The sequence below is a fragment of the Gavia stellata genome, chromosome 14 (assembly GCF_030936135.1).
Source record: "Gavia stellata isolate bGavSte3 chromosome 14, bGavSte3.hap2, whole genome shotgun sequence".
Classification (NCBI taxonomy): Eukaryota; Metazoa; Chordata; class Aves; order Gaviiformes; family Gaviidae; genus Gavia; species Gavia stellata.
Genome location: NC_082607.1, coordinates 9039908 through 9111547, shown reverse-complemented (window position 1 = coordinate 9111547; position 71640 = coordinate 9039908). Strand labels below are relative to the sequence as shown.

Below are 71640 nucleotides of genomic sequence, written 5' to 3'. Positions count from 1 at the left end.
TGCCCGCCCCACCGAGCCCCGCCAGGGCGGCAGCCCCGCACGCCCCGAGGGCGCGGCCGCCGCTACCGGGGGGCGGCGCCGCGGCCGGCCGGTAGGGGGTGCTGTGCCGCCGGCACCGCCCCGCCGCGACCGCAGGGAGGGGGCGCGCCCCGGGGGGGGGTCGGACGGGGCGGGGGCTCCCGGGGAGCCGCGCGGGGCTGCTCGTCGCACGGGCGCGGGGGCTGAGGAGGTGGTCCGGTCACTGCTCATCGGTGTGCGCAAAGGGAGCGTGGAAGTGCTTTAAAGCCCCGGGAAGAGGCTCTCGCGGGCAGTCGGCGGAGGCGCGGGGGCTGCACACGTCGGGCTTCTCCTGCGGTGAAGCGGCCCCAGAACCGGCCCCGGCTCCAGGGCTGGGCTGAACGTTTAGTTTCCAACTGCGAACACCCGGGGGAATGAAATGCCGCGGCTGGTGGATGGGGCACCTCCGGGTGCTGTTAGAAAGCCACCTGGCGAGGTGGCCACAGCTCTTATAAAGTGACCTGGCGAGGTGGCCAGAGCTCTTATAAAGTCACCTGGCGAGGTGGCCGGAGCTCTTATAAAGTCACCTGGCGAGGTGGCCACAGCTCTTGTAAAGCGACCTGGCGAGGTGGCCACAGCTCTTATAAAGTGACCTGGTGAGGTGGCCGGAGCTCCTATAAAGTGACCTGGCGAGGTGGCCGGAGCTCCTATAAAGTCACCTGGCGAGGTGGCCGGAGCTCCTATAAAGTGACCTGGCGAGGTGGCCGGAGCTCTTATAAAGTCACCTGGCAAGGTGGCCGGAGCTCTTATAAAGCGACCTGGCGAGGTGGCCGGAGCTCTTATAAAGCGACCTGGCGAGGTGGCCGGAGCCGCTGGGGCCTCCTCTGAAGGAGGCAGTGACTTTCTGCAGGTTTCTGTGAAGTGGCTCTCCGCAGGCGGGTGCCTCCGCTGCCAAAGCCGCTGTTCCTGGGGAGTCACCCGCAGCAGGACGGGCCTGGCAGCCGATGGCTTTTGGGCTAATTCATCCAGCCACCCTAAGCTTAGCCCTCAAGGAGTCATGTGCTTGACTTTGCCTTCCCCCTCCCTCGCACTCCGCGAAGAGACGAGTGGTTTAAAGTCTACCAGGGTGCTGTGAGCCTCGGCGATTCATATTTACATGGGGGGCAAAGAGGGGTGGGATGCATTTAAAAATTACCCAGTTCAAAGGTAGTGGCTGGTCTTTGCCTGTCTGTCAGATCTAAGAGGAGTGAGTGGATTTTCATGGAGGAATTTCATGGAAATTAAATCTCTACTGGAGTGATCCATTCAACTCCTAAAGCTTCAGCCCAGTTTTGTATCCTGGATGAATGCCCTGCTGAATAGCTTGGTGGGGATGCAAAAAGCCACCTTAAACTAGGGATTTTTTTTCTGCTAAATTGACTTCAAAGTAGTAATTAAACAATAGCTAGCTTAAAAAAAAATCAAGTTATAAGAAGCTATAGGACCAAACTACCCTTTAAGTAGAGGCTGAATTTTAAGGGAGGGGGGCAGGGGGATGGGATGTTCACACTTGCAAAGTAATTGGGAAGAGGCAAATTGAGAGAACCAAAAACAATGGGTGCAAGAAAGTAAAATGAATTGCAGACATTCAAACGTGGTGGGGTTTTTTACGGCTGTACTACAGTTGAGTCTGGAGCTGGGTAAGTGGAGGCAGGAGGAGAGACTGCTGAATTGTTTGGGATATTTTAAGCAGAAGCATCCAGTTCAGAGGCTGAAGCAGCTTTCTTTGGCCTTTGTCCTGTCCTGTGTTTGAGGCTTGTCTTCTCCAGGCTGCTCTGCATAGAGCTGAGCTCTGCACAGCTCAGTATTCATCTCTTCTTTTGTAAAGCAAAACTGTGTTTGTGGCCAAGAGCATCCTTGCTGCCAATCTTCTCCCTCTGTCTCCCAAACCCGCAGTCACGACTGCATTCCTGTCTCTCTGTTGATGATTTAGAAGCACGTTTGACCTGAAGCTAAACCAAATGAAAACTAATCTCCTGCCCGACTTCTGTGGTGAACACCCCCTCCTCCTCCCCTCCCCTGCAGTAAAACTCTCTCACCTGCCACTTGCTGATTTCAGCCCTTGGGGTCCTTGCTACCGCATGCAGAACGTTTCCCATCCCACCTTTTTCCATCATGCTGTTCTGGGAGGAGAAACCTGAAAGTTTATAACCTAATTTCATTTAAAACCTCTTTGGAGTGATCGGTTTGGGGGCTTTCTTGGGTTGTCTCAATGCTTTTGTGGCCTTATTCCCAGCTATTTTGTTGCGTAGAGCGTGTCACCAAATTAGCCTACAGAAAGAAGGTGAGATAAACACAAATTTGGCACTATCACAGTTGCTAGATTTTCACAGTGTTTAAGGTAAGGCTTACTATTTTAAAGAGAAATGTCCAACATTGCACTTAATCTGATAAACACAGGTTTTTCTTACTCCTGGGGTATTTATGAGAATTCACACTCAGGTTCAGTCCATGGAAGCATGGCAGCATACACTAGCAGAGAATCTGATCCATGGGTCTTTACAATACCGTCCTTCTCTGATTTGTGTCAAGTGAAACCATGTTAAATGGTACTCGAGATAATGACTTTATAGTCTTATTAAAGCTTAGTGCAGTCCTTAGGCTAGACTATCAAGCTTAAATATTCCCAGTGTCCCAAATGTCCTATTGTCAGTATGATAGTTACTGCTAGAAGAAAGCTCACAAAATATAATCTGCAATTGTTACATTGCTTTTTAAATATATCTCACAGTTTATTTGCACTGAGAATTGCTTTTCATTTTTTAAACTTCAATTTAATAGGTTGCTCATAACTACGGTGTAGCATTGCTAAGAAGTGACGAGCTAAAAACTGGCAAAAACCGTTTGATGCCAACTGGAAAATCCTGGTGAGTTTTAGCCCACACACAGATACTCTTATTGTTATAAGCCTTTGCTATACCTCTGTCAGAGGGCTGGTTTCCTGCCAGGCAGTAGTTGATGTGATAACTAAATTTTATCCTCTCTAAGAGGATACAAGAGTATGAAGGCAACAAACGTTACTGTTTGACAACTCTTCCTAAGTACTGAAAGTGGGAAAGCACTCTGGACAACACTCAGATGCTTCTGCGCTGTTGGCCCGGTATTTGATGGCAATCCACAAAGACTATCAGTAGTGCTAATGTAATTTGCTGGAAAGTCCACAATTTCGGTTCAGAAAACCATAGATGTTGCAATAAAACACAATGGCAGAGCGTGTGTTTTGCTTACAGCTTTTCTGCCTAGCTGTTAGGCACCACTCAGACAGACAACGTTGCTGGAGAGTGAAGTAATGGAGAGCTATGCAGGGTGGTTTATCTCAGCTACGCTCGAAGCCAGCAGCACCTGGGACAAGATCTGGCAACAAGTCAGTCACGTCCCGTTGCTGTGTGAGAGATAGTGGGGATTGATCACTGATATTTTCTGAATAATCAGGCATCTCACCTTTCTCACAGGGAGAGCGTGGGGCTCTCAGAAAGCTGCCCTGCGCAGCAGGTGGGTTTCCAAGCAACAGATTGTCCTGAGTGGTAAACCAAAATCATCCTGTTGTACTTTAAAAAATAGCCTGAAAAAATACCGTCCCACAGTTGTGCCAATAACAGCTAGGACTGTGTTGCCAGTGAAAGAGAGTTCCCTCCCTAACCACACGTGTGTCATTCCCTGGCTCAGGCAGTAGTGCTGGCCTGAAATTAGTCAGACCAGGTTGAAATGAAAAACTGCCACCGCCACCCCCCTCCCAGTTAAAAACAAGACAGATGACTACGCAACCACAGCTCCTCTGGGAGTCAGAAGGATCTAAATTCGTTGTGGTAAAGGACATCAACTACACATACGCAAGAGTCAAGTTCCAAATCATATACACAGAATATCTTACCTCTTCTGAGGGAGCTTGACCAAAACTGTGGGCACTTCTCGGAATGTCTGAACTCTCAATGTCATTGTAACGCCCATATTTTACATAAATTTTGCAGTTTTACTTGCCTAGTGCAGGTATTCCCAGAGGACAGTCTTCAAAGCCATTGCTGGGACTCACAAGGCAGTGTTTTCAGTTACGTTGGACAGTGATTCCTAACGTATTAAGAGGTGAACAGTATTTGTTCATCCAGAAAGTTGAGAAACTGCTGGTCTAAGATACCTTTATTGTCTGACTGTAAAGAACATATTCTGGATAGTTCTAGCACTTCAAAAAACACAAGGGTGTATTGAATCCATAGCTGTGAAATCCTTTTCTAGACGAAAAACCAAGGTAAGCAATCTGAGACTTGTTTGTTTATTTTTAAGGAAGTGCTGATGGTTTTAACAATATACTGAATACAAATGAGAAGATGTTTTCCGTAAGCCACAAATGGCTTGAAACAATAGCTCTGACAATAGCTCCAAGAACGATCCAGTGCTTTTGACTGGTTTAATTCAGAAACTTAAAGATGGTTATTTAAATGACACTAGCATTAGCTATTCCGATGGTAGTATGTTCTTAGCAGAAAAAATCTCATTAAAATACTAGAACCCAAATTATTCTAATGTCCTTCACCGATTTTTAAATTTATCTTACCTCTAGCCTCAACGGCTTGCATGTTCCAGTTACTGATTGTAACCACAAACATCTGTTGTGTATTTAAAACAAGAGTGCAGTCTGAATTAACTACATCATAAATCAAAACAAGTATGATTTTTATTAACCCTCTTCAGATTTGTTTGAAATTGTTCTATTACTTTTGGAAATAAAATCATACAAAATCCAATGTTCTTGATATTAGCAGTGAAGTCCACCTGGTTAAGCCATATGTGGAACATTCATGTTTAATGCAGTTCTCTCCTTTTCAAAAAGAAGAATCTGAACAATGATTTATTATTTCACACCTCATAAATGGTGTAAAACTCTTACTTCGTCTTGGCATTTTATCTTTCTAATTGTAACGTAACTGATTTGTAATGCTCATCTCCTTGTAACAATCAGTTTGTGAATTCTACGGGAGCAGGACTGACTTAGTTGTTTGTACAATCCTTAACTCCACAAGACACCATAATACAGTAAGAAATCTAGTAATTGAGACTAGATTTCTGTTCATACATCTGAAAATGTTAAATATGTATCTTAAATACTTGTATAACATAGCAGCCAGACGCCCTAGAAAATGCTATGGATGCTATTATGCTAGCTGCTGTATAAGCCCGCAGAAAGAAACAGCTCGTGCTCAGAAGCCTTTGGCATCTATATGGACAAGATAGAGGAAAAAAATAGCGGTGAGATGAAGTGACATTCTTCTTGAAAAGGAGTGGCTTGAGGCATGACATCCTAATTATGGGTACAACACATATCATGCGAAACCTGAAGATACATAAACTTTTTTTAGTCGCCACAGGAAGACAAACCTGGACTTAGGTCAGGGGAAAGCACCTGTTTATGTAGTAACAGAGCATTTGCCATTATTTTGTCCCAGAATAACAGGAACGCAGTATAAACATGGCACATAGAAAATACATATATTGAGGTGACTGAACACTAAAATAGTGTCCTTATGGATACATACCATAGTGCATACTGTAATACCTCGTAGAGCTAACACGCTGCTGTACTGGAGCGTTGTCTAAAGCAGTGTGCTTTTAACTCAGTACGAATTAAGTGAGTAAGGAACCTCTGGATTTTCTAGTCTTGGAAGACGAAAGAGCTAGTTCAGGATTGTGACTGCTGTACCTTATGCATATCTTTATGCTAAAACAATCAGTGGTAAAATAACTAAGGTTTCAGTCATCATTGGCAACATTTGTTCTTTTGAAGGGGATTTATGGGGGCTTGTTTCGTTTCACTTTAGATTTAAAGCCTGGACCTTTTGTAGCTGCTTTGAGAATGAAAGAATATAAGATTAACAATCTTGTACAAAACTAAGCAAATGCTATTAAGTATCTAATACATGTTCACTGAGAATTATTCCAGAGCTTCAACCTGAGCTGCTGTTGTACTGTAAAAGCAAAGACAAGACTTGTTTGCCTGTGGTGTTTTAGGGTAGAGCTCAAAGCTTGTTGGACACAAGTTCCCTTGGCCCAGGCCTTTCATGTCTATATTTGAGTACCAGCTAGGTCACACAGTCAACATTACTCATTACCATTTTTAAATTACATTTGAATTGCCATTAATAAAATTATGAGAACTTTTTCTTCTTTTATTCCTCCTGATAAGCTAAAAATGGGGGTACCTGCAGGATGGCTAAGCAATTAAGTATTCTCTTTTACCAGGACATTTTCCATCCATTATCAGTTTTCTTGTTTTATTTTGATTTCTCTCCTGAACCCTTGCAAACAGTTTTTTGCGGATCTCCTTAAAGCAAAGTTGGCGGCGCTTGTCTTGAAATCTTACCCTGTAAACACGTTGCCTTTGTTCATAAGGTTTAAAACACTGTCCAAATAGAAAGAATATGAGGGTTGTTGGAGCGAGAAGCTGGGGTTTTGGTTGAGCTGTTTGGCTGTGCTCTTCGAAGCTGCCAGCACTGAAGAGATGGTGTGTGTCTCACCTTGTTTTATTTCAGTTACATCTTGTACCTAAACCCAGACTGCAGAAAGGGTAAGATCTGACTGAATGCACTTGTTCAGATTGTACTTAAATCCAAATACAGCAGCTAAAGAGATAGTTTTTTAGAGTATTCAAACTGTTTCTAAAATTACTTTTCTTAAATAGCTCCCCCCCCCCCCGGTATATTCTTACAGACTTTATATAATGTTTGGGTTTTGTTTTAATCAGGCACTGCTTCGTGGGAAATAAATGAGGTTTTATTTCCCACCATTTTAACTAAAAAAAAATTAGCTGCACACACTGAGTCACTGTAAAATGCACTCCACTACAGCTGGGCTATAGAAAATCGAAAAAACTGATCATGTCTTTGATGAAAGATGAATGGTTTCTATATAATTCTGAGGTCTATAAAGCAACTGGGTTAATGCTGTATCTGTGAACAAACGACAAGCTCTATTTTGTTATTTCAGTCCTTTTAGATTCCTGATTATGACGTTTCTTGTTCTCTTGAAATGGAAGAAAGTAAATAATTGAGTTTGTGGATGATGAGCTTGCCAAACACAAGGCACTGAGAAGTTCTGTAAGCTCCTGTAGTGGTTAATGCCTGCTGGGCTCCTTGCCAAGATGGTCAAAATATTTTAGCATAAAGTTAGAATCTCCTTGTGTTGTCATTTGTCCACTGCAATCAATTGCCTAGCCATAACCTGGCATTAGGAATTAAAAACAAATCTGTGATACTGCTGCATGTGACCATTATTCATGGGATCTCTGGCTGTAAAACATCACGATGATAAAACATGAAGTCAGCTGGATATGCTGTTTCTAAAACTCATTAATTCTGTTGCCTTGCTGAGCCTCTCAGTGAAACTAAGTATGTAAGAATTTGGTATTCATGTGAGGTACAGCATCCCTAGAGTGCTCTTAAATGCTGTGCTATAAGAGAGTAAAGCAACGGGCTATGTTAATTTTAAGTTCTTTAGAAATAAAGGAAAATACACTCGTGCTTGGAAAATCAGAAATAACATAGGACTAAACATCACTGTCTGATAACGCACACAAAATGTTGCCTCCGCCTCCATCACGCACTCCACACCTTTGGTTCTCAGCCTTTTACTAGAGCATGAAATCAGTAGGGTCCTCCACAGAAAGCTTTTTCTGCCTAGCTCTGCAGGTGCCGGGGCTACACGGCAACACGCTGCAGACCATATATTTCAACAGGAGCCAAAGCAAACAATGATCACAATTATCTTTACTGTTGTGTATATTTTTAGATGTTACCCTCTAAAGCTCCTTGTGCCAAAGGAGGACAAAAATATTGCCAGAGGGAAACAAAAATAATTGTCTTGAGAAGGAAGCACAATCACTGGAAAAGTTTTTTCAGGCAAAACTCAAAGCAATTGTCTTTGTGACTTCTTTTTTTCCCAATAGCTGATATTCAATAAACATCTACTGAAAAGTAAAAATCAAAGAACACCAAAGAGAAAGGAGAGGTTTTCCCCAAGACATGCAGTGTTTTCTGGAACTAAATGAAGAGGCAACTTTTTATTAACAAAGTACAAAATAAAAAGAACAAAATAACAAGATGGCAGAATAATTTCTGTAGGGATAGGAGTGTAAATCATCTATGTATTATGATGTAAAATGGTAGCAGCGTGAATATTTAAATATGTAACAGCATTTGAATTTCTCACTATAGCGTAATGCAGATTCGGTCAACACATTCAATATGATGACAACCTTGTGGGAAAAAAAAGTATAATTTTAATTACTTATTGTGTTTTAGAAAAATAGGCAATCTCCTGGAATTTGATTCTTGCCTCACATTTTTCTATTTAGTTATTATGGCAATTATAGCTAATAGCTTTTTTCCAAACCAAAACTAAATGTTTAAAAATGTTTTAGCCACAGGAAAAGTGCTTTATCAGTTTGATCCTTACACCAGTAGGATACTCAGCTGCAACTTTTCTCCGAACACTGAGCACAATGTCAGTGTTTTAAAATCATCACTACTCTGCAAATACAACAAATCATACCAGAGAAAGCAGTTTTGTTGATACAACCATCTGCAATATAGTTTTTCTCAAGACAGAACAGTTATTGCTGTCATGAATGGTGCTTCTCTGTGCTGAAGCCTGTTGTTGAAGCATGTTGTGTGCGTATGTGTATACTCGGTGTATCTGTTAAGCTGCAGTATATGCTTACAGGTCAGATAACTTTTAATTATTGTTGACTTTTTTTTCACCTCATATCAGTTCAAAGTGACAACCCGTTTTCTGTAAGCATTTTGAATTATTTTGCTGCAGTGGCTACCAAAAAAAAAAAAAATTCTTGAGAGTTCCTCTGACTTGGAATGGATAGACGTACCCACAAAACTCTTTGAATCCATCCTTCCCAAGGATCCTCTGGGAGCAAGATCTTTGTAGACATGAATCCAACTGGAGAAACTAGTATCAAAATTATACTTCTCTGTATCTCTGCCATATGGTATTACTAAAGGTAGAAAGAAAGCATAACATTAGAGCCACTGTGGAAACCACCAGTGCAGTGACAATCTGCCATGCAATGACAACTATGCCTTTCAGCTGAGGCTGTGTTTTCAGCATATAGTATCCAGCAGGATTTGTACCCATCACTGATGGCTCCAGCAGTTTCTTGTCCTTATCACCTCTTTATCTTAGCTTCTTTCCACACTTGCCTCTCTTACCACCTGTTGTGTTGCTCAGTTCATTTCTCTTCAGTTCAGTCCTACCTCTAACTTAGCCGCCATTCCCCCACCCCTTCCCAAACACAAATTCCAGGAAGCCTGCTTGGCTGTGGCTTACACCCTTTTCCTCCTCGCTGGGCCGTCATCCCTCTTGCTGAGGCCTTGCTCTGCTGCCTCAGCACAACGTTTAGCAAAACTGGGCCTTATTTTGGTGGTCCAAAGTCCTGCTCTTACAGCTGCGACCAAGGAGCTGTGGCTAGAGCCCTGGTTTCTCTTCCCCTCACAGCATAAGCCTGAGGACAGCATGGGCTCCCAGGTGGGCAGCTAAGGGAACGACAACTCCTCTTGCTTCCTCCCCAGCCTGGCACACAGTCACGAGCTGCTACCAGGCCGCACAGCCCTCCCTGGCCACCTCCTCACTGCCCCAGCCCCGCAGGAACGCAGGTCCTCAGGCTATACAGTACTTCTGGTGCCTGGGGGAGGTAAGCCAACCTCCCGCCATGCTGGGGCCTCACCCGCTGCACTAACATCAACTGTGTGTCTGCTCGCTTAGTCAGCAGGGCAAGCGTAGGAGTGCCCCACTCCCCGCTGGTGTCACACATCGAGCTGGATACGAGTTTCCGAGAGCCAGGGCCAAGCCGGGCCCGAGGCGCGGCCGGGGCTGCTCGGTGATGAAGCGCCCTCGGGGCAGCACCTCCCGACCGCGCCAGCGTGCGCATGCGCCAGCCCTCAGCGCGTTGCCGCAGCGCTCTCGCCCGCCCTGGCGCTCTCTGCGCGTGCGCAAACACCTTGCCGCGCGCCTGCGGGGCACTGCGCCTGCGCGGCCCCGGCAGTCAGCCCCACCCCCACCCCTCCAACGGCTGCGCCTGGAAACTGCGCAGGCGCAGAGCTCCCCGCCCCGCCCCCTTCCGTTTCCCGGCTCCCTGCCTCCGGGCCTCGCGGAGAAGAGGGGGGAAGGCTTGCTGCGGCGCGCGTGCGCAGGAGGCCGCGAGGGCCCGGCGTGCTCCCGCCGCGCCGCCTCGCGCGCCAATCGGGCGCCGCCCCGCAGCGTCGCGCCGTCGCGGCCCGAGCGCGCCGTGCGTGCGTCCGTGCGTGCGTCCGCCCGCTCGTGCGTGCGTGCGTGCTTGCGCTCGGCGGCGGCGGCGGCGGCGGCGGCGGCGGCGGCGGCGCAGCGTCCCTTGCCCCGAATGAAAGGGACGGTCCCGGCGAGCGAGCGGCCGTGAGCGACCGGCGGTGACGGGGGGTGGGGGTGTGCCCGAGCTGCTCCTCTCCCCGGCGCCCCACCCGCCACACGGGTGAGTGACTGAGTGACCGACCGAGTGCCCAACCGCCTCGTTGCCCGCCTCAGCCGCCTCTTTGCCGCGCGCCCGGGGCAGGCACGGCGCCCCCGGCCCGCCCGCCCGCCCGCGGCCCCCCGCCCGGGGAGCCCGCCCTGCCCTCCCGCCGCCTGGCCGCCGCCGGTCCCTGGGCCTCAGCGAGCCGCCCGCCCCCGGGAGGGTCCCGGCACCCAGCGCTTCCTCTTCAGGGGGCGCCCCCCGGTGCCGTTACCCGCCCCCTCCTCCCCCCCGGAGCCGACGGCAGCCGCTCGCTCCGCCCGCCTCGCCCCGCTCCCTCCTTCCCTGGAGGATCCGCCCCCCCTTGTCTGCGAGTCCCTTTTCCCCCCAAATTTAGTGGGGAACGGGGGGAGGATCGCCCTCCCCGGGAGCTCCGCGTCCCACCGAAGCCCCCTCGGTAGGCCCTCCGTCGGGAGGGGTCAGGCCCCGCCGGTGCTCGTGGCCGGGCCCCTGCGGGGGAAATCGCGGCAGTCGCTCCCCAAAGGGGTGCCGTGCCGTGCCGTGCCGTGCCGTGCCTCAGCCATCCCCCCTGGGGAGGCGAGCGGCGGAGGTGCCGTTATCGGCTCATCTCCCGCTCCCCGTGGGAGTACGTAAACTTTCCTGAAGGTCGGTCTGTGCCGTCTGCCAGATCTTCCTTACCGCAGGCTCTTTTTGTGTAATTTTTAGTTACCTGCTCTGTTCTTATTGTTTAGACTTTCCAGGGTTGGGCCTCACCCCCCCACTCCCCCCCGCCTTTGCTCCCCTTTGGTTTCTGTTTTAAGGAAGTTGCACGGATAAGTTCCTACCCTACTTTTTCTAGTGGCTGTAGGATGCTGTGTGAACGTAACTCTTGGATAAAGATTTCCATGGGACTTGAGACTTTGGGTTCTCAACTACAGATACCCACAGGCTACCTCCCTTCTCCCCAGCCTCACCCCCCCTTCTCCAAAATAATGCCCCCAATAATGGGTGATTGACCTTAGAAAGTAGAAAGCACTTGAAAGTTTCTTGAACAGAGAATCTGGTATCTAGTGAGCATCTTGAAAAATTCGACGCAAATATTTTCTGTAGCTTTTCCAGAGAGTCCAAACCACTTCAGCATGTTTAATGAAATTTTACAAAGCTTGTAGACGTCTCTTGTAGGTTTTCCTTGGGTGTCTGACATTTTCTTGACATATAAATTTAAATCCTAAAAAATTTTTTGTGTAATTTCGTAATCATACAGGCCCAACAGCAAAACAAACTTTACGTGAGAGGGTATAGCATATAGATCACTGTCCTTTGTTGGAACTACAAGTGGGGCCTTAACTCCTATAAACAGACAGTAGCTCTTGAAACATATTGAGGCAATAAATAGAAATTAGAATCTCTGTTACTTTCCGTTCTTCAGTGCTGAACAGTGTCTCGTACACGGAGAGCATCCTTCTTTGCCTGAGAGTCATTGAACTCGCACGGTGCTTTTATGTTTGAAAATCTGTTGTCTAAAGAACTCAGTAAAACAGTATGCAAGCCATATGAGTTTGTAAAACATGCTGCTTTGAAGATAAAATAAAGGTGCTATTAGGGGAAGCACCATGTTGAATGCCTTAGTGGACATTAAGAAACATGAATGCAAATGAACCAAAATTTTTGAGTGAACAATCACCAAATGAGTTTCTTCTTTTGTGATTTTAGGGTAGATGTAACTTTTCAGTTTTTTAGGCCCAGCCTGGGGATAACGTATCTCTATGTAATAATCTATGTTTTGTAGTACATGTGTTCGATTTTGGTAGAGATGGTGCATAATCTCCTAGTCAGTTATTCTATAGTACCTCGCTTTCTGTGATTCAATCTGTAAGACTGTCTCTGACAAAGCTGACAAGCAAGATTTCTGTCAACAGTATATTTAAACACTATTTTATAAGTCTTACTCATTTGTTAGCTTTTTAAACATGGAAAACAGAAATATTGAGCTCGTTTTAAGTTGCATTATTTTTCTAGTTCCAATGAAAAGTAGCTTGATACTTGGCAAACTGGCTTAGTTGCTTTTGGGTGATTTAACTCGAGAGATGAAAACAGAATTTTGAGTGTTTGCGTTCAGAATTCTGGGTCTGTGGTATAGCTGCGTAACTTGGTTCATATTTTTCAGAAAATGGGTATTTTTAAATGGACAGGATAAGAAGTGTATTTTGGCACAAAGAAAAGTGATCCCAGGGTAGTGTTTTCTCACGTTTATGAGAAAGCAAACATGATTTAGGGAGAGGTCTACAGATGAAATGCTTATGAAATATTTCTCATGCTCAGGGTTTTTTTTCTGCAGTCTTTAGAAATGTATAAAGAGTGTTAATGCCTAGCGATACGGAAAATACAAATGCAAAGAACACAGGATTGGAAAGAATACTTTTAGATATCCTTGTAAAATGCTTTCAGAGTAATTTAATCTGATCATGGAAAGAATGTGAGTTTTCTTTCTGGCATACCCTGGTGCTTTTTGGTCTGTTTGCGTTCTGAATAATTTTTCTTCAAGTGTTAAATTATTTATAATTGAGTAAGTATTCCGAAACATAGTATTTACTAATTTAATTTTTTTTTTAATAACATCAACATCCATCATCATTACGTAAATACTGGCATTATTTTTAACTTCACTGTGAGCCTTAAAAAAATCTAATTATGCAAAAGTACTTCAAGAAGTTAGGTTATGTCAGGTTCTAGACATGCCTTCTTGTGTCTGTTAGTGCACTGGAAGGCATAAAGCTGTGAGAAGATTCTTCATAATCTTGTTTCTTGGAAAGTTACTATTCTTATAAATTAAAGATGATGAGAGCCACTTAATAAATTTTTATGTGTTCTATAAATTATTTGCCTTTCTAAAATACGAATTTGCTTGTTAAATTGAAGGGTAGCTATTTTTTATAGTAGTAATTCTTATTCTTTTAAGTCAGCAGAACCTGCGTGTGTGTTCAAGGAAATCCCTGATATTCCTTTTAAGAATTGCTATCGTTGTTGTCAGTGTAGGGATAATATCTGAATATCAAATGAAACAGGTAGACCCAAATGAATGTGTGTGTGTGTATATCAAATTATTTATACCAAAGCAGAACTTCTTGCATTTTAAATTATTTTGTTAATATATTTCTAACACAGCACTGTGATTTATGTTGAGCTATTGAATGGGACTCTGAGAACAAGAAATCTTTGTGATATTGTTTCCTACTTGTCTTTTGTAGGTCTTTTTCCTGCTTCCAAATATTTTTTAAGTTTAAAAAAAAATTTTAAAAACCCCCACATTTGAAAAATCTGTGTATCTTTCCTTCAGAAACCATTCTTTCTTTCTACTCAGAAGGGATTACAGAATGGTCTTGTTTTGTTTTTTCTTTAGAAGAATACAGTATAGTAATTCTTTTGTGTTTAACACTTAAGAACTCTCTATTGCCACTGCAAAAGGGTGTGACTAGTTTATCCAGATTGGCACATTTTTTGTGCAAATCAGCAAGATCTGAAATCTATGCATTCTTCTTATGAGTATGCGTCACCGGCTAGTAAACTGCTTTCCAGTTATAAAAGAAAGCAAATGAAGCTGTTGATAAAGCAAAGGCAATAGATACAGGGCAGACACCTTTTGATGCAGGAGTTTTGTAGTAAATATTGCAAGACAAACAGTTAAAACTCAGTCTGTGAAAATGCGTTGAAACAGAAGAGTGAGAATCTAAAAGGATTGTCTTTGTGTAGTAGTATACGCCAACAGAAACTTAATGGTATTCCTCTGCTTTTGATTAGAAAAATAGTGAGTGATATTAGTATTATGGGAGTCTGACAGCACTGAGCAGCAGACAGGTTTGCCTATGCAAATTTCAAAGGACAGTCGTGCATTTTCGTGCATTGTAGCGCAGTCCAGATGTATTGCAACTCTGATATTGTTATGGCTGAATTTTCTATTTTTTCCCCAACAGAAATACCAAACTACATGGTGGCTTTTCTTATTTAGGTGAGTCTAATGTAGACACAGGCTGAGGAGGACGCTTTTATTGCACTTGTGGCCAATTCTGACAGGAAGGCTCAAATCTCCACAGTAAAAACCTGTAAGCAAGTCTATTTGAAGAGGATGGTATTTTCTTTCGTGAGAGATGTTGAAACAAATTAACACAAAAGCTACTTAATACTGGGCCAGGAAGCACATACACTTGTTAGGCATTTTCACTTTTGAACTTGCAGGGTCTGTCTGTTTAGGGGATTGGAACCTCGGTGTTGTATTTTAGTCGGTAACACATGGAAAGTTTGTGATTCATGTTGAGTTTAATTTTAAGTTACTTTTCTTAAATGAGAATAGCAGCTCTCATGCGCTTACTGAAAACTAGTATGGTACTGCTAAGTTAACTGTGGGTCTTGAAAAGGTTTCCATTGCAGCCCTTAGTCATAGATCCTTCTAAAATTTTGTCCCTAATGCTGTTTGACTAGCCACAGTGTATCTGTGAAATACCTAAAATGGTAACGTTTTATCTTCTCATCTCTACCCTCATCTAAGGGTAGTTACTCATCTGCCGTGCTACTTTGTGAGCTTTTACACTCAAAACCTGTTCCAGCTCCTGTGTTGGGCTCTTCGGTTTTGCTTTGCTTCTGTTTTTGAAGAGGTTCAGTAGCATGAATTTTACTGCGTGCACAGGTAGTGCATGTTCTACAAATTCCTTTGCTGTAATAAATAACTATAGGAATGGGATGAAAGAGTTGCAGTAACTTTTTCCTCTAACGATCGCTGTACTTGTTGTATGTTCCATTTATTTCTTCTTTTCCCTGTAAGTTTTATATTGGTGTCCAAAGTTTTATATTAATGTTCAGACTTCTTTGCCTAAAGAACTAATGCTGCTTGCTGATACAGTTTCATTAAAAGTTGGGAAAATACTGCCTCTGCTGGGTGCATGTTTATTTGGGTATATTGTCGTAGTGTAAAGAACAGGATAAAAAGGGACAGATCATTTTCAAGCAAACAATATTATATTTATAAAACTGTAAGTTAAATTGCCTTTTGTTGATGTTAACATGCTGATTGCACCTTTTTTTTTCTGTAGCATTGATAGGATTGAAGTGGCATTCTAAGGTCATTTAAAATCATGACAAGCTCAGTCGGACAGAAAAAAGTCTCTTCAAGACAAAGGAAGTGTGGTTTTTGTAGATCTAATAAAGATAATGAATGTGGACAATTATTGATGTCAGAAAACCAGAAGGTGGCAGCACATCACAAATGTATGGTAAGTAACCCATAGGAAAAAGGAAAGGAATGTAGTGAGGTAGTAAAAGACTACAAACAGATGAAAAATTCAGCCAGCTGTGGCATTGGCACAAATGATTAATCACTGTAATTGGAAATTTTTGTGGGTTACATATATATATAAATGTTCTGTATCACTTATAACCTTAAAACTTAAAAAATAAGTGTTGTTTTTATAATTTTAGCTGTTCTCATCTGCACTGGTATCTTCGCACACTGATAATGAGAGTCTTGGTGGATTCTCTATTGAAGATATTCAGAAAGAAATAAAGAGAGGTACTAAACTGGTAAGTCTTTATTTTTGGCTCTTGAAAATGGAAGGTGATATTTTCTTACTTTCTGTAACGCTTACCACAAAGTTGTTCAGTGTGTTATATATATGGCTGGTTTTGGTTTTTTTAAAGTGCTACCTTTGTTTGAGCTCTAAGGTAATGGACAACTTATAGAAGAAGATGTTGAAGTAAAAATGGTCTCAGATTTATGAAAATAAACCTCAGTAGATATGATTATACTTATATTGAAATGAAATTTAAATGTCAGTTAACTAACACTTGAAGTGTCTTTTGGAAAGGATAAAAAGTAGCTTGTTTATTTCAGTCAACTTCTGCTTTCATGTAAACGTGTCATTTTAAGAATTGTAGCTTAATCACAGAACTATTAAAAAAGAAATCCAGCATTATTATTTTTACAGTCACTTTTTTCTTCATTGGCAAATGTAGATGGTTGTAGCAGATATGCATTTTTTCCAAACAAATTTGAAAACTCATTTACAGAATACGCCCATTTTTCTTTTTGATGGGCTGCATATAAACAATAGCATTTTCTAAATTTATGTTTCTAATTCAGTAATTTCTATTTAATATTTTCTGTTAGATTTCAGAAAGAAACCCACATTCTAGGGACCTAGCGAGGGTATTATTGTGCCTTTACCAGTATTTGGTTTTGCTGCCAAAATCTGTTTTTAACTACCAAAGGTACTTTTATTGCTTCCTTTTATATTGATTTAATAGATGATTCTGTGAATATAGACGTCTTACGAGGTATGTGGGTACAATAGTGATTACAGCTCTACCAAATTAATGAGAGTTGAGGAGCAATGACTTTTTTCAATTCCCGAGAAGCTAATTCACGATTTTTAATTTTTTTTTATTTAGAAGTAGTTGTTTTCCATTTGGGGAAATGAGTGAGGCTTTTAAAAAATATTTTTAACAAATGATCAAGTCACTCCTTACATTAAAAATTTTCAGCTTAGTTATTTAAAGCACTCTTACGTATTTACCAGTTCTTGGACTACTAGGAGTAGTCCGAAGTATTATTGTAGAACTACAATTACATAATAGTAGTCTAATATTTCATCCAGTGTTTCATTTGAACCTTTCCCAATGCAGGGAACTTTATTTGCTCTAATTAGCTGACGCATAAAGAAATAACTATTCACAAGTCATTTGTGTTGTGACTAGGAATTCCCAAAGAACATGGTAGTAAGTGGAACTACAGATCGTGATTCTTGGGTCTCTTAAATGTTTTTTGAAAGTTCTTTCTTTTTATGTCATTGGTGGTTTCTGTCTTTCTGCTTCTGAATCTCTTCATGTTCCTTCGCTGATGCAACAGCTGGATGTATTCTCAGAGCTCGCTAGCTGTATATGTATCAGGCACTTTGTTCAGCTTTTTGCAGAAAACCTGGATCTGGTTAACCGAGTAGATTCATAGTCCTGAGATGTTTCCTATTTGGAGAGAATTTACAAGATAATTTTAGATCTTAACTTAGGTGCCTTATCTCTGTAGCTGTCAGGAAACTACAGCTCTGAATTACTCTCTGGAGGAATCTGTCTTTCTCCGTTGACTCGTATAGGAATCTTAAAGCTAAATGTTTATAGTTAGCCCAAATACCCCCTCTAAGGTCTGCTTTCTGTTCCAGCCTGTTCTTTCATGTGGGAACACACTGAGCAAAAATATCTCAGCATGGTGCACTGGGTTAGGTAATTACATTGACAGCTTGGACTAAATTTGTCTGCTGACAGATTTGACGTAGTTGTTCTCCTTCAGGAGGTACTGCTGCTGACCAGGTATGCACTGAAAATCGAGGCCTGTTCGTTAGTGAAGTGATAATGACTGACACGTAGAGCCTTTCTGATGGTAATATATTTCTGTCTGAAAAGTTTGTAGGTTCAAACCTTAATAGGCCGCTCATAAAAACCTGTGAAGTCTAAATATTTAGGAGTACAAGGCACTGATATTATTATTTCTGTTAGCTGTGCATGGGAGAATATTTTTTAAAGAGCTTACCTACTTTGCAGCTTGTCAAACTTCACATATACCTGATATAACTTGGGAATTGATTAATCTGTTGACAGTGACCATTTGGACAGCAGGACTTGTACCAATGGGATAAATACTTTATTACTGTCAGGAACATAGACCAATAAGTCAATATAAAAATTCCTGTGGTCCATCATGGTGTTCATAAAAAGAAAGTTTTCTTTTAGTCATTTCTGGCTTTAAAAATCCTGAAATACTGACTAAAGTTGATTGGATGGATAAAATTTCAACCTAGGCTTTTATAAAGAGCTTTGATCAGCCATTATTATATATTAAACCGTAACGTATAACACATTTATGAGGTAAAATACCCATACAAATTAGATAACAACTAGGGAACGGTGTATAGCTATACCATTTCAGAGCTTGCAGAGGAGTAAATGGAGATTATCCAAGGCTTTGACATTTTTACTGTTCAGTTAACTTTGTTAAAATTGAAAACCAGGATGGTGATACATAACTTTGGTGGTATATTTATTTGGTGAAACTAGCAAGAAGAACCTGACTAAGCTAGTGCGGTGGACAGAAAGTGTATTCCACAAAGATATGTGTAGGGAGTATCCTACATTGCACACTTATGCTTATGGATTTGGAATTAATTGTAACTTTTCAGGAGCATGAGCAACGTGCAGGATACAAGCAAAAAGCTCTGGTTGTCTTGGGAGGGGAGTTTAATGGGAAATTCTGAGATTGTTGGGCAATATTATGTCAGTAAAAAATAATACAGAGAAAACTATTGTGATACTATCAATTACTTCCTTTCCTACCACAGTATAAGAAGGACAGTGAACAATTTAGAAGCATGATTGTTGGTGTATCCTAAGCAATGATGTCTAATATGAGAAGAATTAATTATTGGGAAAGAAGAGTAAAGCAACAGGTTCCCATTTAACCTTTTCTGCAATATGAGTATAAAGAGCAAAACTTAGTGTAGTTGAAATAAATTCATTGTATTTAACAAATATTTCACTAAATTCAGTGTCTTGGAAATTACTTAAGGAAATAACTGCATAGAAAAAAGAGGTAAAGTTCGCTGCTGAGGCTAAGGTAAATTTGCAGGTCATCAGTATTTCTGACTGCAAGATTCATGGCCAAATGGGTGTCTTTTTTTTTTTTTTTCCCCATCCTATCTTCTTAATGTAATTCAGAATTAAACAGGTACAACTTATGATTTTAACTTTTCTGGAATGGTTGGTACAAACAGACTATCCTTAGGAGTGGGATATTTAGGTGAATAGCTGTGTCACTTTCATCAAACGTGTTCCACAAAGGTAAATTACTTATTTTCTTCATTGAATTTATAATCAACGTATGATGGTTATTGTACTATTGCATAATGGCAACAAATTTCTCCTTGATTTTAAAATAAATTATGAAAAACACCCGAGAGCAGGAAGAATAATGCCAAGTGCATAACTCCATTTATTTTGTCACCAGGAGTGGTAACTATGTTATTTTTGAACTCAGAAATACTAAGCCAACAGTAACGTGAATTGTGCTTTCTTTTTCTTTCAGATGTGCTCTTTATGCCATTGTCCTGGAGCGACCATTGGCTGTGATGTGAAAACATGTCACAAGACATATCACTACTACTGTGCTTTGCATGATAAAGCTCAGATAAGAGAGAAACCCTCACAAGGCATTTACATGTAACTATTATTTATTTGCTATGTTTATTTTTGTATTTATATTTCACATTCTTTGATTAAAAAGAAAAAACAACAACAAAGCAAACAAAAAACCCCACTTTGGAATCTAAACAAAACTGTTGCAAAAAAATTCTGATTATGATTGTGGCATTCAAAATAGCGATGTGCTAGAAAAGCATATTTTCACTGCAAGATTTGTATATCAGTGAGTCTTACAAGTGGGAGAAAAATGTACTGGCATTTAAATTTAAAAGATGAGTAAATAATCTGTGAATCGTGACTGACTTGACAGTTTTCAACTACTTTGTTTATAGGATTTTATGTCGAAAACACAAGAAAACTACGCATAACTCTGAAGGTAAAATTATTCAATATAAATTTTTCCCATTGTAGAAAGATACTTGGTTAAATTTAATTTTTCTGGAGAATATAAATGTTTTCAGTAAAAATTAGAACTACATTTTTTTTGAGAAACAATGAGTTTGGAAGCCTATCTGATTTCTGTATTTTCTCTAAAAATTATTGGTTGAGGTGGAGAAAAACCCCAAACATAAATTTTAGGATGTTCAAAAGATTTTATGTTCTGTCAAAACGAAGTTTGGGTAAAAGTAATGCATTCCCTTCTGGGAAGAAGCTGGCTTATATTTGTAGTTAAATATTCACAATATTAACATCTAAAATATTTTGTCAGGTAACAGCTGATTTTTGCTATTGCTAATGTTCCTGAATAATCACTCTTTTTTTGAACTATTAAATAGAATTTATCTCTTCAAATAAGATGGACCCAATAGTAAATGAAAAGGTTTGTGATCAGATCACTTACAGATATATTATTGAGTCATTCTGATAAACAAAAAAACCCTGTATGGATACACTCATAAAAGCTGTGCATCTTTGCAGAGGAGAGTAGTGAAATGCATGAGGGGTGATATGCCACAAAGGTACATAAATCATGTGGTCTGTTAAAATTCCAAACTAGTTGTGCTATTGTGTGTTTATGCAGGTTTTTTTTTCTTTTTCCTTTTTTCTACTGTATCTGAATTTGGGTAAGCAAACAGTTGTTAGTTTACTTTTTGCATTACTTTCAACTGAAATGTTGTCAGATTTAACTAATGAGGAGTATGTGACTATTTAGTGAAGATCAAATTTCATAAATTACTTCAGTCTTTTTCTGCCAAATGTATTTTTAAGGTAATATACTACTTTTTATGCTACGGGTGTAGATATATTAATGGTAAGGTTTGGATGTTACTTCGATGTTCAGAAAGATATTGAAGGCAGTAGAAAATCCCAAATGAAACTGATTTTCATTTTTCTTTTAGTCTCTTTAAATAATTATTGTCATGTGCTTTGTATAAAACACCCTCTAATTTTGCTGTTACTAGGTTTAAACAAGAAAAGCAGTATACATGTTATATTAAATCTCCAAAGACACAGGTCCACGTTATCTTGTAGTTTGGCACTTTGTTTCTTTGTTTCGGGGTTTGTTTTGCTTGTTAGCAGAAACAGAATATGAAAGACGTTTGAGTCCAGAGAGAGAGAGAGAGATTAAACTCTTTAACTGATATTTAAACATAATCTGATACTTACTCACAAATGGCTCAGTGTTTGACATCTATTGAACAATGCCTCTAATTCTGCATGGAGCCCAATGCCAATGGATGACTTTTTCTGCTTGGAATTCCTTGCAGGATCTGAACTTGTGCTTTTCTTCAAGAGTTTTCAGAAACCATTATCTCCAATTCTATGATGTCATTCTCTAACAGCAAAGACTTTTAAATTTTATATGGATATATTTGTCTGAGAAGACATGGGAAAAATTACTACAGAGGCATAGTGGCTTTTTTCTTAAATGTTGATGATGCCAGTTCATTAAAACGTTAAACTAGAATCATCCAAAAGACTCTTAGATTGAGGGTAGGAGAAGGAGGAATAAACATCATTCAGAAAAACTTGGTCAAAGAACCCCATAGTATCTTACTTAGTATTTAACTTTGCACACATTTTTTTTGTTTAAAATACTTAGTTCTGTTGTGCTTTACGCTTCTAGAAATACGTGTAGCTATACTTCACATTTTTGTTTTCTGTTTTTTGTTTAATATTTGACTGAAATTTTACCCAGTGCTCTTTCCGAAATAATATGTTCTCTTTTTAGTCCGTACAGTTTAGGGAACTATACCCATGGAAAGTTATGGATTTGATAATGCCAGAAGCTGGGGCTATTTTGTGATAGACCTCCTTCAAGTCAAAGAAAGTAGAAATATGTATTGCATCTGTCTTATGGAAATGACACATAGCATTGCATAGCAATGGTATTTTGCTACATTGAAAACTGATTATCTTTAGATGACAGAAATATACAGGGTGATTTTCAGAGTTTAAGAAGGGACTTTGGAGGGTTTCTTTCTTAATATTTAAATGCTGAAGTTTGCTCAGTGAAACGGTGACTGGAAGATGTTGGATGGTGAAATTAAGCTTTATATATGTATTTTGTTGGTTTATTTCTTGAGGAAAATGTGAATATCAAAGAGGAATTGAAATGTGAAAGAATGGTAGTGTGTGAAACCAGAAAGGACTTGCAGAGAAGAGTGAATAGACTAGCTAGGGATACTAGATGCTAACATAGCGGCTTTGTGTTTTTTCTCTTGTTTTTGTTTCATTTTTGTGAATCCTTGCTTTCAGCAGTGTTTTCCTAGCAGAATAGTTAAAGCTCATCTGTGGTTATGTCACTCAATGTAGGTGCACAGAGGCACTGGAATTGTCAGTCCTTTTTCATGGAAACATACTGTTCCTGCTCTGGGACGCTGGTGGGTTTTTTTTCTCGGTCAGTGTAGAAGATCTGTTTTTTTGTTGTTTGTTCTCTGTATCTAGATTTAATTGTTGCACTCAAAATATTTTTACTGTGTCACTTCTATTAGGGGATGTTGGAAGAGTTTTTAGGAGTGTTTGGTTTGGTGCAGTCCAGAACAGTTTGTTTTCTGTAGGCAGTACTGTTGCATAATCGTGAGATTTTCCCTTCCCTTCCCTTCCCTAGAAAATAGATGCTTTGGGGGCATACTTGTTCAAGTCTGAAATCTGGCTAATGTACCTTTTGTTAGAAGTTCTAGTTTAAAGAGAGTATCTGTTAACCATTTAATAACAGTTCAAGAAAATTTCTTGGGGCTTCATGGAAATGTGGTTGAAGGACCTATGTTGGAATTAAAGTTACCCAGTTAAAACCTAATAAAAAGGACCTCTTAGATGTTATTTATTGCGGTCATGAAGTTCAAGTGGCGTGAGAATTCATCGGACTAAGTATCTCTACTCATCAAGACAAAATTAATGAGCGCTGGGAATTCTTTTTCATTTAATTGACAGGAGTTGCTGAACTACCTTCTGTTTTCTTTGAATATAAAAATATGAAACATGGCAGCAAAGTACTGTGCTCTTAAATTCATCATCTGTTTCAGCAGATTGTTGGGTTTCTCTATTTTATCTGTATGGCCTAGCTTTCAGGTGATATAGAATACGAGAATTGTATTTCTCCTGTATTTCCTTTGCGTATATATATTTCGGAGTGATTCTTCTGCGTTCCCACTAACTGGAAAAAGGACAGTAAAAGTGAGGTACTCTCATACTTCGCACTAGACTGTGGCTGTGAGGTCAACAGATTTGAAGACACCTGCTCAGAGGACCAGACCAAGTTACTGAAAGCTTCATGTCTAGATTTTTGTCTTGCTGTTTACAAATCTTAACAAAATAATCTGACTTGAACTTCAGATAATAGTTTAATTCATAATTTAGGCAAGCCGTCTAAGTTTTCAGTACCTAATAGGTTACAAGAATTGGTGCCAGTGCTTTCAAACTATCACAGCTAACTTAGTTGAATTACTGTTCAGTTTGATACAATTGCATTTATTCTTTTTGAAGAATAGAGTATTGTTGAACTAAGGTTTTGGAACTGTTTCTTGGAATTTATTCCAATGTACTGGAAATAATTGTTGAAAAATTTAAGATCTGGTATCTTTCAGTTCCCTGCAGGTGCGGCTGCCCTGGCCCCTGTGTTGAATTGAAAACAAATTCAGCTGATCAGGAATAGTTTAATATAAACTAAGATAAGAATGTAATTTCATTCTTCTGTCACATAGTAATAAAACAAAGAATAATGAAGACAGCCATGTGACTATCTATTGTTAATGTTTAAAACAGATGCTTGGGAACTGTGGGGTCAGAAAATAGTGTCCATAATTCCTATTGTAGCTCTATTCAAAGCCTCAGGGAATTATGTTTCCACAATGGAAGTAAGGACATTCCCTGTCTCAGCATCCTTTTCATCTTATTCTAAAGATCAAACACAGAAATCTGTGCTTCTCATACTGCTCAGTAAGTTGAGACAGGATAATATATCTCTGTGAGACCTATTTAGAGATGCTGCAATCTATATCAAACCGAGTACTTTTTCAAAGCACTGTGCAAGCCAGAGGCTGGCAGGAAAAACATCCAAAACCTTTTGGCATTATAGTTGGGTAACATCCTGATTCATCTTCGGATTCTTTAATCAGTGTTTGCTCACAGTTGCGTTTTCTGTAACACTGTTCACAGCATAAGCTTGTCTACCATTATATGCATTAATGCAGTCAGGTATAAAAGTTTCCATAATGTTGCAGCTCAGTGTCGTTTCAGTTCTGCTGGTGGATGGTTACAAATTCTTCCTAGGCTCCGCTAACTCAGCCTTCTCGTTGTCTGTCTTATGGAGCATGCTGCTCTCAATGTGGCATCAAATGTATACGTAGTGTTAGGACAAAACCAGTTGGTCCAGGCAGTAATTTAGCAACCTCCTATGCAGTCCGTTACAGACTAATGAGGTATTTTACAGAAGCATCACAATGGTGTTTTCTTATGGAAAAACGCACAGCTAATGGTAAAGGAAAAAATGTAAAAATAATGTGGTGAATGGTTTGTCCTATCTGAGGAGCTGTCCTGTGGTGTTTACATTACAATTCTTCCTATCTAGGCAAAACGTTATACAAATAGAAACTTGGTCAGCTAACTCATACTTAACAGGTTTATCATACCAGTTGTCATAAGCTTTCTGATTATGCAGATAAGCTAAGTGTATTGTCTGTCTTCAGTCTTTGCCAACGATTGCTTTTAAAAAGCAAAGCATTTAGGTTGTGTGGTTATGAAGGACTGTTTTATTAATTTTCTATGTTAAATGTACTTAATTAAAGAAATAATCTCAAGTACTTCATAACATAGATACTATCCAGTCGAAAATAGCTTTTGGACAAGAGTCATCAGTTCCTTGAGGTATATGGTACTTTTGGAAAACATCTTAGTGATGGGACCTAAGGGGTAATTTAATTTTTTTCCTTTCTGCTCTTACTTTCTCCAGTTTAGATATGTTTCATGTAACTTAGTATTTTTCTATTTTTTTTAAACAAAACAAAAAAACTTAAAAATTATGTTCAGCATTTTGATTGTTAATTTCACATCATTTGCTGATAAAAGCTACTATTATTTCATGATCCGTTTACCTGATTCTGTATTTGCTTGCAAGGGTTTTTATGCAAATCTCTGGTTCTTATTAACGCTTAGAGATGCATTCACATTTTTATTAATTGACTACTGGGACGATAAGGTTTTCCGGGTTTTTTGACATTTCTTTTCAATTTAAAATAATTACGTTGCCACATATGGTTCATTGGGTTTCAGCCATGTTTTAAGGACATCTTGCTTTAACATGCTAAGTATTTTTTTCTTTCTCTGTTTTATTCCATTTCTCTTTTAAAAATCTAGTAAGGTTGATTTTGTTCTTTGTGATGCTTAGAGTTTCTCTTTTGTCCCAAATGCACTGTGAAACTTTAAATACATATGTGTGATTTGAAATTTACATAACAGCATGTCTAAGCCACTTCCACATTTTGACTTCTTTTTATGTACAGTCTTACTTGCAAATATATTTTGCCAGTCAGTTTTGTTTATTATCTTCCTCATACAGACTTAGCCCCCTTTGCTTCTGGCTCGCTTAGTCTATTGTTTAAGGTAATGTAGGAGGTGGATACAGAGAGCAGTGTTAGCCTTTATTGCACACATCCTCTTTTAATTTGTTCTTTCACAACCTTTAAATCACTTAATTCTTTTATTGCTTTGCTCTAACCTAGCTTTTGGAAAAGGGTGATTCCATGTACATTTCAAGCTGATGCAATACAGAATAGATCAGTGATATCTCAATCTCTTCTCTGCCAAGCCTTATTTTAAACAGCAAAACATCTTGATCCTTTTTCCTTCTAGTGATGATCAAAGGAGAATTTTTAGATTTCTCTCTGAAGCTGAGTCTCCCTGTTAACAGTTTATGTAATACAGCATTTTGCTAGTCGTCTTTTTGTGGTACTTTGTACTGCTTATGGATTTCTAAAATGCAAATTTGGGGCTTGTTGCTGCTCATCTTTTCTCTCATCTGAATTTACAGTATCGTGTTCTTAGGTGCTTTTGAAAATGCAGAATGTTTCCTCTTGATTTCTACCCCTAGCCCTCCTTCTCAGACCATATTGCATATTGAGCTTGTTTTTTCAGATATAGCATTTAGGGACTTCTGAAGAAAGCTCGTAAGATACCTCCTTTGAGGACTGTAGATAAAGTTATGTTGAGAAGATTGTGATGATTTTAAAAATCAATGCAGTAATGGGCTATGGGATGGGGGGCAGTTGAAGAATGTCTAGGGAATCTCAGGGGATTCAGAGTATGGGTGATATCCATGATAAAACGTCATCTGGTCAGGGAGGAGTTGAACAACTTTTTGTGTTTTCCTTAGTTCAAGCTGACATGAGAAGTTGGAAACACCCAACCATCAGATGCCAGGGAAACAGGGTAAGCTGGCAGTGGGCTTGAGGGGAGGGATAGGGCACAAACCAAACTGTATATGAAACAGTAAAGACCATCCAAGGCAGGTGTATTTTAAAGCTGGTTACAGTCTCTTCCTGTACTGTTACGCTAGTTCATGGTGCTGTTAAAAATGAGAGAAACTTTAATGTTTTGAGGTATCAGTCTTGCAGATAGATGTGGTAGAGCAGATCCTCACATCTCGGTGGTGTTAATCTGTAGGTCCATGTCACTTGTAGCAGGAGACCTAAATCTGCAAGGAATTTTATTTTAATGAAGGGGTCATGTAGCATCTAGATTTCAATGAACTCTGAACTTTTTTAGAAGTACTAGTTTCGAACACAGAAAAGGGGTTCTCCTTTGAGGGAAGATGTGCAATCTTGACCTTTTTTTATCTTGCACTGAAACCATCTTTTAAAAATACAACATTTTTACTTTTCGAATCTTAAATACTGTAATAATTGTAGACTAAAAATAGTACTTAAGAACTTATTCTATAAGGAGGCTGTGACATTTCATATAAAAAGTTGGTTTTCTTAACGTGTGCTTGGTTTTTAGCAATTATGATTCACTTCCAGTTTTGAAAGTGTGACTGTAGAGAGTTCGGGATATGCTTTAATGTTATTTAAAAAACAAGGGTGGATTAAGAGGTGGGAGGCATTATGGTTGACAGAATTGGTAAGGAACTTTGGAAAAAATAAGGAATGTTGGTAGATGGATTATCTTTTGCTTCATCAAATACAGTAGGGAAATCCATGGAATTATTTTGGAAGGAATATTTTTAACTTCTTACTGATGTTATTTAAAGGGTCACAAATTCAGTAGTCACATTTTTGTAAGACTTCTTTTCTAGAATAACCATCTATGATTTCTGTAAATGTGAAAGTAGACACAAAGATTCACAAATTTCTTTTAATGTATTGGTGGAGAGTTCATATGATGGGGGACAAGATAAAAGTGAATTCTTTTATTTGAAAGAGGTTTTTGGGTTGTAATAATATTTGCTATATGCAGTCTGAGAGGTACAGTATCTAAATTGCATAATAGTGCTTGGGGAATTTAGCAAGTAATGATAAATGAAAAATAATGTTAGTAAATTCTGAGAACAAAATGTAAAATGTATTGTTTCATTAAATAATCCGTGTCATCGTGTATTTTATTTTATTTTTTCAGACTAAACTAAATGGTGCTTTTGTCATGTAAATGGAAGAGAATAGGATATGTATTAAATCGTAGGAATGTTGTGGTAGATAGACTGTATTTTAGTAGCAGCTTGGGAATATCTGTATATAGCTGAGTAATCTGTCGATTTTAGCCAAAATAATTTGCAGATTTGTATTAATTTAGTCTCAAATTTTTGCCGCTTTCTAACCATACAACAGAGTAAAGCTTTGGGGGAATTACATTTCAGTATAACCTGTTGTGATGCATTTGGATTAGTTTTCTGTCTTTCATTAATAAACGTGCAAGAAGCTGTAGCTTTCTCAGGGATTAGCGACAGATACGATAGACTAAGCTTAATAGGATGTACTTGTATGCAAGGCCTCGGGCCAGTAGTTCAGTTATCTTCTGCTGCTCCGAGTTGATGGCTGTGGAATATGTTCAAGTCTTTGACTTCAAACTTTTGTGTAGCTGAGTTGCTGTTAATCATTGAGACAGAAATGTGATTTGATTTTTATGTGATAATAGATAAGAAAGACGAGTTCTGGCAAAGCAGCATTTAGTCTCAAAATAAGATGTTCTGTCTGGATACTGAGACCATAATATGATGGCGATAAGTGCCATAGTAATGCTTGAATAATAATACCACAGCAGTTAAGTGGCCCGTTAATGTATGAAGTAGATGTTCCAAATCTTCTGATTAGGATTTCCTTCCGTTTGGGGCTTACACTGATGTTTGTGGTTTGGATTTTGAGAAGCAAGTTCTTTAGTGCTGTGTGTGCATGTTTCTTTAACCAAGTCTGCTGAAATGTCTTTGCAGTTTGAGCAGGGGTGGGTGTTACATATTAAAAGCAAAAAGAAACATGCTCCTGTGAGCAGCTGATGGTCAGGGAAGTTGTTAGCGGCTGAATAGAGCTGGTTATTCAATATCAGATAGAACTTAACTAGATCATATTGGAAGCAATCTTAAGTTTGAGGAATTGATCTGTATTAACTGTAGAGCTTTGAGTAATCAAAAGGACAGTCTGCTAGAGTACTAGACTACAGTTCTATGCAGCATTCAGCAGCTGAGCTGACATTTTCAAAGGAACTTTTCAGACCTCTTTGGTATGTCTATATTAAAAATATACGTTCTTATATTCTTAATGGTCTATAAATACTTTATGTCGGATATTGTCAGTGTGGATGATTTTCTGTAAACTGGCGGCTGCTTTTAAGTGTAGATGTAAAAATATACTGTGACTAAAATTTTAGATTTGTTTCATGGAGGCAAAATACATTTCAGTTTTAAAACTTGATGTTAATGTTATAGCCAAAATGGGTGAATTTTTTTTTCTTAAGTCAAAAGGCATCAATAAAGCAAGGAGAGAGGTGTTATTTAGAAACAGTGGCATAATATCAAGGGCAATTTACACTGGAGTTATGCATCTTAAAAAAAAAAAAGTAAATTAAAAGCTTATTTCATGGTTGAAAACATTTTCTGGTTTCAGTGTAGTTTAAATGAGTCTTATTTTCAGTGGAGGTGAATATATGAATCTGAGGACACATTTTGGGTCTGAAAGTAGAAGTTGTAAGAAATGCTAAATCTTCTTCATATATTATATTATAAAGATGCAAAGCTGTGTGATATGTATAAAGAAGTAAATAACGTTTTCAGGATCTGCAGTTGCATGTTTGTAATAAATGGGAAGAAGTTACTACTTTTATTTCTGACCAAAATACTGAAAACACCGGTTATGTTTTTTCTTGTCTGTTTTTTTTTGGTTGGTTTAGTTTGTTTTGCATAAAATTTTTGAGAATGTTATTTGATGATGTTTTCTAACTTCTAAAGCAGATTTAGAAGAAAGTATCAATGAACACGAGTTGGAGCCATCACCTCCCAAAGGAAAAAGGAGGGGTCGTAAGGGAAAGCCAAGAAAAACAAATTTAAAAGGGCAATCAGAAGACACTAGATCTACGTCCTCACATGGCACAGATGAAATAGAAAGCAGTTCCTATGTAAGCAGTAAATATGCTAAACTTCTTAGAAGACAGAATTGCATATTTCTTATCTGCAAATGTATTTTTTATTAAAATTTGCATTTGTCTGAGCCTCCAGCTGGTGGCCACAGGCTTTTAAAATTACAACCTTATTTGTAAGCCAGCAGTATATTTTAGTAAAATGTTTTTCTTTCAGAGAGACAGGTCTCCCCACAGAAGCAGCCCCAGTGATACAAAACCTAAATGTGGATTCTGTCATGCAGGTGAAGAAGAAAATGAAGCTAGAGGAAAGCTTCATATATTTAATGCCAAAAAGGCTGCAGCACACTATAAGTGCATGGTATGTAACAGTATTGTTGTTAACCAGTCTATTATGTGAATTTTGTCTGAATTGCTATTATAGATTTTAATACAGTACCCTCACATGTAATTATGCATGAGTATTGTCTGTGTGCTGATGATCTCTTTAAGCGCTGAAGTGTTGCGAAGTGAGCAATTCATTTCTTTTCACTGTAGGCAATATGGATAAAAGTTGGCTATGTGCTAAGAGATGGAATTAGCTCAGGGAGACTATTTAGCTTATTAAAAACGCTCCCTTAGCGTCTAAATGCATACACAATATTTAAAAAGGAAAACAGAAAACAGTTTTGACTAAAAGAATCCACTCCAAAAATCAAATACCTTTACTCCACAGGCTTTCAGACAAAATCCAGGAAGAATCCATGAACTTCATTAACTTTCTGATCAGTGGATTCAGGCTGTGTGACTCAAGTAGAGTGGGACATGGAAGTTGTAGAAAACCCTTGCCTTTAGATGATCACACTTATAGAACTGTCAGCCTGAAAAGAATCTGCTAATTTCAGCAAACATGAGCAGATAGTGCTATCTTTCATATAATTTGTTCTATGAATGAGGTAGGGCTTTAAGTAACAAACCTCGGTGGTTCCTGTTGCACCTCAAAATGAATAAATAGTCCAGGCAATCTGTGGAGTATTAATTGTCTTCCTATACCTAGCCTCATTTAACAGAGAGCTGGTGTGTGCCAGTCTTAGAGTATTCTTCGCTACTTTGTGTACCTCAGCTTCCGTTTTAAGACAGTTTAAACTGAATATATCAGGATGATGATAGTAGGGATGGTACTTATGTGCTCTGTTGTCATCCCTCAGGGCTTTTCAGGTATGTTGACACCAGCTGTGCCATGAAGCTGAGTTATATATATGTCTCAGGGAAGGAAATGGAATAGTCCTGAAAAGTTCAGTGGTGTAATTGATAATATTGCCCATTTATTACTTTGTGTTTTCATCATGTCATTATTTCTTGCCTACTCCTTTGCCTTTTAAAATACATTTCTCCAAGGCAACAAATGTAATTAAATCAGTCAGGTGGGTATCAGAAGGAATACTCATCATACTAATTACTGAGTTAGCATGGGTTTTTTTCCTAGTGTGTTGGTAAAGCACATGCTGTCTGAGATCACAGAAGGGGATGTTCAATACTCAGTTATTCCTGCACATAAAACAATTTCTAATCATGTTGGTGAGCTGAAATTATTTTGACTTTCTTGTTTTACAGTTGTTCTCTTCTGGCACTGTCCAGCTAACAACAACTTCAAGGGCAGAGTTTGGTGATTTTGATATCAAAACTGTACTTCAAGAAATCAAGAGAGGAAAAAGAATGGTATGTCTGCAGAATGTGATGAATGTGTTACTGGTTCTACTAAGGTTTATATAGGTCTGCCTCCTTCCTTTTGTGAAACAGTCTTTTCCATCTGTTTCTAAACACAAAATTTAAATGTATTGTTACTTTTGGGACAGGTAGCCAGATAGGAATCACCTTAAAAATTAGTGGTGTTTGGGCATGTGTTATTTAGGATCCTTTGTGACGATGTACATAGTAAATTATTATTAGCCTTCCTGTAATTACAATAGAGTAACACCTTTGGATCCTGTGTTACTAAAAGCATGCTGTGTAAAACTACAAATACACTTAGAGGATATGTTCTTGCAGTGATGTGTTTCCAACTGTTTTGATGTTTTAATGTGAAAACATATTAACGCCTCAGAGATGGGGATGTTGGTAAAATGTCACATCGTATTTTATTAAAATTCAGGATGTTTTTAAAGTGGTAAGAAATGTATGGGAGGGGGGAAAGAAAAGAAACAACTCCTAACAATATTGTTCCTTGAAAAAAATAATTTAAGATTCTTCATATATTAACATACTAACTTCAGTGGCAATAAAATTATCTTGGAAATGCAATAATACGTGAAATCATGTAGCAATTTTCTATGCAATAGACAGGTAAATCTTAGTGTTCATATTTTAATAGGTTAGTATTATATAGTTTCTGTTTTACAAGATCTTTGATTAACTTTTCATTGGAAGGATGATCTGCCAGAGAAATTACTGTGTTCCAAAATGGTAGCCACAAATATGACGAACACTGAACTGAATACTAAGAGGCAAGAGACTGAAAGGCTAAACAGTGCCATTCTCTTCTTTCCCCTGCACAGAAATGCACACTTTGCAGCCAGCCTGGTGCTACTATTGGGTGTGAAATTAAAGCCTGCATAAAAACATACCATTACCACTGTGGCGTAGAAGACAAAGCTAAATACATTGAGAATATGTCACGAGGAATTTATAAGTAAGGACCTATGTAATTCTTGAATGTATAATGAAAATGAAGATATTTCATGGCACTTTTTCTGCCTAACCTGGCTAGTCAAGTATGTTATTAGAAAAGAGAATATTATTTCATTTAAAATGGTATTTTTAAGTAATTGTTGACTTTGCAAAGTATTTCAGTTACTGTGCTAACTTAAAGTTCTGTAGTAGTGTTGTGATATGAGAAATGAGAAAATTAATTGACTTATGTTTTCCACCTCAATTAATCTGTAATTTATATTGAGGAAACCCTGGATAATTTATGTCATGATTCCTCCATATTGATAGGTTTTGTAGCTTCTTTCAATTTTTTTGGAGCCTGTAACTTTCCATACTTGCTTGCTGAACTGCTGGCATTAGTGATTCAGCTGCAGTTTTGTTGCCAGTGTGGTTGTGCCCACGAGAGGGCATTCTCTGAGCAGCGTAGTAGCAGTTCTTGAAAACTAGAATTGATGGAAGTTTTGCTGGCTAGTCTTCAACCTTGTTTTCTTTCTCAGTTTAACTGATGCTTGACTGAAAACCATGAATAAGTTAAGAGTTAGCAATTGACTTGTAGCGCATCTCAAAACTAATTGAGAGAAAACTCTGGTTTTGATAGATATTCTCAGTAAAAGTCCTCACTGTTTCTTTTATTGTGCTAGACTCTATTGTAAAAACCATAGTGGAAATGATGAAAGAGATGAAGAGGATGAAGAAAGAGAAAGCAAAAGCCGTGGCAAATCAGGCACTGACCATAATGACATTCCTCAGCAGCAGCTCAATGGAAACTAGGTATGGGAGTTACTCCTGACAGATCTGTTACCGAGACTGAAACGCAATATACATTTAATGTAGTTTATTGCAGTGAAGTATTTAAAAGTAGTGTATGCAGATAAGTACTTTTTATTGGCATACTGTAGAAAAATGGGGAGGATTTGTTGTTTTTTAAATCCAGCTGACTTTGTAACAGTGTAAGAAGGGAGGCCCTCATTTCTATCGCTAAATATAGATGTAATGTCAGAACTGCTAAATGCTTTTCGGTATGATTTTAAATTTACTGTTGTTTTCATCATTTTTTAAACAGGTTCAAGGGACAGAGTTATAGAACTGGGAATGGCTAAGACATCATAACTACTAATTCTTTTAAATTGTTTTCTAAAATCAGAAAAGGGTTAGTAACTTTTTACTACCCAACTCTGTTAGAAATTTCATTGAACTGCCTGAAACGTTCATGTGTGTGAGCCTTCAGTAAGTGGCAGAGTTTTACATGTCAATATTATGTAGTTTGTAGTCTGCAGTGTCTGGAAAAAATGAAACACTATATAAATGATATGTAATATGTACAGTGTCAAAAGTTAAGGCAGACATTGAAATGAAGTAAGATCTATATTTCTGGAGTGAATAAAAACCTTAAGATTTGGAATGTGTAAGTTGTTTAGTGGATTCATGCAATGAGGGAAGGTCTTAGCTAGTTTAATTAACAACATGGACAAGTTGGTGGCAACAAGCTGGTACTTTGTGAATTTCGCATTTTCTTCATACACAAGTTATGGAGGCTATACATGGGAAAGCCGCTCTCTGTTTTTGCTTGCAAAGCACACAGTAGACAAGGACTCAGCGTACACCGAAGCACGCTTGAACATTTCAGGTTGTTCCTGTTGTGATTGCTCATTCCGCCCAGCATTGTTTGCGGGAGATTTACTTGAGCAGCTGTTGGTTCTGAGCTGTGAGCTTTAGAACTCATGCCAAAGGGCTGTAGTTCATTCATTCCCTAACAACCCACCTCTTTCTGCGTCCCTGATTTACAAAGAACACTTCACTAAGTGTGATTAAAACCTTACTATACAAATGTTTGGACTCTGCAGCCCAATCTCTTTTACTTCAGAGAGTTACAACTCCTAACTCATTACGGAATTTAGCCACCATATCTGACGTCCATACCTCAGGTGTTCTGTGTTGTGTGGAACACTTCATGTTTTGTCCAGAATATGCATAAAGGTCCCATATTCTGTAAGAAGAATGAGGAAGCAACCTTTTTTGCTAGATTGGTATTTATTTTTTAATCTTATGACCACTATATGAGAAACTTTGCTTATCATCCTTATTGTTTTAGTGATTATTTTTCTCTTTCTGTCAAGTCAACAATCACGTCATGGAATTCTACTTGCTAGAGTTTGATGTTCCTTTAGGGAATAATCAGATCTAGGCTATACCAAACCTAACAGATCAGTCCTCTGACTGCTTTCAAAACACCTTGTCATTTCTAATTGCTACTAGCTTCTTCAGTTGGTCTGTTACAGCACATTCTCAGATTTGCTTTAAATAAAACCAAAAAGCTGAATCTAGTCCACATGTTTGTCTGTTGCTATCGCATCACCTTATTGTTTGTTTAGGGTTTTGACTTGTTTCACTCTGAACTCCCAACAAAACTTCTGGATTTGAAGGAAGGAAACAAGCAAAATACACTGATTTGAGTATAAACTGCTACAGTTCTTCTGTGATTGGTATTGCAAAAACAGTTCATTTGTAACATGAGTTTCTGTAGCATTTTTTACTTGTATTTTTAAAAGATTTAACATGTGTCATTTGTCTTCTTATGCATTCCCTTAATGTCTTGAGGGACTCAATTACTGTGTATTGGAGTTTCTAACATTTTACCTGTTAGAATTCAATCAATTCTGTTTGCTTTCCTGGAGAATAATGCCATTTTGGAAAGAAATATTGCTGTGTACAGAAAATATTCAGTTACTGCTCTAAACATGATGCCATTGATCATTTTTATTTTGTATTTGTAACTTTCAAAATTAAAAGCGTGACTTGAATTGCAATGACAGATCGATTATTGAAATTGTCTATCAAGGTGTTTTGTTTCTCCTAGAATATGAACATTTTTCAGCCACTCAGAACAGTTTTAGAATGCAAAATAACATCCTTCAGTGTTTAAATTACTTCTAGATTTGTGCCTCAGACATGGCCCTCCCATGGAAAAAAGGCACTTTGTCTGCAGCTACTGTATTTTAACTAAGGTTGCATGGGGTAGATCTGCCAGCGTACTGAATGTATTTGAGACTGAGCTCTAATTCATAGTGTGTCAGTTGCTTAGTATAATATTCAGTCCAATAATGCATCTGTTATGAAATAAATTACCCCATTCCATGCCTCGAAGAACCAGAACAGCACTTTACCTTCGGGTAGCAGAAAAGTAAGTGGCTGGTTTACCTGTTACCTCTTTGTGCTGAGATGGCCTGACTGAACTGTCATTAATTCAGAATTCATGGAAACAAAGTCAAAAGCAAAAATCTTTTCTTACGAGCCTCAAATTTGTCATAACTGACTTCAACTCATGTATGCTGGGTAAAAGTGCCTTACAATGTAAAAATTGTATTTATATGTTCCCAAGTAGCATCACCTGCTGGGGAGTAATTCTGTCGTGGTGTTAATATTTAGAAGAAATGTACCTCAGCAGTGTATTTACTGTACATCTCTTATGTCCTTAATTGTAGTTTTAAAAAGCATGACAATGTATGATAGTATACAACATTTACATCATTTTTTTAAAGACAAAATACTGCCATTACTGTCTTTTTATGTGTATTTTAGCTTGGAATTTCAGACAGTCTGTCTGAAATTTTTTTTTTTTTGGTAAAGCAATGTAATCTTTGCAGGCATATATTGAAGATTATTCTGGAGCATCTACTGCCTTCCCAGAAATGTTAGAAGTAATGAAAGTGCTCTATAGGTGAAATAGGTATGTTTAAATTAGCTAGTTAAATTAATGCAGTCTATTTGTTACTGAGAATTTTTTTAATAGGCACCTTCTGCTTTCATCTCACAATCAGAGAACTCATGAATTTAACAGAACTTGTCTTAGGAAACTGGTTTCACTTTATTTAATTTTTTTTTTTTTGGCCTTTGGGCATTTCTTTTGCTCACAAGAGTAGTGTGTGCTGTTTAAGATGCCTGGAACCCTCTGAAAAGGGAGGTTTCTCCCCAACTCACTGTATTTCTATATTAACAGATCTCCCCAACTCACTGTATCTCTATATTAACAGATCTGCGATTGTGCTATACCAAGAAAGGACTGTACCAAGGAAGGACAGGCATCAGAAGGATATTGTTCAAATAACTTGAGGATACAGCTGGTGTAATGCCAGAGTCTCAAGGCGTGATCAAACACTATAGCAGTAAGCTGTGCTATCACTCCATTTCGAGGAAGGGTGAAAGGCCGGTTCAATATCAGCATCAGTGCAGCTAGCTAGGATGTGATAGATTAGGTGATGAAAAGATCTACTCATTCAGCAGGTGTTGATTCACAGGAGGTTCTGTGATAAGGCTCTAGTAGGAGTTACACCTACGCTCCAGAAAGTCTGATCTTTAGGTACAAAGAGCTGTGCTGATCTAGAATGGTATGATTATACCGAATCTGGCCCTAAAATGTAATATAAAGGAAGAGAGCTTGCTTCTTACTGATGCCTATATGAAAAATAACTTCATGCTAAACCAGAGTGAAAGATGAAGAGGTGATAATCTATTTGAAATATCAGACTTATCTGGCAGGTGATAATCAGTGCATTCCAAAAATATTAATATGCTGAATCAGATTGACAAGAAAATTAATCCTCATTAGATGAAATTAATCTTAAGAGAACTGAAAGTACGTTACAGCAAATAGTAACTCTCCTTCCATGTCACCAGAGACAGATTCCACTGTATTAGTGATGGAGGTTAAAAAACAGAACACAGCTCTTGACTTACATACTCGTTGAAGCAGTTTCTATGTATGCATATGTATGCACATTCATTAGTCAGCAGTGACATCTCAACCCTTAAAGAATCCTGGAGAACCGTTGCTTGTCAAAAAGCACTCAGGTTAGGCTAACATCTGCAGCTTTTGCTCTAGCATACATTTACATTAGGTGTAAAGACAAGGAATGTATGATAGAGGGTAAATGCATTCCTATCTACAATGTTATGTATATTTTGTTCCTGTTATATTGGCTTTACTTCCAAAGTTGTAGTTTGCAGTATTAGTTTCTTTTTATTGGTATCCTTGCATATATATATTCAATAAATGAGTTATGAATTTCATATTTGCATATCTGTCCTTTTTCTGAAAGTATAACTCTTAAAACTGTCATTTTAATGCATAAATGCAGTATTTCCTATTGAGGTTACAGGCCCATGAAAATTTTACCAGGAGAGAAGTGAGAATGCATACTTACAGTATGCCACTTACTCAGTGGTAACTCTGCATATTTGTGTATTCTTCTTAACTTTGTGCAATGGGTAAGCTGCTTTGCATTTAGCACTAGTTAATGTGAAGTGGCTGAGTCACTGGAGGTCCCCATTCTCAGCTTTCAAGAACTTTTTCTTCTTTTTTTTCTTTTTCAAAAGCAAATTAATTTAGACTTAAGATACCAAGGGAATGCAGTTACACAGCAGAAGAGCACCTACATGCAGGATGCACTTTAGAACGGTGTAAATGTAGTGTAAGAGATGAACAAAACAAAAGATCACTTGGAAAATGCTGGATTTGTCCAAATACATAACTGCCTAGAGTGAGACAACAATACCTTTCAGTGTTTTTAAAGTATCAAGAAATGTGATGGGGAAACTCCATAGAAGGAAGGGTACTATTGGCCTATTGATGAAGATTTTATTTTCTAAAAACAACTACACTCTCTTATGTCATCACCTTAAACAAGGGGACGATTTAATGAGCATAGTAGGTATTTACTGTGATCTGAGAAAAATCATGTCCCCAGTCAGCACAGACTTATGTGTCAGGAAAAAATTGTCATGCATCATCTTCAAATAGGAGTTGCCAAATGATCAGGTCTTGTTAATGAAGTGTAATTACTGATGCTGTGGTTCCACATCCATCCTTGCAAAGGTTTCCTGAAGAGGTTAATTTAAGATTTTTATTATCGAAGTTGATGATTGGAGTAGTTTCACCACGTGGCTTTTGATGCCATGGAAATAATTACTGGATGCATGTTTACTTGATTTGCTGTATGGTTTTTGTGTTTTAATTCAGTCAGCTGGGATCTTTGAAGGAAGTCCAGGACACTGTTGAGGAGCCTTCTCTGTTTCATGGATGTGACTTCTCACCGGAATAGCTGGTCACTGAAATCTTGGAGGAGGGACCCATAGACACAGGAGCAAAAGACTTTCATTGTCCTTGTGTCGTGTGACATTAGGGCAGAGTAGTGAGAACTTCAAGGACTCTGATGTCCTCACTTAGACAAGCTCTACTTATTCTGCCGTGTGTAAGAGATTGCAGCACAAGCACAACAACAGTGGTTATTCTCATGCCTAGATCACATACCCCATATGGCAAATTACTTTCAAGCATTAGAGACAAAGGGGGATGCTGTAAACTCTGAAGGCTCAGCTTGCCTCTCTGATTCCACCCGTCTGTTCAGAACTCAGGGACAATAGTTTAAACTGGAAAATTAATGGAAAAGGGAAGCTATTGGTGAGCTTCTAAAAGAAAGAAAGATCAAATTGTGTCAAACTAATGTTGCTCCTTCTACACCAAGGTAACAAGCTTCTTGAACAGAGGAGAAGCAGTGGGCACAGCTTTACTTTAAGTTACTCTAATGACATTCCATAAGAAAGTATGGGAATGTGGTCTGACGACAATTAAAAAAGTGAGGTTATAAAAACCTGTTCGGAAAACCCTACTCAGAGTAATGATTAATCATTCAAAGTCAGACTGCAAGGATGTATTGAGTGGGATTCTCTACAGTTCTGCTCTGATTTGATCTTATTTGGTATTTTCATTAACAATTTAGATGGCATATGCTGATTAAGTTGTAGGGAGCTCCAGATTTGAGCTAACTACTGAGTAGAAGACAATTAAAATTCAAAATGAACTTGATAAATTCAAGAGAGTTAGAAGGTGATGCAGTAAATCCAGCAATGGATTTGACAAACGCATATTTGTACACTTTAGCAGAAGCAACGATCAGCTGAACAAATACAGGGTGGGACAGGACAGGCTGCTAGGGTAGCAGTTGTACAGAAAAGTTCTCTTGGGCTTATAGCCAGTCACCAGCTGAACATGATTCAACAGCATCCTGTTCCTGGGGGGAAAAAAAAAAAAAGTTGTTGTGGAATGTATGAACAGGAATGTAGTTTGTAAGATACATGACGTGGTCCTTCTTCCTCATGTGGTAGTAGAAAGCCTTGCTTGGAACACAGTATCCAGCTGTAGGCACTGCATTTCATAGAAAATGTGGAGCAACTGGAGATAACCAGACAAGAGCAATGAGAGGGAAGACAGGATGGAAAATTGGGCTTGTTTCAAGGTGATGGGAGAGACGTGTTTTCAAATCTGGAAGAGGTAGCTGTAAAGAAGAAGGAAATAAACACCCTCCCTCACTGCTGCAGGTAGGACAAGAAAAATAGATTACACTGCAGCAGGAGACATTTAGCTTAGATACCAGAATGGGCAGTTGGCCTTGACAGCAGGAAGAGTTAAGCTCTGGAATACCTTTCCTGGGCAGGTTGTGGAGTCTCTGGAATTTGAGATTTTAAAGGAGAAGTTAGTGGGCATCTTATGGGGCTGGTGCATTGGTTGGAGGTGCTGGGGATCAGACTAACTGAAGTGCCTCCCAGTTTGTATTTCATACACTGCCCTCTTACATTTTCACACTAAGCTTTCTGCAAAGGAGTCGGAGAGCTGCTGTTCTGGAGCAAAACACTGCACTGGCAGGGCTCCTGAGCTTGACCTCAAGGCTCACAGCCATGCGTTTCCTTTTTCATCTTTTCTTTTAAAATAGCACTTGCGGTAGTAATAACATCTGTGGGGAGACTGGCATGCTCTCGTGGAGCGGCCCGTGTCTGCACAGTTAGTACGAACTTTCCGACGCCGCCCAGCGTAAAGCACTCTCCACTCTTCCATTTCAAGTTTTCGGGAGTACTTCAACACTCCAACTTTTTGAGTGAATGTGTCCCACACCTTGATAGTACATTTCTATTGTGTAAGAATAAGCAAAGTGACAGCAGTACTTTATGTGAACGTATGGGAGGGGTTAGTGCGCGCAACTCTGTGATGCTTTTTAATTGCGTGCGTACATGCACTGGGAAGATACAGAGTTTGGAGTGACTGATCTCTTATCCAATTATTGTGGCAGGACTCTTCAACCTTTATCTGAATTTTTGCCAGAGGTGGTCTCTTAGTTTGTTTAAACCGAGTTCTCTGCTTTTATTTTTCCTAAAACAACATTCCAGCTGAGAAGAGAGCAACCAGGGCTGGTGCTGCTCTGCTCTTTATTCCCTGGATAGACATGCAGGTTGCTTGGCACATGTGCAATACCCTATTTCACACTGCTGGCCAAAAAAAATTCCATATTCCTGTGCAAAAACTCCCATCAAGCTCCCGCCTGCCAGCGAAAGGCATTACAGAGGCTTGGGGCAGGGGGAGGAAGAAACTCACTCTCTCACCGTATACTAAAAATAGGCTGATGCTGTGCAAACAGCTTTGCTGTGAACTTCCTTCTGGCATGCAGCCATGCAGCTGCCTTACAGTTTTAAGCCTAGATACCTCTCCAAAACAAGAAGTCATTCAAGTTAAACGCAGTCAGCAACGCTTTTAATCTTATTACTCCCTGCTCTGTTGTATCAATTTTAGCTTCTTCCAGAGTGTAGGTAGCTTACTCAGGATCTAAGTCCAAATTTTTTTACTTAAACCATGGTTAAGACTGGCGTGGGCAATCCCTGAAGTCTGCAAAGTTCAAAGCAGGGAGGAGGCCTTTAATCTAAAACTGAAATACTCAGGTGACACGTCCAAAAAGTGCTTGACTGCAGAGTAAGAATGGCAGTAGCTGGGCTGCAAAAGATTTTTAAACTCTTCAAATTGCTGTTAACTAAACATCCTTAAATCCTAATGTGATGATATGAAACTGGAAGGTCAGTTTCTTAAATGAGAATAGTTTAAAAAGTATAAACACAAGACTCTCTGGACAGTTGGACTGAATGACAGAAGTGATTCATTCAGGTCTTGAAGGCTATGAGTTATTTGGTTTTATCATATTTTCCAGTGATTTTTACCTACTTATTAGTGCCAGCATTTTGCCCTAGAATAAATCATGTCACATTCCTCTGTACGTTTTGACTATGAAGACTGATGTTGCAATTTAACTATCAAGCTTCCTTGTTCTTTGTTTCAGTGGTTGTTGATTGTTTAGACATAACAAGATTCGCGTTTTCCTTTATCATGATTTCTTATTTGTAGCAAGAATATTTTCCAAGACGGTAATTAAATCTCTGGATCATTTTTAGCTATTCCACAGGAATCACTGGAAACGCAGTAATTTTGCATAGCTGTTTTTTCCCTCCCGATTTTTTTTTGTCAAATATTCAGCTTTTATTTGAATCCTCTGTATCCAATTATCTAATTTGTGTGGCAATTAAACAGAAGATCAGTGTCATTGTACTCTACATTATTTTTAAACTCTCATCAATAGCAGGACCACACTAGTCTGTAAGTTTGTAATTTAAGATGCGCTTGGCAAGGGTTCAAAGAGACAGGAGCTCTAGTCTGTCTCACTTCCCCTTGGAAAGCCTTTCTGATGCTGCTGAACAATATTTACACCAGAAGGGAACTGAGTTTTGGAAAACTTTTCCAGACTCTGAGGAAACCAAGCAACATGAAACTTAGATAAGCCTTGGTGAATTTAAAAACTCTTGATGCTATCACAGTGTAAAATTTGTATTAGCCCATCAGATACCACAGATTTACAATTTGAGGAGTGGATTTCAGTTGCTAGATAAAATTAAGAGCAGAGGTTTGGGAAAAAAATGTTATTTGAAGCAAAATTCTCCTATTGTCATCTCTGTTGAGCACTTTATGATATCTTACATTTCTGCAATTATAGGTACAGGTGCTCTGTTCTGCAATTAACTGAACATACTGTTTGCTAAATAGAGTTAGTGTCTGGAGCCAGAGAGGTTCAAAAAGCATCAAGCTTATTGCTTTTTCTGGGACCTTCAGCTTTCTAGCTGTCTGGAGAGAGGGTTCAGATGAGGTCCTATCTTCTCCATCCCAGAAGAAAGGTTGTTTCCTCCCCTTGCAATGGGGCCTGGCGGTCCTTTTGAGAACAGTTCTCCCCCTTCACATCCCTGTCTCATGGGGTTTTTTGAGGACAGATTTCTGTCCTCAAGGGGCTTTCCACAGGGTCAAGCAGGATTTTGGGTGGGTGACGGATAGTACGCAGGAATTCTAGCTCCCTGCTGCCTAGTTCTTTATCTTGGGACCCTATGAATTCACTTATTTCCCCTTTTAAATATAAACTGAGTTCTAAAAGCACCCTTCCACCAAACTAGCTGACTCTGTCCTACCAAGCATCTCATCCAGTCTTGCAGCCTTAACCCAAATCCAGATTCAGGGTCTGGTGTTACTCCTAGAACAGCGTTTAATATTTGAGGAGCCGCATGAATATTTTGCCAACACATACCATACAACTCAAAAGGTCTTGCAAAGGGAAAGGGAGTCCTGAAGCACAGTTCCCTCCCGGCATGGCATGGGCTTTGTCTCTGCTTCCCTTGTAATCTGCCCAGAGAAGATTTCTGAGATACTTGAACGGCTGCCACGATCTGCATGGGAGGCAGGGGCCTTGGCATGTGAGCTCTGCCACCCGATGCCTACTCTGCATTGAGACAGTGCCAGCTGGATCTGCAAGCCTCGGCAAATACAGCCTTCTATCAGCGAGTTGTCTGATCAGGTTGCTGCCTTGTGTCTCTGGTCTTCCTCATTCTTCTCCCCTGTTGCTGAAACAGCCTTGCCACCTCCTCTTGCCTTCTATCGAGTTTCTGTCCTCGCGCAACAGGCTCTTGGCCCCTTTGTCCATGCTGGTATCAACAGGCTCCAGATTTTTTACTTTTTGTGTCTGGCTCACCTGTGTGTAGCTGTACAGACACCTCTTCTGAGACATGCAACACAGCTAGTCTTCCTACAGCTTTTTAGAAATGCTTCCTGGGGTTTGCAGGCAGGTCCTGCACTCAGGTGCCTGCTGAAAGGAGATTAAACTGTTCATTCCTCAGAAAGCAACTGAGCAAGGGGGGGGGAACCCCACGGCTCTCCCTCACTCCCCCTTCCCTGGTGGGAAGACCTCCTGCCAGCACCAACCACCTGCATTTGGACTCGTCCAGCCTTCCCTCTGGCTGCAGTTGAAGGTACGCTACAAACGAGCTTCCAGGGCAGATACCCCGGGCTGAAGTCCTGCTGCAGCGTTCCCTTGCTTTCTTGCTAGCACACTTTCATCTAAACATTGACTGAAAAAATGGAGGATGTGTTAACTAAGTTGTTGGCTAAAATAAGCTGCCCAACTTTAGCAAGCACACAGCCCATCTCCCAGAAGTCCTTTTACGCCTGTGTAGTCCTAGGAGTTTGCTGCGTGTGCATGTTGCAGTGTGGACATCTGTGCACTCCTGTGCTGCTGCAGACCATTTCATTTTGAGTAAGCCAGCAGAGTAAGGTGGCTGCCATCAGTCACATTAATTTTGGTGAGGTTTGCATTGAAATGTGTCACATAGAAGCTTCTGGGTCACCCAGGTATCTTGTTGATGCAAGTGCTGCTGAATGAGGGGAGCAGAAGAGTTTTCCTTGTTACGGGCACAGAGAAAATGTACCTCTCACTACTACTTGCTGCACAGTGAAGGAAAGAATCTGATTTTCATAACTGGTCTTGGCTTTGCTCTTCATTCTGCTTTGCTTTTGCAAGGGATTGCTGGGGACCTCAGGTGACCGCCTCAGTGTGAGAAGAGCAATGTGTACAGTCAAGGGAGATGGGTGGGAGGAGTAAAAGGAGGTCAGCCTGGGCTTTACGGTGTCCTTGCGCACGGGGTTTTCACTGCCACATGACAACGTCTCTAATAAACGCTGGTGGTTCCCTTTGTGCGGCAGCAGCAAAGCTGCGCACGCTTGCAGCAAATGGTTAGCGTAACAGCTCTGAAGGCCGCTCTGCAGCCTTCTATTGTCATGTTAAAACAAACTCCTGGTTTTTTACCTTTTGCTGCATGAAAAGTCAGCAACTCCATCAGGCCGCATTGTTCAGTGAGTCCAGTTGAGCTTGAAAAACAGCTGTTTCAAACAAACAAAAAAAAAAAGAAAAATACCTTTCTGGTAGTTACATTGCTCAGGCTACAACCTTTGTGTCAGGACAGGTTCAGATAAAACCAATGTCCTTTGGGTGGGTCTCCAGATTTCAGGTGTGCCTTCCTCTCCACCCATGCCACTTCTCACAGCTCTCCTGTGCCCAGGGAGCAAGTTCCCCGGAAAGTGGGAAGAAGAGCCAGCCCAGACCTCAGAGCTGTTGGGGGGAAGGTGGGTGCCCCGCGTGCTCGGTCACGGCAGCGGGGCTCGGTGTACTCAAAAGTCTTGGGTGCCTCCAAGGGCATAGGTCCCCACGGCATGGGGTTGTGCTTCAGGTCTGGCAGCACTGAGCCCATGCCAGCTGCTCTGCTTCGGTGACAGGATCTGCCTTTGCTTGTTTTCTGCCATTTTAAGATAATCCTCGTTTAAATTTCTGCAGGCTAGCTGGACCTTGGCAGCCTGCAGGTGCTTAGGAAATCCCGTCGGGCAGGATGTGTCTTCGGTGTGTCTTTAGGTATGAGTAGTGCCAAGCGCCAGCCTCTCCACTGTCTCGTGACAGATGCTGTCACGTGTCTGCTCCCTGAACCAGGGATAATTCTTAACGCATGTTTGCAAATGAACGGCAATAAATGCCATAAATACCAGCCCAAAGTGCGGCGCTGTCTGCAGCAATCCAGGTCGGCGTTTCTGAGGATGGTTCACATTTTGTGATAAGCCAACACTGAGTGTTTCATAGTAATCGTGTAATTCTTGTGATAGTGACCATTCCTTGCACTACTGAATAAAGTGCAAAACGTCTGTAATTCCTCCAACGCCCTGCCTAGAGCCTGAAAGCGCTTTTCCAATGAAGGTCAACAGAGGCAAAGATGTACATGAAAAAGGAAGTTACTGACAGCTCCAGAGGAGGAGTGCACCAGGTCAGAGGTTTTGCTTATTTTCATTTTGATAAGTAAATTGCCATTTATTAGCTGAGCAGGGAGAGAAATCTTGGTAAACGCTCATCATCCAGGAAGTCCCAGTCTTGAAACAAGTAGGTAGATAGACACCACTTTCCAAAATCCATGGAGACTGTCACCACTGAGAATCACTTTGATGACTAATTTCTGCAAACGTCAACAAAACGGAGAACAGGAGAAACATTATTTAAAAAGGTATTTTGCAACAAACAACTTCTATTCCCTATTTCTTAGGAAGGGTGTGTCTCTTTTTAAATGTTGTTTTGGTACATCTGGCTTCCTCTCCCATTTGAAACACTAGGTTAGAAAAATAATTTTAGGCTATTTAAATTACAAGTCAGAGTGGAGAGATTTCCCTGCAGCCATGATGAAGATGGGATGCTTGCATGCTGAATTCGTATTTTGGTGAATGCTCTATATATCGTCTAATGAGATACCCCTTTTTGATTTTCCTCTTGATTAAAAATGTCGGTGCTTATATCAGGACCAGTTTAATATGCCTTGAATTCTCCATTTTTTTCCCATTCTGTCTGCACAGACTGATTTCTGGTCACAAGGGAGTCCTGCTGGTCTCAGTTGTTAATCTGCTGAAAAATCATCGTGCTCTTTGCTTTTTTAGGAGGCTTGTCTTGTGAAAAAAAACCCAGCAGATAAATTTTGCTAATTCCCTGTGAGTCACACAGCAGCAATGGCAGAGCTGGGAGGAAAAAATGGGGGGAAGAGACGGATCGGTGAATGGGCGGTGACCTGCAGATCTGACTCAGAGCACACTATTCCAAGTGTTTCCAAATGAGAAATACTCGGTTATTATCTCCAGGTATCCTGCCACTGGGGGCTTGTGGTTACCAAGCAAGGTTTTTAGAAGTCTGTTAATAAAGTTACATGCAACTGGTGCTCACACAGGCCATGGTTCACTGGGCCTCGGCACTGAGATATGCCTGACTGGCAACAGAGGACAAAACAGTTACGAAATCAGCAATCTACTCAGAGACACAACATATTTATTAAATTATTTCGCCTTCTAAAAAGCTGTGCATACCAGAGAAATCAGAACATTGGCTCTCCCACCTTATGCATCATCTAGCCAGAAAATGTGCAGCTCCCAGATACCTCTGAACCCCCTCCCTTCACCCTGCCCTGCAAACCTCGGTGGCTCCTGTACCAGCAAGAACAAAACTGGTCATCTACTAAATCTGTTGCTGATCTCAGCTAACCAACTTCCTGTAATATCAGCAAATATTTCTGCTTTTGTAAATCTGTTCTTCCCTCCATAACGGGGTGCCAGCGGGACCAGGAATGCTTTGGATCTAGAAATGTGCTGGTTGGCAGGAGGAACAAAGAAATTGCTCACCCAGAAGGGCAAAACGGGACTAACGCTTTGGTCCGCTGGGGAAAAATCGCACAGAAGTCAAGCCAACTTTTGCATGCAATCAGAAAGGTGCCGTTGGATGCTGTTAATGGCAGACATTGGTAACGGTCATTAATGAGAAGTGTCTTCAGTAACTAAAATAAAAGCAGATCCTGAAATGCTTCTGTGGCTGCATGGTCTTTCAGCAGATACTACCCTCTGCCCAATAATGTCAGGCTCTCCCTGAACTTAACAGGGCAGCTGCTGTTTTTCCCAGCCTTCTGGAAATAGGCCAGCTATGACACGTTCCTGATATTAGTTAGCCGCAGGGCGTATTTCATTCTGCTGCTCTAGGCAATTTGATAAAGGCTCCTTCCTCCCACTCCAGAGTTAACCCGCCCAAACTGTTCCCGAGCACCTAGCTGCAACAATACCACATACGCTAGGGATCGTGCCTATTTGCTTAGTTAAAATTTGCTTAAATTGGTTGTTTTATACAAAGGAACGCTTAAGTTGATTTCGTTGTGCTTTCCGAGCTGACAGTAATAATGCTAGATGTAGATCAGGAATTGATTGCTACAGCTCTTTATGAATAAAGTTATTTTTAAGAATCATTATCCTTTTCTTGACACCAAGTATTTATGCAGCATAAAATAAAACTTGGTCTCCACCCTTTAGAGAAAGAAGGGGAAAGTCTTCAGCTGATACATAATTGTTTAAGCTAGAATATGAGAAACCATGAATTTCCATTTGTTTGGTTGCATTGTCCTTAACTCCAGACCTACGGGAAAAGTTGACACTGGGTTTTTTCTTCCCATTTAAGACCACTGGAGCTATCCAGGCATTTCTACGCTTTCTTATTATTTTACCTCAAGATCAAATTTTTCCTTCAGACAATTAAAGATATGGACAGCATCTGGAGGCACAATTCAGCCTCACCTTCAAATGGAGATGCACTTAATAAACGCATTTAATAAGTGCATCTTCTATCCACGCCATGCAGGGAGGGGACAGCGGTGCAGGGGATCCCTTGTGCGTGGGGAAGTGGCACCTGTGACTTTCTTTGCCTAGTGAAAAGGCACAGTCATTACCGACATCAGGCCTACTTTTAAAGCACATCAGTTCCCTGCTCTGCCAGATGTGGAACAGCATCTGCTAAGGGTTCCCTGCACCCCGTCAGAGCCATGGTCGGTTGCTAGCTGTGACCACACTAAGGCTACAAAGGGAAGTGGCGGAGAAAAATCCCACAATATATTCAAGACAGTTGTGCACCCAGGGACCCGACCCCTGCGAGTGATCAACTGGAGCCCTGAAACATGAGATTTGGTTATCACAATTGCCCTGACACAAAGCTGCTAGCGTCCTTAGCGTGCTGAGGTCAAGGCAGGCGACCCTGCCCTGCCTGAGGCCCCGAGGGCTGGCGGTGCCCCAACACCCCGGTGCCCACACGTGCCCGTCTGATGGGTATTTAGGTGTATTTTCCCCACACCCGCAGCTGCCTGTGTCGGGGGGGGGGGCGGGCTGGATTTCCTGTTCTTGGGGAGAAAGAGGCTCCACCAGATCCCGTGATTCACAGAAGAGCCAAAGTGATGCAGACAGTCCCTTTTCTTTCCTCCTTCAAGGTGGCGGTGGACAGGCCTGCCTCGGTGATGGGGGAAAGGAGCCTGGGCAACACCTGGCAGGAGAGGGGTGTTCCCGCCGTGCACGGGGCATCCGTCCGTGGAGCCCCTCCAGGGACGTGAACACCCGTGGGAAGAGCATCCTCCGTCCTCCGTTTCGGATCACAGCAATGACACACCCTGGGGACAGCAGTGATCTTCCCAGGGAGACCTGAAGGGACAGGGGACGTCCCCACATCGTGCTGGGCAGGGGAAGAGCAACTCTGAAGACCCAGGGATGGGGGACAGCCCCAGCGAGGGAAGGGGACCCATGATGGCACGGCCGGGAGAGGGGACCCGCCTCGGGCGGCAACCGCCCCGTACCTCCGGGGCAGCCGTGCCGCCGGGGCGGAGGGCGGCTCTCCGCGCCCCCGGGGAGGCGGCTGCCGGCGGGGCCGCCCCGCGCCCGTCCCCCTCCCCGTCCCCAGCCCCCGCGCCGGGCCGGGACCGGCGCAGGCCTCTGGCCGCCGCAGAGGGCGGCGGCGCCGCGGCCATGTTGAGGGCGGGGAGCGCGGAGGCGGCGCCGGGGCCGCTGCGGGGCGCGGCGACTCCCCGCTCTTCGCCGCCCGCCGCCGCCGCCGCTCCTCCTCGCCGCCCGCAGCCGCCGCCGGCGGGCCGCCCCGCTCCATGGCGACCCCCAGCCCCTGCATCGTGGTGAGTGCGGCCCCCGGCGCCGCCGCGGCCTCCCCCCCCGCGGGGAAGCCTGCCCGCCGTCGCGGCCGCGCCGGGCCGGGGGCTGCCGGGCGCCCGAGGGGGGTGTCTCCCGCCTTGCCGGCGCCGGCTGAGGGGAGGGGGCGTCCCGCCTGTCCCCCAGAACGCGGTGATCTCTGAGGGAGCGGGGCGGGCGGCGGTGGGGGGGGGTGTCCCTCAGCGGCGGGAGCCGCCGCCCCGCCGAGTCACCTTGAGGGGAGCCCCGGCCTCCCGGCGCCGGGCCCGGGGCTCCCTCCCCTGGCCCCCGGCCGAGGCGCTTTCCCTTCCCGCGAGCGGTGCCCGGGCCGCCGTGCCCCCTCCCGCCGCCGGGCAGCGCGGGGGTGGGTTCCCGGTCACGGGTGGCGTCTCGGGAGGATTTAAACCCGGCGGACGGCGGGGAGAGCCGGAGTTGCCGCCTGAGAAATGAAGGTGAAATAACTTCCCACCAGATAGGAGCCGGCGCGGCACAACTTCCTATTCCTGTTGCTTTTCGTGGCGTGCCGGGGAGGCACCGGTGCGTTAGCGAGCGGCGGGAGTGCCGTGCAGGTCGCTGGAGTGTTGAAGTTAGGATGTGTTTTTGGAGGAAGAGCATTCGGGGGATTTTTTTTTTTTTTTTTCATCATAACCGTATCCGCTAAGGCTCTAACATACTCATTTTTATTCTTTTTTTAAAGCCAGTACCGCGTGCTCATGAAATACACGTGGTGCCTTACGGCGGAGAGCGGTGCCGGCCGCAAGGTCTCGACTGTAAATCCCTGCAGTCAATAAAAAACCTGGTAAAATCTGTAGGAAGGGCCCATTCCCTACCAAATGCAGAAAGGAAGGTTTAGTAGACACGCTAGATACAACCATGGGTCTGAACCACAGGAAAATACCACATGTTCCGGAAGGGACCTGTCTTACTACTTACAATAACAGCCCGCTCTGGATTACAGGGACCCTCATCAGGGTCTTGACGCCTGAGCTGGGCTTGTGGGTAGCTCATACAGGGTCTGTTTTGGATGGGAGGGTGAAATACTCATGAAATTCCCCATGTGAAGTGCTCGTTAGGGGTTACACAACAAAACCCCATGTAAACAGTTGGCTGATCACAGGCTAGATAAGTGCTTCCTTGGGCATCAGAATAAGATTGTGTCCTGCAAGGGCAGCGGTAGCCCAAAATGACTACTTAAAATGCCTGCCCTGGTGAACTGTCAGTAATAAGCTTCGGTTTTCCTTCTGAAATTCTTAACTTAGACATAATAGTGTTCAGCTGCATAACCAGAGAGCCAAGTAATTAAAAAACACATAGTCATTTTCAAGTTGAAGCCGGGTGAAGGTTCGGTGAAGGCTATTCTTGATGCTCTTGCAACAATATGCCCTGAACCTCAGCAGTGTTTGGTATAATTATATACATATGTGAATCCCTTGTCCTAATTAATATACACTTGCTAATATTGCAGGCTGTTTCATACAGGGAATTTGCCCGTGTGGAACAGGTTGCTGAAGTAAGGCTTTTATTTCAGATTCTGAAAGATCTTGAACCTCAACGGTTTGCAGATCATGGTCTGAGAAAGCTTGCTTCACAGCAACATAACTTGTCATGCTCGTGTAGCTGTCTTGTCTTGTCCTGAAAACTGGCTCCTGTGTTTTGTTGTGATTTGGTGTTGTGGAGATTTGGAAGATGTCCATGCCAAAACCTCTGCTTGCTTAATAGCAAATGCAGGTTTTGCATTACACTAGGAAAATCAAAGGTGTTTAAAAGCACCTTGATTATTCCATTAATAAAATAAAGAGATTCACTGAGGTGTAGTAGCTTCATTTTCCCCCTCTCCGATGTAAGAGAATGTTGTTAGGACTTCATTTGTTCCCCACATTGTATTGCGTAACGGCTCATGTCATATTTCAAGCAACTCTTGTGAACTGTAGATTCTGTTAGATTACACTCTGTTCAGTGAGACATGTTTTTATAGAAAGGGAAGGTAATGTGATCCTGGTGAGTGTAATGGGTTTGATAGTTTACTGAATAAAGCAAAGGACATGCAGTTTCTCACCACAGACTTTCTATAAGGCTTTGTAGAAATCTCACCTTATTTCCTTTTCAGATTGGCGATGATGAACAAGGTTACGACCTGGACTTGTTCTGCATACCTAAACATTATGCAGATGATTTGGAAAAAGTCTATATTCCTCATGGGCTCATCATGGACAGGTTTGTTTGACTTCAGACAGTACACTGCTCCAGCTGATTGCATGACGCTGGAATAAACAATCTTCTAGTGATATTTTTGCTGCCTGGTGACTGTCTAAATAGATTACATTTACTTAGAGACTAAGAAGTACAAGTGTTAATTAACTCTTTCTTGTTTGGCTTCTAAGAGTTAGTACATTTGCACTTATGCTATTGTTTTGAAATTTGTCGTAATTCCTAAGTGGAAATTTTGTGGTGCATAGCAATGTACAACTTTCTTTCCAGTGTTTGTTTGATGTTTTACCTTCTTAAAACCTAATTAGAAGACATTATTTGTTGTGCCAGTTCAGTATGAAAACAATTACAGTCTCTTGAATTTCCTTAGGATATTAATAAAAGTAAATTATTAATCACATCATCTTAGACTTTCTCATGTTTGTATGGTAGATAAGTAACATCCAGCTTTCTCTTACCTTCTGGGAAAGACATTAGCCTCTGCAAATACCAATCTGTCACTTCTGTGGTTGCTGAAGTCTGTGATGTGCTGTGGAAGTTTTATCTTGTGTGATCAGAAGTGGGTGCATAAGCCTACAAGGCATTTTTGTTTTATTTTGTGTTTGATACTTGCTAATTCCCTTTAAGAAAATGAACAACAAATTCAGTGTACCAGTTGTTGGAGATAGATAACCATTTAAGAGTGGTGCTGGGTGGATTTTCTTGGAGATCTTGTGAATAGGAATGCATCTAGATTTTCTGTGGTCCTGTTTGATTAGAAATAATAAACATTCCTATAAATTATTTTTTTTTAAATACTGTTAAAACATTGCGCTGGAAGTCCATATAGAGGAAAAAAGTAGACAAAGTACATGTCATTAAGTAATTGCCGTGAAGTTTGTAATGGTAGGCTTTCCCTGAGAAACCTGCTGTCAGCTGGCACACAATAAATACATACCATGCTTTCTAAAATAAGTTACAAGATAAATTTAGAAACAATGATTGCAGAAAAACAGTGCAGTGTTCTCTTGCTCTGCTTCGTTGGTATTGTATTTTGCAGTTAGGACAAATTTCTGGCATTCTGGCTTGGCAAATAAACTCTTCAGTTTACTATTTGAGAATTTTCTGGCTCCTCAGTTAGTGAGGACTACTGCCTTTTTGGTTGTGTTAGCTTATGTTGCTCTTTGCATGGAAGCTGAACCTATCTTTGGAAGGAGAAAACAGTTTCATATCGCATATCTGAGAGTGAAACAGCTTCAGGGTGTTAAGATTTGCTTTGGCTGAGTGTGACGTATGAAAACAAAGGCATTTGGCAGTGCTACTGTTAGATTAACCTTGAAAAGCAAAACTTTGTTGACCAATAACGTGTAAAAGTGACTGAAGTGGTAGGCAAATATTTCTGAGCAAAATGTGTTTCCAAGTTTGATGCATGTGTTTGCTACTGTTCGCAGTATAAAATGCTGCTGCTGTAGTAAGCAAATGAAATGTGTTGCAACAGCTAACTTTTTCTTGGTTTTGTATAGGACGGAGAGACTGGCACGAGAAATTATGAAGGGCATGGGAGGACACCACATTGTAGCACTCTGTGTACTCAAGGGTGGCTATAAATTTTTTGCTGATTTATTAGACTACATCAAAGCACTGAACAGAAACAGTGACAAATCAATCCCCATGACTGTCGACTTCATTAGGTTGAAGAGTTATTGTGTAAGTATCTCTGCAGTACTGTGCAAGTTTTATATAAATTTGACTAACTTCAAATTACTAACAGAGGTGGTTTAAAGTTGTTACTGCCAGAATGTGCTAACATTAAACAAATAATTAAGGGAATTAAAAGTCACAAGCTAATTTACTCTTTCTCTACCTTATTATATGACCTGTTTTCTCTTAGGCCTTGATATCTCCACAGCCCGGTAAAATCCTTCTGCAGAGCAGAGAGACTCTTTCCGTGTCCTTTACTTGTTAAACAATTTCTTCTCTGCCCACTGCCCCATCTCCAAAGCTATGGCTCTAGAATAATACAGAGGATTCTCCTGCAACTATGATTACAGAAAATTAATTCTAGGCATTTTTGTGTGGCTTGGACATCATTCATTGGGCAGGAAGACTTGAAAGCTGCAAAAATGGTTATACCAGAGTTACCTATCTCATCTTTTGTTTGGCTCAACCAAACAATGAACAAAATCAGTTGTGTTTGGCCTTGAGGAAATACTAGACTCGTAAACCTAGATTTATGATTAGTGGCCACTGAATATGAAAGAACCTTTTCAAGACTAGGCATAGGTTGCCTTGGGTTTACATTTGTGGAAAATAATTTATTTTCATTCTGAACACAGGGATTTAACTTTATAGGGAAATTGAACGTTCTGTAACCTGAGGTATTGTGTAAGTTTTATAGAAGGAAGCACGAGGTTATGTGGTGCAGGTGAAAGGAAGAAGCAGATGTATGTTAGGACTGTATGCTTCCTGACTTACCAACAGCCTAGTCCTGTGTTTTCAGGATGGTATTTATAATTTGTTCCATAAGACCATCTGTAGCATGGAAATAATTACATTTTTTGGTTTCAGTTTAGAGGGTTTGAATAAATTGTGTCATAAGGTTATCCTGTTAGTTCTGTCTCAGCAACTTCACATTCATGTCAGCAGTATAGGCTACTTGTCACAGTTGCAGATGAGTGCTTATTCCAGTAGAAAAAAATAGAGATTACTAAATTGGAAACTCAACCTCATCCTTCATTTCATTAAACTGTGAAATCAGAGATGGAGTTATTTGCAGACGTAGTTTGGGCTGTCAAAGAACTTTGTAAATTCATTATTGTTGTTGAGCAATCCGTTAACATTTCACGACGAAGCCCAGAACTGCGTGGGGCTTTGGTCAAACCTGTTTGCAGGAGGAGCAGCCCTGGCTGCCCAATACACACTCACGTCTGGCTGTCCAGGGGTTACCTGGAAACCACATTCACATTTGCTGAACGCGAGGCAGTAATTTAGCTATGCTCTTTAAGCAGGGCTGGGCAGAAAGGTTCATGCCAGCCTTTGGTTGTATCTCACAAGGCACTCTCTGTGCTTGTGCACCTTATTTAAATCACCAGGCGAGAGCTGTTTGACACCCTTTCCCTCTGCTCCCCCCAAAAGATTCAGGCTCCTCCTGCCAGTCTGCTTAACCACTAAGCCACCACATGCCCATATATTCTGCCTGTAAAAGCCACAACAGAAAGCTGAATGTCTCTATTACAGGATAATGTTAAAGAATAGGAAATGATGACTCCCATATATTTTTTTTTTTGTGAGGAAATTGTGTATCTTCTGCTTTCTTCAAGGAACACTTCAAATAACTTACTGGGCTTGTTTAAAAAACAATATAAAGACTACACCCTTTCTCTCCTTTCTGACTAACTTGGAAAAAACTATTGGAGAAATAGTCTGAAACACCTGGGGAAAAAAAAAGCAAAGCTGCCTTATATGCATGTTTTCTTTGCTCATACTGGTGTGTTAGTTAATTTCTTTACCACAGCTGCTTTTGTTTATTACTCCCCAGAACTACTGTGCCATGATATTAAGAGGGGAATGAGCAGCAAAATAAGTTTTATGGAAATTAAAAGCCTGTTTTCATAGTAAAAATGAGTAGATGAAGAGAAAAGCGGAGAGATTTAGACAGAAAGCTGTCTAAGCAGAATGTTTTCCTTGAGGTGTTGGCTTCACGGTTTTTGGTTTTGTCAGCCAATTCTACAAAAGAATGTTTTCTTGTTCTAGATGAGTGAGGAGCTCTTGTTACCTGATGACTCCACTACAATATTTATGAGCATTTCATTTCTGGGGACTCTCTTAGGTGGTTATTAATAGCCAGGCTTATGTCCTTTCGATGGCATAATGATAGACTGGGTAAGATTGTCCTAACATGAACATGTATGTAACAGATTGACTAGGTCTTCTGTCATTAGCAGTGTCAGAATGCTCAGTCTGCTCTGTGGTTTTTATCTGTGCTTTACTAGATGGAGGGGTCTGCGTTTAGTGATGTGAAAACTGTCGCAAACTGTAACGGACAGTTGAACGTGGAGCTAGTTCTCTTGTCGCTGTCTTTGGATGCCATTACTAGATCATGCTGCCTGCCTTTACAGACTGGATAAAAGATGTTAAAAATACCTTGGTCGCATAAACAAAGCAGCTGAACTGGTGTAATGGTTCTGAAATTGATGTAATTGAGGTTCTATTCTTGTTTCAAACCGATCATTTAGTATTTACAAGCACATGGCAGTTTTTTTGTGTTGCAATGCAAAGTTCGTACTGTTCTGCACCCAAAAATAATTCTCTAAGAATACTGACATGATCAAGCTGTGATTAAACTTTGCTCATAACTCCAGCTTTCCGAGTCCTTACAGATGAATTTTAATGATCTGGCAAGCTGTTAAGAAATGGAAAGACAGTGTTTGTGAACAGACCCAGATCTCAGTATTCTTGACAAACAGTTTATTTTGTTTGTGCTACAAGAAGAATGGCTTTTCACCAGTCTCCTGCATTTAAACTTGGAAATGAGCAAGTGTTGCTTATGTAGTCATGAAGGACAGCCAAAAGACAGTGGCTGTGTTGCACTGTCACTTGGGAAAATAGGGTTTTTCAGTGGAGTACATGGTAAACTCTGCTTAGGCTGGTCACAGTAGTATTCTGAAAGATCTCTGTTAACCAAACCTTATAGCAAATACTGTAAAGGCCCTAAAATGCCTTTTTAAAAGGTGATCTTGGAGTCACTTGAGTCAGGAGTTACGCTCTTGTAAAGGATTATTGTTTTCCAGCAGTGACAACGGGGAGGCAGTGAAAACAGATCTAAACAGTAAAACTTTTATATGTTAAACCACAAAGCATTAAAGTCTTACCAGTACTGAAATCAGAAATAATGCTCCTGAAGATAATTAAAATATTGCTTAATTATTAAACAAAGTTTTTTCCAATGGAAATCTGGTTACAGCTACTGTCGGAAATTCTTTAACTGTTTTTTATCCTTTAATTGCTCAGGAACTCAGTACCTGCATAGGAATGCAGGTTTATATGCCAATGAAGATCGATGTTTTGAGTTAAAAAGTGTAGCAATTTGTATGGGTTTTGGTGGGAAGTTTCTGTAGGTCAGGTTGGTTTTTTTCTCTGCTGATCATCATACTTTAATATGGATAATCCAAAGGTTTACAGTAACCTACAGTTTTGTGGTGTTTTGTTTGAGTATAGTGTGTTGCTTTGTAGCCAAACAGATCATCAGGAACCTGATCTTATGCAAGTAGCAAGGAGCACCAGTGTGTCGTCTGTGCACATAATTTTAATGGAACAAATACCTGTAACATCTTTCTCCATCATTGTTTTGTAAGGAATGATGGTTTTTTACATCCTTCTATGGAAGGAGGATGAAATCCCTATTAGTGTAGAAATAGAAAAGAGAGAATCCTGTAACATAAACAAGGTAAAGCTTAAAGAAGTTGTCAATTAAGATAGGGTGAACACAGGTAATGTCCTTTAGGTTTATGAATACAGTGCTTAACTGAGTCACATTTTTGTGGCTGATCTAGCCAGTACCTCAGGCATTCAGTAGCAGTGTGTATATACTGGGTCAGGCAGCAATCATTTTGGACATCTTTGTTTTTGGACTTTTTCAACACAGTGACATTGATGCTGTTCTGTTTAGTTATTGTTTGCACTGTTACGGAAGCACTGAAACAGTTGACTGTTTATCAAAAATGAATGTTCCTTATAGTAATGAAACATGGCACTTCAGTGTAATTTCAGAGTGGTATAACTCAAACTAATGTTTTCTTTAAAACACATGGGCTAAAACTGAAAAGATACTTTTTCTAATAATTTATTTGGGTTATTTTTATGTTGTGTCATAGGAATCTTAAAAGGAAAGTCTTTTCATCTGTTTTTACGTGCCTAGAGCTGTCAGCACTTTTAGCCTAGACCATTGACACCACTGTCGAAAGCATTTTAATACGTTCTCTTTACTGTCGTCCCAGTGTGTACTTGGTGCATGCCTCTAAATCATTTGTATCCCTTTTTTTGTGATAACATTTTTAGTTTTTGCCTACAATTCATATACCACGAATATATGTCTTCATGCGGCTGTAAAGCCAGGAAGCTGTACGTGGCTGTCTCTCTGTTCCCTTGTGGTCCCCTCTCTATTACATCTGTCATTTCTGGGTTTTGGGAAGGAACTGCGGTTTTGCTACATATTCTACATAGTTGTGCAGCATGCTTGGGCTTCAAGGTGCAGCAGCAAAATGCTACCATTTTTCTAAAAGGAAGATATGTGGAAAAGTTTGATAAGCGATACTAACCTTTGACTGAAATGATTAAATTGTAGGATAATGTCATCATCTGCAAGTGGTGCAATAATAAGCATATCACATCTAATATGAACTGTGAGACAGTCAAGGTTTAAAGTCAGTTGAATGACTTTAAATGAACTGCAAAGATCTGTGAAGCATTCCTAGCAGCTGTTTTTAACTTTATAAAGTAACAGTTCATTTACATTTGTATCAAAGTTTAGTTTTACTGAAGTAAAATGCTGTGTTATAGTGATGGTGTACCTATGTTACTTTTAATTACTATAAGAAGTAATACGATTTGTTACTAATACTTGTTGTAAACTAGACAACCATAAGCTTTTCTCACTATTTTCGTAGCTTATATTTCTAAATATTAATCTGGCCCTTGTTTGCTGGCTATTCTTGTTTATTCTTATTCAAAGAGTAAGGTTTTCTAAAGCATTGAAGTTTAAAATGTAAATCACCAGCTATATAGCAGCGTGCAACTTGGAAACTGAAGCGCTTTTTGTCTTATTTCCATATCTGTAGGGAATGCATAGGAAATAATATCTTTTTAGATACATATTTAGATGTAATGGTCACAGATGAGAAATGGTGCCTGCGTTTATGCAGATCTCTTGTCAAACAATCTTCAGTCTGAAATACCATCTTTGAATTTGACCACTTGTAATTTCTTAATAGAGAGACACCGTTGGTGCTGTGTTCCTGAAAGCATTAATGTTCGCTGGTTATGTACTTTGCTGTTTTGATATTTACTGGATGAAAATTTACTTTAATTCTGGTTATGCTAATGCTTGCCCTTCCCTTTCTTATTAGAACGATCAGTCAACTGGAGATATAAAAGTCATTGGTGGGGATGACCTCTCAACTTTGACTGGAAAGGTATGCTGCTTTGTTTAAAAACAAATAAAAGCACTAGAGAACCCAAACACCTGTATCATTTTAAGGCTTCTCTTTTAATGTGTGAAGATTGTAGAGTTTAAAAAAATGAAAACAGAAGAGTTTAATTTTAAATATTTGCCACTGTATACTAGGAGAGTGGATAAGCCCCACCAAAGCCATAGGTTTAGTGTGAACTTAACAAAAAACCTCTCTTCACTGTCTTCAGTATCAGCAAGTTTCAGGGGATTTGCTTTTCTGCAGTGCCTGAGAAGGATAAATTTGTGTGGGTTGTTGTCTGCAAGCTACCTTTAAAAGAGATTGACATAATTTATTTGCTGTATTGGTGTTTCACTGAAGTAGTGATGGGAATTCATATTGTCCAGACATGTAACATGCAGCCCAGGTTAGGAACAGAGGTTCCCGTTACAGGCAGTGACAAGAGAAGGAAATGGGAGAATGTAAATTGGGAATCTGCTTTTCTCCAGTGACTCTAGAGAGATCACTGAGCCATGTGTCTGGGGTTAATGCATCAGTGCCTCCTGCTCTGCCAGAACATGTTACTTTCCCCTTCACCTTACACATATGTGATCTTTAAGGCATGTATGTCACAGTTCAATATAAAGGATGTAGGTATGACAGAATTGCACGTGTCTCTAGAGTATGACACGCTTTGCTTTAGAAGAACACAAATTGTGTAGACCCTGTTGTGATCTCTTTTGCATATATCTAGAATTCTCAAAGTCTAGATAATTTAAAGACCACTTTGTACTCAGCATGAGACATTGAGGAGAATCTCAGTGCCAGCTGATTGTTATTAGAGCATCAGAAATGTTATCTACATAGAATTTGCTGTTACGTGTGTAAACATGCCTAAATGGTGGTACAAATATTTAACTGCAATGAAAATTAGTAAGTTATAGAGATTAATATATATAAGAAATGGCATATTCTCTAGATATTAATAGATTTTTCTTTTTTTCTTTCCACCAGAATGTTTTGATTGTAGAAGTAAGTATTATGTTTCACTTTGATGTTCTAATGTGTGACTGCTAAAAGAGTTCTAATATAAGTTGTTCTTAAGCCAGAAAACCTATGGTTTCTAGTTTCAAGTCTTCCAGCTTCTGATTCCAGGCCTGAATTTTGCAAGTGGGCTCTGAATTTGAAATGATCTGTGTTTTGAATTCTCAAATTGCATTCAAGTGCCACTTGACAAGGAATATATCCATGTAAAATTGTTGGCATTTGCTTTCAGTTTTCTGGGATTCTGTCAAGTCTAAAATGTCTTTATTTTATTTTTTAAATTTTTATTTTATTTTTTTAATATATATTTTATTTTTAAATTTTAAAAAGTAGCCTGAACAAAGTGATATTAAGCACATTATTGTTCTGGGTTTATAACAGCAAGCTAGGAAATTAAACTGCAGGGGTAGAAAGAGGTTCCTAGTAGGAATATCCTAACATTTGTGAAAAACAGATCTAAGCCCAATGTCCCTTTGTATAATAATTCGTTTAGAGAATAGTGACATAGAGAATGCTAATTCCTAATTGCTAAATTCCTATTCCTCTGTCTTGTCATGGTTCTTTGGATGATGCCAGGTACAGTACACCTCAGTTTGATTTCCTAGTAGGTACTGTTGCTTAATTCTTGCTTTCATACCTCTTTCTGATGGATAGCATTGCTTATGTTCAGTAAGTATTGCTTTGACAAAGGATGTTCTTGAGTAAGATTGCCAATTTCAGGATAGGGAAGCAGCAGCAGTAGACAGGAAAAATGGACGTGCAATCTAATGGTGTCTTAAGGCTCCAAATAATGGAAGTGGCTTGTTTGTAAGCAAAGAAACAGCTATGGCAACTGATTCAGCAGCCAAAGGGAAGGCTGTTTCCTCTCATAAAATGTGTTTTTTATGTACGTTTTTTTAATTTGAGAAGGTTATGTTATTCCACAGGAAGCACATTCAGTTCCAAAACTCCTACCAAAATAGTATGTATACAGCTGTCATCTGTGTGACCAGTGGTGTCCTCTGAAGTATATTTTGCTTCAGATAGGCAGATGCATTTAATCATGTATCTGCTCCATTTCAGATGAATGTATGTCTTTAAAGTCCCAGACAGCTAACTAGGTTAGTTTCTCATTTGTTCAGTGAATCATCTATCCAGTGACTTGTCGTACACTGTCAAATATGAACCCTTTTACCGATCACTGTTTTAACTGTCAAACAATAAAAATGCACATTTATTGTAGGTTTAATATCTTGTTCAACAGAGCACTAGGCTTTTCTATATAGCATCCATTTAATGTGCAAAAACATCTGAACAAAATGGAGATTCACCTCCAATAAACAGATAATCACACAATACAAAATCAGTAATAGATTCTATTTTTGGTTTAGAGTATGGAAGTAGCTACTTCTGTTTATTTGCCAACTTTTATTTTTGTCTGTATATCTGTATGTCTTTAACTTTTCTTGAGTTTATAACCATGATTAAAAGCATTAAGTGTTAAAGATGGTATTGCTGATGGGTGCTCTGAGTTTTTTGTTTGATTTTTATTTTAATTGGGAGTCATGGGAAAATAAGCTGAAACCAGGACATAGCTGCTTCTGTGTTATCTACCTCCTTCACTTCAAATAGCCTTGCTTTCAGGCCAGGGTAAGGACTGTCCCTCTAAAGATCGTGTGATTAATTTCAGTCCAAATGAGGAGTCCATTTCTGATGCTTCAGTTGTAAGCTCTATAGTCTTTTTTCTGCTTACATGTGCAGTGGATGGGATTAAAATAGTGTGTCAAAATTCATTTTAGTGTGTTTGAGAACAGACTTTAGAATTGCACCCAGATATTCCAGTGCAATTTCTTTGGCTGTTTCTTGTATCTGTAATGTAAATTACACTCCTTTTTCTTTAATTGCAATAATGGGTTGTTCTGGCTATTTTCTGTTCTTACTTTTCTTTCTGTTGTATACATCTGTCTGTGTAACTGAGCTCAATGGCAAGACTGATGTTACTCTTATCATATTCGAATTACACATTGTTCGTCTAATAGCTGCAAGGAGCAGAAGCCATAAAATCTCCAAAAGGATCCAAGAAGGTGACAGTTCACTAACTGCTTTCAAAGTCATAGTTATCCACAACAATTAAGAACTATTGTTAATGTGTGTGATCGCTTTACTGAGCATAGTTGCATAAGCACAACATGGTGTTACATGTCACCTGTATTTGATTACGAACAGTTATTTTGACATATTTTCATGCTATTGTGGATGAGCAATTTCTGTGGTAGAAAATTGAAAATGCTATTCTGACATGTTTAATATTCTTTCTTACGTTAGATTTTTATTTTCAGGATATAATTGACACTGGTAAAACAATGAAAACGTTGCTGTCTCTACTTAAGCAGTACAATCCAAAGATGGTGAAAGTAGCCAGGTAAACTTTTAATGATGATTGTTTGTGCTGTATTTCAATTTAAGAATGACACACAGTGTTTTAAAAAAAAAAAAGTATAGGACATGGAAGAGAAACGGGAGGGAACAGGAGTCACAGGAGTCATATATGATGTGATCTGTTGGAGTTCAGTATTTGTTTAAACTCCAGAAGCACTTTTGCTTGTTATGAGAACATAACATTCGCTAAGGCTGGTGGAAACACTATTTTTGCCAGTCTTATTGCTGGAAGACTTTCAGTGCTTCAGAAGGGGATAGCTTGTGCATGCCTGGTACATGTCTTGCCTTACCATATTATGGTAAGGTTTGTGGGGTTTTACCACTGAAGTCCAACTTAGGTTTAGAACTATATGGAAGAATTTAAATATTTTGGACCTAAAACAAATACCCTTTCAAGTTCTAAGAGGTATTTTCAACACAAATTTAGGTCGTAAATGTAGACTCCTGCTAGACATGGGGATAAAAAAAATCATTGGTTTTTACTTATGTACATGTAGTATCTATCCAAACATTTTTTTCTGCTTGTGCTATCTGCAACATCAGTATACTGCAGTGGTGTACCTGTGCAATGGAGACCTTTTTTTAGTTTGCGTTCTTTAATTGTAGAATTAAATTAGTTTGCATACTAACATTATTGTTTGTGTAGTGTGCATAGTGCAGCTGAGCTTTAGAGGTCATTCTGTGAGAGTCACTCAGCCATATGCTCTTCCAGGCTTTTCTACTTAGTTACATCTTTAATCAATTAATTTAAAAACATTTTATAATTAAATAATTTACAACTAACGAGAAGTGTTGAGGATAATATTACATTATTAACCAATATTGACATTCTTCCTACTTCTTTTTAAATTTCATCTTTTACACTGCTATGCTGTGGTTGTGTATTTTACAATAAAAGCATAATGATTGCTGGGGATTAGAGACAAAGCAGAGCTGTGTGTAATATCTAATCAGTTGTGTTGCCATAACAATGTCAAAGCAGTTGTTAGATGTACTAGAACAGCTCTTCTTGCTAATAATCTAGAGGTGACCTGCTGAAGGTGAGATTGTCAAGGATTTCTCCCTGGCCGCGTTAAGTGTGCTAAATTTTAAACATTTGTCACCAAATAGTGCCCTAACACTGCAGTGTACATCATGACTATAATACAGTATAAGCAAAGTTCAGTTTCCTGTTGTTTAAACCTGTTGCAGTAATTTGCGTCTGCTGAAGACCTGAGCAGGTAAACATCATCATTTTAGATAGTGTTAAGTGTGATGTTCTTAGTTACTTCACTTGCCTCTCTTCTTTTTAATTTTCTTTCTCTCTGACAATTAAGCAGTTGTAGCAGGGAGATATGAATTAATGCTCATATGATTTGGGGGTTTCTTTGATCGAATCCTACACCAATTCTCAAAAATTAAGTCTCACAACTAGAAGTTTCAGTAACCATCTAAAATCAAAACTGTGACTCTGAGAAATGAAGCCCCATCTTCAGAGGTGATCCAGGAGGGAAGGAGGTCTGTGCTTAATGCACAGAGTTATGCTAGCCTCTGTCTTTACGCTCAGCCATTGACCACCTTTTCTTTTACTCCCTAAGTCTCTGTATCTCAAAGACAGACAAATGTCAGGCCTGTGGGGTTGTCTTCTAAGAGGTAGAAGTGCTCAACTGAATAATGAGTGAATCAAACTAGCAAGGCATTTCTCTCTACTACAGTACCCCCAAGTCTGTATGTCCATGCTTTTTGCACCTCTGACTATTAATTCTGGAAAAGTGGAGCTGGTTTGTTTTACCTGATCACCACAACCAATTACATTTTCTTTATGGGGGTAATTAGTACTGCCAGCGAAAAACAGTTGAGGACATGTTGCGCAAGTGCCATTGAGGTTGCGTGCAAGCAGCTGAACTTTTGCTTCATAATACTAATGCTTTTGAAAAGAGCAACCTCAGCTGGTCTGGCTCAAGTTGTTGCCTCTTTACCTATAAGCTAAACTGTGCCTTAAGTTTCTAACACACATAGAACCCCATTAAGTCACTTTTCATGATGAAAATCCATCCAGATCAGTATTTGCTAGCCTCTTTCTTGCAGACCTGTTAGTTATCCTTTAGGCTGTGAACCATTCATGATTCTAGGAAGTTTTGATTTTTGTCATCGTGATCAGCTGCACCTGCAAATAATAGTTTAAAACATGTGTAGTTATGCTTTCAGTTATGCCCATTTAGGCCAAATTGAGCTTGTCTGACATCAAAACAGTCTCATATATTTGTATCCGGTGCTTTTCCATGTTTCAGTTTTACGTTGGTTTTTTTTGACAGTTTGTTGGTAAAAAGAACTCCTCGAAGTGTGGGATATCGGCCAGACTGTAAGTGACTTTTGACAACCATTACTAATTTTTACCAGTATGTCAATGTATTGTGTACCCTTTGGTCAAAGTCCAGGGACGTTCCAAATAAGTTTTCACTAACGATTCTTGATAGATTTTGCTCTTACTTAAGGAATTTAAATATTTGGAATGTCTTTTGACAACGTTAATCTGGATTTGGTCTGATCCTTTTTTTTCTTAACTTTTTGTAACATTTTACTATATGAAAAGCAAACTTTCATATTTTGGTCCAGGTTACACCCTTTTCATGTGCAAATTCTCCCAGCTTGCATGTTGTCAAGTGCTTTGGTCAGCAGAATCTGCTGGATTCACCTTTGACACTTTTGGGAGTGATTCGGGTGTCTAAAGCTAGCCACCTCATGCCATTTGGATGTCCCCAGGAATGTAGGAGGTCTGATAAAAGTTTACAGTGACTAGATGCCTAAATTGGCACAAAACCGGTTATGTCTAGGCATCTGAATTACTCCCTTCTTGTCTTCTCCTGTCTGTCCGAAGACCATAAAGAAAGCAATAGCATCCAGAGCAGACAGTGGTACCAGAGTGACAGCTCCTCCTGCCTTGGGAAGTGTTTTAACCCTGTTCCAGAGACTAAATTCCTGTTAATCTAGACCACGTACTTTCATTACGGAAGTGGAGTGATTTTAGCAGCAGAATTGCATCCTCTTACTCCTCATTTCCACAGCTGTACAGTATTCTGGAACTGAAATTTTTCAGTGCCTTAAAAGCTTAATTGAGGTGTTCCCCTCTGTCAAGGATGCCCCTCATTCCCGAGATCTTATTATAGGCTTAGCTGGGTTAATGGTCTGCCTTTTGAGCATCTTGCAGCAGATGACTTGTTTTGCCATCTGTCCACAGAGACAACCTGTTCAGTGCAGGACATGTGAACTCTGAAAGAAGAGACAAGAAGTCAGTAATATCCCTGTATTATAAGGCCAAGTAGATGCTAAACATAGCCTTAATTTTTCCAAAAATGCACACAGCCTTTCCTTTGAATTATATGATTTATCTCCCCATTTTCCTTACAGAGCCTTATTGTAGCCAGGGAGAGAAAGCTCAGCTATCCTGTGCTCAGGAGTCTTTCATTTTAGCATGAGGGGAGAAAGCCATTTGGAAATTTTATATTACTTTCTGATTTATATTATTTTACATTTTGGGTCATTTTATAGTGTGTTGGACTGATACTGCTTGACCTCCCGCGAACTGTCCTGCTAAAGCTGTTCCCGTTTAGACAATCTGTGGAATAGCTGATGTGCTTGTTTTAGGCAGCTTCCCTGGGTGAAGAAAAAAACAATACAACTCAACAAACCCCCTCACCTGTTTCTGAAACCTGCAAGTGACCCCATAAAGAACAGGGTCCCCTTTGCTCTTCACTGTTCTCTATACCAAGGGATCAGGATCTAAGACGTGCTTTAGCAGAGCTGTCCTGCAGTGTATTCCTATGTATTAGGTCGTGGCCTGCGAGTTGCAAGAGTGGAGTCCCATCTGGGCAGTTACTCAAAGGCGAAGGATTGGTTTCCCTGCAGTACTGTGGTTCTGATATTCACATTATTCCGTGCTCATTCTCCCAGCCCTTCACTGAGAGTGTTATTGGACTTGCACACCCATAGTTTGGAAGGAGCTGACAAGTGAACCTGCCTACTGGTTATGCCTTTGGGTACCCTTCTTGCAGCCCTACCGGAGGCGCAGGTCCGGCTCCCAGAGGTGCTGCCTTTTGAACGGTACCGCGAGGCTGACTTGTGCTGTGCTCACCAGTTCCACTACTTCTGCACTGGCACGTCAAGCATGCAGGAAGTGCTGGGAAGTATCAGCTTTTTTTCAGTGTATTTACAAAGTTGCAGGAAATTTTCAAGGAATTTTACGTTCTGGTAATAATACCCTGTCTGTAGATTTAAGTGCTTCCATTCATTTCTTGCAGACTGCATGCTAGCACCATGCTGCTGCGTGGGAACCAATAAATACATCTATTTAATTTTGCTTTAGTTGATGAAATAAATCAACAAAGTAAGTTAAAATTTTAAAATAGCTCAAATATTAATCTGAGGGTACTTGAGTGGAAGAAATAAAATGAGTTAGGATGCATACATATCTATAAAATTCCGTATTGCCTCTGTAAAAAGGTGTAGTGAACGCTAGGAAGTTCTTTGCTAACATACTGGTGACTTACGGTCTTTTTCAGTTGTTGGATTTGAAGTGCCAGACAAATTTGTTGTGGGATACGCCCTAGATTACAATGAATACTTTAGAGATTTGAACGTAAGTAATTTTTCCCGTATGTTTTTGTCCATTTAAAACTAGGGAGGAGGAAAGAAGGGAAGTCTCCTCACGTCACTCTCCCTCCTCTCTAAATCATGCCTCGTGCAAATCTGTTCCATTGGTGATGCAATGATGAGAGCAAACCTTAGAGCAGCAGGACAGCGTTTTGGAGCTCTTATGAAACTAAAATTTATTTTGCTACATGCAGAATGGCGGCTACGCATCTCCTGTCAGCTTTGAAATAATGTGAAGTTTGTGTGAAGTTTCTTACCTTACCAGATGTCTACAACAAATAAATGCATTTGCTTAGTTATAGAAGAATTAGAGAAGAGAGACCTTGGAAGTTAAAAGGGGTTCACTTTTTATTCTAAGTCATTACTTCTTCATCTGGGTCCCACCAACTTTGTATCAGACACTGGGTGGGATAATTAGAGGGAGGAGAAAGAAGGCAATGATGAGATTTTTGGACAAAAAAAGGCTTAAGTTGTTCTGCATAAACAGTATCACAAGGTTGTTTTGTACTGAAACGTGTATAACATGCTTGCATTTTTTTCAGAAGCACATTATTGAATACATATGTAAAACATTGGTCTCTTACATTACTTTTCTAACAGGAACTTTTTATTTTATTTTGTTTCAGCATATCTGTGTGATCAGCGAGACGGGGAAGCAGAAGTACAAAGCATGAAAGCATAGTTCAAGTGCTACAACAACAGAGCTTTGAAATGTTTTGTTTACCGAGTCCTATCTTTCACAGGCTTCAACTCTGGTACACCAGCTAAAATTGTAGAATGCCCCAGCCCCATTGTCATATGCTTACTATAATTTATTGCATGTACAATATAAGATCTCGTCTTGTTCATTTATATTTTAGAAATGTAAACAACTAGTGCAATTCTGCACTCCTTATTTTGATTTGCACTATGACTCTACCGACTATTGCTGCCCCTGGTTGGGTTGTGCTGTTTGTGAGCTCCAGAGTCTAACTCTTGCAGTGGTAAATTGCTTAAACCTCATCAACCCAGAACTGAAATAGTTCAAGTACTGTAAATGTAAAACATTTTATGATAGGGAAGTCTATTAGTAATATTTTTAAAATCTGTAATTTAAGTTTTATATTTTAATGCACAAATGTGATTGTGATTAATGGATAGTTGCACCTTTGGGTGTTATAAAGCATGAGGAGCAGCCAGTTACAGTATCTGTAATCTCCGGGGAGCTCATTCAGATCTCCTGGAGTTGCCTTATGGCTGTAAAGGAAGTCTGGGTGAAAAATATCTTTTTTTCTTTGTTTGTTTTTATTTTTTAAAGGAGATGGAATGACAAAACAGAATGTTTAAAATCTAGTTTTAGTTGAGCTGCCTGTTTCTGTTAGATTTTTTTTTTTCTTCAGAAATATCCATCAGCCAGTGGAATTGCCTTTTAAATTTAAACAATTTTAATATATTTCTGAAAAAGTATTGTAATGTTTACTTTATAAGATCTACAAAACAAAGTACTTTAAATAAAGGCTGTCTCTTTAAAATAAGCCCCATAAATCTATGCCACTCATTCTGTATATTAAAGTGCTCTTGAAATTTTCTTCTTGGTAATATTTTTCATAAGTGTTTCTGACAGTGAAGGCAGACTCTACATTTGTTATCTTTGTAGAGCTTTTGGTTAACATTATCCTATCTACAAGAGAGATTATGAAGTGCTGAAGGAAGATACTGAAACACTTGCATATTCTATAACCAAACTAGATTTCAGAGAAAATGGTTTAAGCACTGTCCTTTGTTCTGTTTTGGCAAAAATGAAGAGTGGAGATTATATGTTCATTAAATGTATACACATGGGAATAAAAAAAAACCCCACAACCATTTTGTAAGTAATCATTTGGGTTTGTTTCTTTAACACCTGTGTTTGTGTCAAGTTTAATTCTAAACATGGCAGCCCATCTCACACCTCATCCTTGTGCTGTGCTTTTCAGTCCCTTAGCTTACACAGCTCCTGTGCTTCTGCGCATGGATTCTTCCACGGTATGCTCAGATTTAACAGTGCTCAGCACTTAATACGTAATGAAGTTTTTGCCAGCCTGTTTTGACAGACTTTTCTGTGGTTTTGAAGTTTGGGTCGTGTTTCTGTATTTTTCCAAGTACTGCACATAGTTGTCTATCCGTGGCGTGCTCAGTTAAAACTGTAGTAGTTAGTAGCAGACCTAAAATATTAGTAACTTCCACAATGTAATTTAGATCAAATGACCACAATGTGTAGGAGACCTACTTGTAAATCAGAATTCTCATTAACAATGTTAGAACACTGGTTGTGATTATACTATACTTTTGCAATGTTACAGTTAATGTTCCAAAGAGCTTTTTTTCTAAATGCACTACAAAGACTGATTGTATTTCTCAATGTCCTAAATAGTGTTTGCATATATGCCTTTTCGAGAGCCTGTACTGTCCCTGGGATGACTTATTGCGAAAATACATGCTGCATCTCCAAGAAGAGGAAGCGCAAAAGCAACATAGAAAAATACAAACCTGCTTGAGATTATGCCACGTTTTCGCTAGTTCTGGTTGAGCTTAAGGTCTAATCTTAAAAAGTAGTGGTTTTCTCAACCTTCTTAATAGTTCCTACTTCACAATGTGTTCTGAAATAATTAGTGGCAGCTGGAGATTACACTCAAAAGGTGGCTTAAAAGTACTTATTTACACATGAAAACAATGAGAACTGATGATGTTCAGTATCTTTTAGGACTAAACCCTTAAATTAGTTTGTCCTGAAATGTTTTCCTGTCTTGGTTAAGATGGTTATTCAAATGCTGTGATTTCGGAAAGGGAGGAGAGGTTGAGTTAGTCACAACAAGGGGTTTACTTCTAAACCGTAACTGGAGCGGGGAAATTACTGGTCTGTCAGGGGTAGGAGTTGCAACAGCGTGGACATGTGCACGTGGTGTAGTCACAAAAGAGGTTTGGGAAGATGCTCTTGAGCTGCACTGACCCCAGGAGCGATGCTACAGGATCCCAGGTCTGCCTTCTAACAAACCTCCCCTGTGTCTGGTGGAAAAGGTCAATATTTAAAAAAACCCACCATACTGAATGTTCCCACATTTCAAATGCTGGGGAACAGGCACTTTTTTTTTTTTGCAATTCCTTCACATGGGTGCTTGTCAGATGAAGTTTATCGCCCCAGAGGGATTCATCATTCAAAAGCTTTTGTTAACTCGCTGTGAAAATTGTTCAGAGAAAAAGTTGTCCGCTCTCTCACCCTTGCTAGAGCAGTTCTAACATACTGCAACCTTTTACGGCACCTGTGCGTGCACTACAGGAAGATAAATTCTCACTTGAAAACAGTTGAAAATGCAATCGTTACTTTTTATTCAGTAATTTTGGTTAAAAGACTGAGGTTTTAATCACACCTTCGTAAGTTAAATGCGAACTTTATGCAACCCAGACATACGTTGTTAAAACATTATGAAAGCACAGAGAAAATCTTGTGTTTCAACATTTATGTGGCATTTGAAATTCATTATAGTTCCACATTTTATGAATCACAAATGTATGCTGGAAAAATAATTTTGAATATTTATAGGCTTTACTATGCTGTCTCACCCTATGACATCTGGCATTTCTGTACATTTTGGTAATTCTCGCCTGCCACAGACCACTGACGCTGCCTGACTTGGTACCGCGAATGTGTAGCTCTAGTTTGGAGTGTTTATTCTTCTTGCTTTAAATTCACGCTGATTGGAGTCTGAAGTGCTCGAGACAGAGCTGGGAGATGCGGTTAAAAGTCTTTATGTGAACTGAGCTGGCAGGTCACTTGGGGGAATGAATCCTGGTTTTGAAAATTGAGACAAATGAGGATCTTTTAAGTTGCCTTGTAATTGTATATCCTGACTGATTAAATGGTGGTGGTGTTTCATTGTCTATTATGCTCTGAAAATCCTGTCAAGCATGCACTAATCCAGCAGCGAGGATCTGACGCTACTTACAGGGAGCTGGTTACTCACGATTCATTAAAGGACTGTTTCTGCCGTGTCTGACTGCCTTTAATTCCCATTCAAGTTGCCCCTTGCAAGATCAGATCTCAACCGTATGCGAGTACCTTTATAAGCAAGTGAGACATCACAGTGGTCGGGTTTCCCCCCCCCCCCCCCCTATTTGTTAGTGTAAAAGGACTTGTAATTTATTTAATTTCACAAGCAGTTGTAGTTTGGTAACTATTTTGATGGGGAAATTGCTTCCTAGCTCTGTAATCATGCCAGTACCCAATTGCAAACACGAAGGTGAAGAAGGAAGAGCTAGAAAAGCACAAAGATTTGGCACGAGGGAAGCACTTGCAGTGAGGGTTTTCATCCCGGGGGAAGCTGAGAAACGGACCATGCTAGCCACTGCCAAGTGATAAAAGGCTGGTGCGAGGCGCGTGTTAGGAATACGTTTGAACGGCTGCAAGCATACTTCTGCATACAGGCTTTCCTCCAGGCTGTTCTGCTCCCGTAAAAGACCAACCGGGGTGAATCGGAACAGCTCAGAAGGTGGAAATCCTTACTGAACTGGATAGGAAAGGCAGGCCAGTGACAGTGAATCAAGGTGTGGGTAGATGAACCCAGTCCAGTAAGAGGCAGGAATTTATTGATTATTGGTGGCATCGTTATTTTTTCCCCCCACTATAACCAGAAGGGGAACTGCCCCTCTTGGGTCTTCTGCATATCTCCAGGTTGCCCATAGCAAATCGCTGTGTGTGTGTAAGCTACAACTTTGGGCACTAGGGGTGTGGGGGTCCCAGACCGTCTGTGCTCTCCTACAGGTATTGATCCCCTGCCCCGTCCTTCACAAATACAGCCAGGAAAATACCCCAATAGATCGTGTCTGTGCGTATAAATAAGGAGCCATCTCTTTCCAGCTCCAGTCCCAGCTCTGTTAGGTAGGTTTCTTACAGCTGGGTAGCTTGTCCATGCCCAATTTACAATCCTGAAATCTCAGGAGCGCTGGTGGGAATGCTTCAGGATTACTTTTGGAAGAGACTTAGCCAACACTTAATACTCCTACAATATTTTGCTACGCATGGCAGCGAAGTA

At 40.1% G+C, this 71640-nt stretch overlaps 2 protein-coding genes across 4 annotated transcripts; both read left to right on the top strand.

The window, feature by feature from the left end:
• Positions 1 to 14586: 14586 nt before the first annotated feature.
• On the top strand, positions 14587 to 37436 carry PHF6 (PHD finger protein 6). 3 transcript variants are annotated; one of them, XM_009815344.2, is made up of 11 exons: positions 14587 to 14619; positions 15604 to 15783; positions 15989 to 16090; positions 19638 to 19771; positions 20086 to 20129; positions 29628 to 29791; positions 29970 to 30113; positions 31346 to 31450; positions 32287 to 32420; positions 33082 to 33211; positions 33504 to 37436. In XM_009815344.2, the coding sequence occupies exons 2-10, from the start codon at positions 15646 to 15648 to the stop codon at positions 33209 to 33211; spliced, it is 1095 nt and encodes a 364-aa protein (XP_009813646.1). In that variant the 5' UTR covers positions 14587 to 14619; positions 15604 to 15645; the 3' UTR covers positions 33504 to 37436. The 3 variants fall into 3 exon arrangements, with proteins under 3 accessions (XP_009813646.1, XP_059680259.1, XP_009813644.1); XM_059824276.1 differs by having other exon boundaries at positions 29625 to 29791; positions 36472 to 37436; XM_009815342.2 differs by having other exon boundaries at positions 29625 to 29791.
• Positions 37437 to 49081: 11645 nt separating this feature from the next.
• Positions 49082 to 70600, top strand: HPRT1 (hypoxanthine phosphoribosyltransferase 1). Its single transcript, XM_059824246.1, has 9 exons — positions 49082 to 49135; positions 51256 to 51362; positions 52859 to 53042; positions 58460 to 58525; positions 59516 to 59533; positions 61864 to 61946; positions 64258 to 64304; positions 66502 to 66578; positions 67219 to 70600. Exons 1-9 carry the CDS (start codon positions 49109 to 49111, stop codon positions 67264 to 67266), a joined length of 657 nt encoding a protein of 218 aa, XP_059680229.1. The 5' UTR covers positions 49082 to 49108; the 3' UTR covers positions 67267 to 70600.
• Positions 70601 to 71640: the final 1040 nt, after the last annotated feature.

Bases quoted from the DNA above. Each gene is read 5' to 3' on its own strand.
- PHF6 (XM_059824276.1), top strand. From the start codon at position 15,646: ATGACAAGCTCAGTCGGACAGAAAAAAGTCTCTTCAAGACAAAGGAAG. The intron at 31,451-32,286 runs GTATGTCTGCAG...TCCCCTGCACAG, and splicing joins TCAAGAGAGGAAAAAGAATG to AAATGCACACTTTGCAGCCA. The intron at 32,421-33,081 runs GTAAGGACCTAT...TTATTGTGCTAG, and splicing joins ATGTCACGAGGAATTTATAA to ACTCTATTGTAAAAACCATA.
- HPRT1 (XM_059824246.1), top strand. From the start codon at position 49,109: ATGGCGACCCCCAGCCCCTGCATCGTG. The intron at 49,136-51,255 runs GTGAGTGCGGCC...TTTCCTTTTCAG, and splicing joins CCCCCAGCCCCTGCATCGTG to ATTGGCGATGATGAACAAGG. The intron at 51,363-52,858 runs GTTTGTTTGACT...GGTTTTGTATAG, and splicing joins CATGGGCTCATCATGGACAG to GACGGAGAGACTGGCACGAG.